This window comes from Schistocerca piceifrons, chromosome 10 (assembly GCF_021461385.2).
Source record: "Schistocerca piceifrons isolate TAMUIC-IGC-003096 chromosome 10, iqSchPice1.1, whole genome shotgun sequence".
In the NCBI taxonomy this organism is placed as follows: domain Eukaryota; kingdom Metazoa; phylum Arthropoda; class Insecta; order Orthoptera; family Acrididae; genus Schistocerca; species Schistocerca piceifrons.
Window position 1 is genome coordinate 7032615 of NC_060147.1, and position 72089 is coordinate 7104703.

A 72089-nucleotide genomic window follows, 5' to 3' on the forward strand; every position below is an offset into this window, starting at 1 on the left:
GGTATTCTAACGTATTAGTAGAAGTAGCCTTAAGGTAATATTCTACGAAGTACCAATAGAGCACATATATCAATACCTCCTTTTTTTCTTGGTCTCGTTCAGAAATGTATAAGCGTATAAAACAAAAACACCGAATGTACGTGAATCACAGTCACAAACCACATGGCTCTCATTATATGTAAAAATAACGAATATCTAATAAGGTAACTTTCGCCCGTTTCAAAACAAATCATTAAAACAACATAATGTGCCTGGTATAAATTTAACAAAGGGCACCAAGTATCAGTCATGATGCAACTAAAAATGTTCATTAATGTTTAAAGAGGTATGCTAGAGGTGTATACGTGATGTAAGAATCACGCGGTAAAAGCGAGACCAACCTGGTACAGGCTAACCACAGTCTTATTGCAATTGTACATAAACCAAAAAATTTTATGACAACCTATCTCCTAGAACTGAAAAGGTCCTCCTCTCAAAACCCTTGATAACTATGTGCCCTTAAATAACCGAATACACCAGGCCTCAAACATTATGTTCACCATTACATGTTTTTGTGATCAAGTCTGGCGAACGAGCCGGCCGTGTCCAATCCAGCGATTTGGCAATTGTGTCCCTTTCTCCAAAAATGCACTCAATGGGATCGTAATGCTGCAACCACACACAAGTTGACCTGCTGTGAGGAAAAAACGAGTTAGTACATTTCAAACATGAAAAAGGTCATTTAATGTTGACATGAAAAACCAAAATTCCAAAAGTATAAAACAGAAAAAAATTCTTACCAAAGAAAGAAGATGTATCGGGCTCCTCACCCTGCCCCCACCCTGTGGTGCAACAGATGTCCCTTTCTCCAAAAATGCACTCAATGGGATCGTAATGTTGCAACCACACACAAGTTGACCTGCTGTGAGGAAAAAACGAGTTAGTACAGTACAAACATGAAAAAGGTCATTTAATGTCAAATTGAAAAACCAAAATTCCAAAAGTATTAAAACAGAAAAAAATCCTGTCCAAAGAAAGAAGATGTATCGGGCTCCTCACCCTGCTCCCACCCTGTGGTGCAACAAATGTCCTTTTCTCCAAAAATGCACTCAATGGGATCGTAATGTTGCAACCACACACAAGTGGACCTGCTGTGAGGATAAAACGAGTTAGTACATTTCAAACATGAAAAAGGTCATTTAATGTCAACATGAAAAACCAAAATTCCAAAAGTATAAAACAGAAAAAAATCCTAACCAAAGAAAGAAGATGTATCAGGCTCCTCACCCTCCTCCCACGCTGTGGTGCAACAGATGTCCCTTTCTCCAAAAAAGCACTCAAGGGGATCGTAATGTTGCAACCACACACAAGTTGACCTGCTGCGAGGAAAAAACGAGTTAGTACAGATCAAACATGAAAAAGGTCATATAATGTCAACATGAAAAACCAAAATTCCAAAAGTATAAAACAGAAAAAAATCCTTACCAAAGAAAGAAGATGTATCGGGCTCCTCACCCTCCTCCCACCCTGTGGTGCAACAGATGTCCCTTTCTCCAAAAATGCACTCAATGGGATCGTAATGTTGCAACCACACACAAGTTGACCTGCTGTGAGGAAAAAACGAGTTAGTACATTTCAAACATGACAAAGGTCATTTAATGTCAACATGAAAAACTAAAATTCCAAAAGTATAAAACAGAAAAAAATCCTTACCAAAGAAGATGTCTCGGGCTCCTAACCCTCCTCCCACCCTGTGGTGCAACAGATGTCCCTTTCTCCAAAAATGCACTCAATGGGATCGTAATGTTGCAACCACACACAAGTTGACCTGCTGTGAGGAAAAAACGAGTTAGTACATTTCAAACATGACAAAGGTCATTTAATGTCAACATGAAAAACCAAAATTCCAAAAGTATAAAACAGAAAAAAATCCTTACCAAAGAAGATGTATCGGGCTCCTAACCCTCCTCCCACCCTGTGGTGCAACAGATGTCCCTTTCTCCAAAAATGCACTCAATGGGATCGTAATGTTGCAACCACACACAAGTTGACCTGCTGTGAGGGAAAAACGAGTTAGTACAGTTCAAACATGAAAAAGGTCATTTAATGTCAACATGAAAAACCAAAATTCCAAAAGTATAAAACAGAAAAAAATCCTTACCAAAGAAAGAAGATGTATCGGGCTCCTCACCCTCCTCCCACCCTGTGGTGCAACAGATGTCCCTTTCTCCAAAAATGCACTCAATGGGATCGTAATGTTGCAACCACACACAAGTTGACCTGCTGTGAAGAAAAAACGAGTTAGTACATTTCAAACATGAAAAAGGTCATTTAATGTCAACATGAAAAACCAAAATTCCATAAGATTAAAACAGAAAACAATCCTTACCAAAGAAAGAAGATGTATTGGGCTCCCCACCCTCCTCCCACCCTGTGGTGCAACAGATGTCCCTTTCTCCAAATATGCACTCGATGGGATCGTAATGTTGCAACCACACACAAGATGACCTGCTGTGAGGAAAAAAGAGTTAGTACATTTCAAACATGAAAAATGTCATTTAATGTCAACTTGAAAAACCAAAATTGCAAAAGTATAAAACAGAAAAAAATCCTTACCAAAGAAAGAAGATGTATCGGGCTCCTCACCCTGCTCCCACCCTGTGGTGCAACAGATGTCCTTTTCTCCAAAAATGCACTCAATGGGATCGTAATGTTGCAACCACACACAAATTGATCTGCTGTGAGGAAAAAACGAGTTAGTACATTTCAAACATGAAAAAGGTCATTTAATGTCAACATGAAAAACCAAAATTCCAAAAGTATAAAACAGAAAAAAATCGTTACCAAAGAAAGAAGATGTATCGGGCTCCTCACCCTCCTCCCACCCTGTGGTGCAATAGATGTCCCTTTCTCCAAAAATGCACTCAATGGGATCGTAATGTTGCAACCACACACAAGTTGACCTGCTGTGAGGAAAAAACGAGTTAGTACAGTTCAAACATGAAAAAGGTCATTTAATGTCAACATGAAAAACCAAAATTCCAAAAGTATAAAACAGGAAAAAAATCCTTACCAAAGAAAGAAGATGTATCGGGCTCCTCACCCTCCTCCCACCCTGTGGTGCAACAGATGTCCCTTTCTCCAAAAATGCACTCAATGGGATCGTAATGTTGCAACCACACACAAGTTGACCTGCTGTGAAGAAAAAACGAGTTAGTACATTTCAAACATGAAAAAGGTCATTTAATGTCAACATGAAAAACCAAAATTCCATAAGATTAAAACAGAAAACAATCCTTACCAAAGAAAGAAGATGTATTGGGCTCCCCACCCTCCTCCCACCCTGTGGTGCAACAGATGTCCCTTTCTCCAAATATGCACTCGATGGGATCGTAATGTTGCAACCACACACAAGATGACCTGCTGTGAGGAAAAAAGAGTTAGTACATTTCAAACATGAAAAATGTCATTTAATGTCAACTTGAAAAACCAAAATTGCAAAAGTATAAAACAGAAAAAAATCCTTACCAAAGAAAGAAGATGTATCGGGCTCCTCACCCTGCTCCCACCCTGTGGTGCAACAGATGTCCTTTTCTCCAAAAATGCACTCAATGGGATCGTAATGTTGCAACCACACACAAGTTGACCTGCTGTGAGGAAAAAACGAGTTAGTACAGTTCAAACATGAAAAAGGTCATTTAATGTCAACATGAAAAACCAAAATTCCAAAAGTATTAAAACAGAAAAAAATCCTTACCAAAGAAAGAAGATGTATCGGGCTCCTCACCCTCCTCCCACCCTGTGGTGCAACATATGTCCTTTTCTCCAAAAATGCACTCAATGGGATCGTAATGTTGCAACCACACACAAATTGACCTGCTGTGAGGAAAAAACGAGTTAGTACATTTCAAACATGAAAAAGGTCATTTAATGTCAACATGAAAAACCAAAGTTCCAAAAGTATAAAACAGCAAAAAATCCTTACCAAAGAAAGAAGATGTATCGGGCTCCTCACCCTGCTCCCACCCTGTGGTGCAACAGATGTCCTTTTCTCCAAAAATGCACTCAATGGGATCGTAATGTTGCAACCACACACAAATTGACCTACTGTGAGGAAAAAACGAGTTAGAACATTTCAAACATGAAAAAGGTCATTTAATGTCAACATGAAAAACCAAAATTCCAAAAGTATAAAACAGAAAAAAATCCTTACCAAAGAAAGAAGATGTATCGGGCTCCTCACCCTCCTCCCACCCTGTGGTGCAATAGATGTCCCTTTCTCCAAAAATGCACTCAATGGGATCGTAATGTTGCAACCACACACAAGTTGACCTGCTGTGAGGAAAAAACGAGTTAGTACAGTTCAAACATGAAAAAGGTCATTTAATGTCAAATTGAAAAACCAAAATTCCAAAAGTATTAAAACAGAAAAAAATCCTTACCAAAGAAAGAAGAAATATCGGGCTCCCCACCCTCCTCCCACCCTGTGGTGCAACAGATGTCCCTTTCTCCAAAAATGCACTCAATGGGATCGTAACGTTGCATCCACACACAAGTTGACCTGCTGTGAGGAAAAAACGAGTTAGTACAGTTCAAACATGAAAAAGGTCATTTAATGTCAACATGAAAAACCAAAATTCCAAAAGTATAAAACAGAAAAAAATCCTTACCAAAGAAAGAAGATGTATCGGGCTCCTCACCCTCCTCCCACCCTATGGTGCAACAGATGTCCCTTTCTCCAAAAATGCACTCAATGGGATCGTAATGTTGCAACCACACACAAGTTGACCTGCTGTGATGAAAAAACGAGTTAGTACAGTTCAAACATGAAAAAGGTCATTTAATGTCAACATGAAAAACCAAAATTCCAAAAGTATAAAACAGAAAAAAATCCTTACCAAAGAAAGAAGATGTATCGGGCTCCTCACCCTGCTCCCACCCTGTGGTGCAACAGATGTCCTTTTCTCCAAATATGCACTCAATGGGATCGTAATGTTGCAACCACACACAAATTGACCTGCTGTGAGGAAAAAACGAGTTAGTACATTTCAAACATGAAAAAGGTCATTTAATGTCAACATGAAAAACCAAAATTCACAAAGTATAAAACAGAAAAAAATCGTTACCAAAGAAAGAAGATGTATCGGGCTCCCCACCCTCCTCCCACCCTGTGGTGCAATAGATGTCCCTTTCTCCAAAAATGCACTCAATGGGATCGTAATGTTGCAACCACACACAAGTTGACCTGCTGTGAGGAAAAAACGAGTTAGTACAGTTCAAACATGAAAAAGGTCATTTAATGTCAACATGAAAAACCAAAATTCCAAAAGTATTAAAACAGAAAAAAATCCTTACCAAAGAAAGAAGATGTATCGGGCTCCTCACCCTCCTCCCACCCTGTGGTGCAACATATGTCCTTTTCTCCAAAAATGCACTCAATGGGATCGTAATGTTGCAACCACACACAAATTGACCTGCTGTGAGGAAAAAACGAGTTAGTACATTTCAAACATGAAAAAGGTCATTTAATGTCAACATGAAAAACCAAAATTCCAAAAGTATAAAACAGAAAAAAATCCTTACCAAAGAAAGAAGATGTATCGGGCTCCTCACCCTCCTCCCGCCCTGTGGTGCAATAGATGTCCCTTTCTCCAAAAATGCACTCAATGGGATCGTAATGTTGCAACCACACACAAGTTGACCTGCTGTGAGGAAAAAACGAGTTAGTACAGTTCAAACATGAAAAAGGTCATTTAATGTCAACATGAAAAACCAAAATTCCATAAGATTAAAACAGAAAACAATCCTTACCAAAGAAAGAAGATGTATTGGGCTCCCCACCCTCCTCCCACCCTGTGGTGCAATAGATGTCCCTTTCTCCAAATATGCACTCGATGGGATCGTAATGTTGCAACCACACACAAGATGACCTGCTGTGAGGAAAAAAGAGTTAGTACATTTCAAACATGAAAAACGTCATTTAATGTCAACTTGAAAAACCAAATTCCAAAAGTATAAAACAGAAAAAAATCCTTACCAAAGAATAAAGATGTATCGGGCTCCTCACCCTGCTCCCACCCTGTGGTGCAACAGATGCCCTTTTCTCCAAATATGCACTCAATGGGATCGTAATGTTGCAACCACACACAAATTGACCTGCTGTGAGGAAAAAACGAGTTAGTACATTTCAAACATGAAAAAGGTCATTTAATGTCAACATGAAAAACCAAAATTCCAAAAGTATAAAACAGAAAAAAATCGTTACCAAAGAAAGAAGATGTATTGGGCTCCTCACCCTCCTCCCACCCTGTGGTGCAATAGATGTCCCTTTCTCCAAAAATGCACTCAATGGGATCGTAATGTTGCAACCACACACAAGTTGACCTGCTGTGAGGAAAAAACGAGTTAGTACAGTTCAAACATGAAAAAGGTCATTTAATGTCAACATGAAAAACCAAAATTCCATAAGATTAAAACAGAAAACAATCCTTACCAAAGAAAGAAGATGTATTGGGCTCCCCACCCTCCTCCCACCCTGTGGTGCAATAGATGTCCCTTTCTCCAAATATGCACTCGATGGGATCATAATGTTGCAACCAGACACAAGATGACCTGCTGTGAGGAAAAAAGAGTTAGTACATTTCTAACATGAAAAACGTCATTTAAAGTCAACTTGAAAAACCAAAATTCCATAAGTATAAAACAGAAAAAAATCCTTACCAAAGAAAGAAGATGTATCGGGCTCCTCACCCTGCTCCCACCCTGTGGTGCAACAGATGCCCTTTTCTCCAAATATGCACTCAATGGGATCGTAATGTTGCAACCACACACAAATTGACCTGCTGTGAGGAAAAAACGAGTTAGTACATTTCAAACATGAAAAAGGTCATTTAATGTCAACATGAAAAACCAAAATTCCAAAAGTATAAAACAGAAAAAAATCGTTACCAAAGAAAGAAGATGTATCGGGCTCCTCACCCTGCTCCCACCCTGTGGTGCAACAGATGCCCTTTTCTCCAAATATGCACTCAATGGGATCGTAATGTTGCAACCACACACAAGTTGACCTGCTGTGAGGAAAAAACGAGTTAGTACAGTTCAAACATGAAAAAGGTCATTTAATGTCAACATGAAAAACCAAAATTCCATAAGATTAAAACAGAAAACAATCCTTACCAAAGAAAGAAGATGTATTGGGCTCCCCACCCTCCTCCCACCCTGTGGTGCAATAGATGTCCCTTTCTCCAAATATGCACTCGATGGGATCGTAATGTTGCAACCACACACAAGATGACCTGCTGTGAGGAAAAAAGAGTTAGTACATTTCTAACATGAAAAACGTCATTTAAAGTCAACTTGAAAAACCAAAATTCCATAAGTATAAAACAGAAAAAAATCCTTACCAAAGAAAGAAGATGTATCGGGCTCCTCACCCTGCTCCCACCCTGTGGTGCAACAGATGTCCTTTTCTCCAAAAATGCACTCAATGGGATCGTAATGTTAATACCACACACAAATTGACCTGCTGTGAGGAAAAAACGAGTTAGAACATTTCAAACATGAAAAAGGTCATTTAATGTCAACATGAAAAACGAAAATTCCAAAAGTATAAAACAGAAAAAAATCCTTACCAAAGAAAGAAGATGTATCAGGCTCCTCACCCTCCTCCCACCCTGTGGTGCAATAGATGTCCCTTTCTCCAAAAATGCACTCAATGGGATCATAATGTTGCAACCACACACAAGTTGACCTGCTGTGAGGAAAAAACGAGTTAGTACAGTTCAAACATGAAAAAGGTCATTTAATGTCAAATTGAAAAAGCAAAATTCCAAAAGTATTAAAACAGAAAAAAATCCTTACCAAAGAAAGAAGAAATATTGGGCTCCCCACCCTCCTCCCACCCTGTGGTGCAACAGACGTCCCTTTCTCCAAAAATGCACTCAATGGGATCGTAACGTTGCATCCACACACAAGTTTACCTGCTGTGAGGAAAAAACGAGTTAGTACAGTTCAAACATGAAAAAGGTCATTTAATGTCAACATGAAAAACCAAAATTCCAAAAGTATAAAACAGAAAAAAATCCTTACCAAAGAAAGAAGATGTATCGGGCTCCTCACCCTCCTCCCACCCTGTGGTGCAACAGATGTCCCTTTCTCCAAAAATGCACTCAATGGGATCGTAATGTTGCAACCACACACAAGTTGACCTGCTGTGATGAAAAAACGAGTTAGTACATTTCAAACATGAGAAAGGTCATTTAATGTCAACATGAAAAACCAAAATTCCATAAGATTAAAACAGAAAACAATCCTTACCAAAGAAAGAAGATGTATTAGGCTCCCCACCCTCCTCCCACCCTGTGGTGCAATAGATGTCCCTTTCTCCAAATATGCACTCGATGGGATCGTAATGTTGCAACCACACACAAGATGACCTGCTGTGAGGAAAAAAGAGTTAGTACATTTCAAACATGAAAAACGTCATTTAATGTCAACTTGAAAAACCAAATTCCAAAAGTATAAAACAGAAAAAAATCCTTACCAAAGAAAGAAGATGTATCGGGCTCCTCACCCTGCTCCCACCCTGTGGTGCAACAGATGTCCTTTTCTCCAAATATGCACTCAATGGGATCGTAATGTTGCAACCACACACAAATTGACCTGCAGTGAGGAAAAAACGAGTTAGTACATTTCAAACATGAAAAAGGTCATTTAATGTCAACATGAAAAACCAAAATTCACAAAGTATAAAACAGCAAAAAATCCTTACCAAAGAAAGAAGATGTATCGGGCACCTCACCCTCCTCCCGCCCTGTGGTGCAATAGATGTCCCTTTCTCCAAAAATGCACTCAATGGGATCGTAATGTTGCAACCACACACAAGTTGACCTGCTGTGAGGAAAAAACGAGTTAGTACAGTTCAAACATGAAAAAGGTCATTTAGTGTCAACATGAAAAACCAAAATTCCAAAAGTATTAAAACAGAAAAAAATCCTTACCAAAGAAAGAAGATGTATCGGGCTCCTCACCCTCCTCCCACCCTGTGGTGCAACATATGTCCTTTTCTCCAAAAATGCACTCAATGGGATCGTAATGTTGCAACCACACACAAATTGACCTGCTGTGAGGAAAAAACGAGTTAGTACATTTCAAACATGAAAAAGGTCATTTAATGTCAACATGAAAAACCAAAATTCCAAAAGTATAAAACAGAAAAAAATCCTTACCAAAGAAAGAAGATGTATCGGGCTCCTCACCCTCCTCCCGCCCTGTGGTGCAATAGATGTCCCTTTCTCCAAAAATGCACTCAATGGGATCGTAATGTTGCAACCACACACAAGTTGACCTGCTGTGAGGAAAAAACGAGTTAGTACAGTTCAAACATGAAAAAGGTCATTTAATGTCAACATGAAAAACCAAAATTCCAAAAGTATTAAAACAGAAAAAAATCCTTACCAAAGAAAGAAGATGTATTGGGCTCCCCACCTTCCTCCAACCCTGTGGTGCAACAGATGTCCCTTTCTCCAAATATGCACTCGATGGGATCATAATGTTGCAACCACACACAAGATGACCTGCTGTGAGGAAAAAAGAGTTAGTACATTTCTAACATGAAAAACGTCATTTAAAGTCAACTTGAAAAACCAAAATTCCATAAGTATAAAACAGAAAAAAATCCTTACCAAAGAAAGAAGATGTATCGGGCTCCTCACCCTGCTCCCACCCTGTGGTGCAACAGATGTCCTTTTCTCCAAAAATGCACTCAATGGGATCGTAATGTTAATACCACACACAAATTGACCTGCTGTGAGGAAAAAACGAGTTAGAACATTTCAAACATGAAAAAGGTCATTTAATGTCAACATGAAAAACGAAAATTCCAAAAGTATAAAACAGAAAAAAATCCTTACCAAAGAAAGAAGATGTATCGGGCTCCTCACCCTCCTCCCACCCTGTGGTGCAATAGATGTCCCTTTCTCCAAAAATGCACTCAATGGGATCGTAATGTTGCAACCACACACAAGTTGACCTGCTGTGAGGAAAAAACGAGTTAGTACAGTTCAAACATGAAAAAGGTCATTTAATGTCAAATTGAAAAAGCAAAATTCCAAAAGTATTAAAACAGAAAAAAATCCTTACCAAAGAAAGAAGAAATATTGGGCTCCCCACCCTCCTCCCACCCTGTGGTGCAACAGACGTCCCTTTCTCCAAAAATGCACTCAATGGGATCGTAACGTTGCATCCACACACAAGTTTACCTGCTGTGAGGAAAAAACGAGTTAGTACAGTTCAAACATGAAAAAGGTCATTTAATGTCAACATGAAAAACCAAAATTCCAAAAGTATAAAACAGAAAAAAATCCTTACCAAAGAAAGAAGATGTATCGGGCTCCTCACCCTCCTCCCACCCTGTGGTGCAACAGATGTCCCTTTCTCCAAAAATGCACTCAATGGGATCGTAATGTTGCAACCACACACAAGTTGACCTGCTGTGATGAAAAAACGAGTTAGTACATTTCAAACATGAGAAAGGTCATTTAATGTCAACATGAAAAACCAAAATTCCATAAGATTAAAACAGAAAACAATCCTTACCAAAGAAAGAAGATGTATTAGGCTCCCCACCCTCCTCCCACCCTGTGGTGCAATAGATGTCCCTTTCTCCAAATATGCACTCGATGGGATCGTAATGTTGCAACCACACACAAGATGACCTGCTGTGAGGAAAAAAGAGTTAGTACATTTCAAACATGAAAAACGTCATTTAATGTCAACTTGAAAAACCAAATTCCAAAAGTATAAAACAGAAAAAAATCCTTACCAAAGAAAGAAGATGTATCGGGCTCCTCACCCTGCTCCCACCCTGTGGTGCAACAGATGTCCTTTTCTCCAAATATGCACTCAATGGGATCGTAATGTTGCAACCACACACAAATTGACCTGCAGTGAGGAAAAAACGAGTTAGTACATTTCAAACATGAAAAAGGTCATTTAATGTCAACATGAAAAACCAAAATTCACAAAGTATAAAACAGCAAAAAATCCTTACCAAAGAAAGAAGATGTATCGGGCACCTCACCCTCCTCCCGCCCTGTGGTGCAATAGATGTCCCTTTCTCCAAAAATGCACTCAATGGGATCGTAATGTTGCAACCACACACAAGTTGACCTGCTGTGAGGAAAAAACGAGTTAGTACAGTTCAAACATGAAAAAGGTCATTTAGTGTCAACATGAAAAACCAAAATTCCAAAAGTATTAAAACAGAAAAAAATCCTTACCAAAGAAAGAAGATGTATCGGGCTCCTCACCCTCCTCCCACCCTGTGGTGCAACATATGTCCTTTTCTCCAAAAATGCACTCAATGGGATCGTAATGTTGCAACCACACACAAATTGACCTGCTGTGAGGAAAAAACGAGTTAGTACATTTCAAACATGAAAAAGGTCATTTAATGTCAACATGAAAAACCAAAATTCCAAAAGTATAAAACAGAAAAAAATCCTTACCAAAGAAAGAAGATGTATCGGGCTCCTCACCCTCCTCCCGCCCTGTGGTGCAATAGATGTCCCTTTCTCCAAAAATGCACTCAATGGGATCGTAATGTTGCAACCACACACAAGTTGACCTGCTGTGAGGAAAAAACGAGTTAGTACAGTTCAAACATGAAAAAGGTCATTTAATGTCAACATGAAAAACCAAAATTCCAAAAGTATTAAAACAGAAAAAAATCCTTACCAAAGAAAGAAGATGTATAGGGCTCCTCACCCTCCTCCCACCCTGTGGTGCAACAGATGTCCCTTTCTCCAAAAATGCACTCAACGGGATCGTAATGTTGCAACCACACACAAGTTGACCTGCTGTGAGGAAAATACGACTTAGTACATTTCAAACATGAAAAAGGTCATTTAATGTCAACATGAAAAACCAAAATTCCAAAAGTATAAAACAGAAAAAAATCGTTACCAAAGAAAGAAGATGTATCGGGCTCCTCACCCTCCTCCCACCCTGTGGTGCAATAGATGTCCCTTTCTCCAAAAATGCACTCAATGGGATCGTAATGTTGCAACCACACACAAGTTGACCTGCTGTGAGGAAAAAACGTGTTAGTACAGTTCAAACATGAAAAAGGTCATTTAATGTCAACATGAAAAACCAAAATTCCAAAAGTATTAAAACAGAAAAAAATCCTTACCAAAGAAAGAAGATGTATTGGGCTCCCCACCCTCCTCCCACCCTGTGGTGCAACAGATGTCCCTTTCTCCAAATATGCACTCGATGGGATCATAATGTTGCAACCACACACAAGATGACCTGCTGTGAGGAAAAAAGAGTTAGTACATTTCAAAGATGAAAAACGTCATTTAATGTCAACTTGAAAAACCAAAATTCCAAAAGTATAAAACAGAAAAAAATCCTTACCAAAGAAAGAAGATGTATCGGGCTCCTCACCCTGCTCCCACCCTGTGGTGCAACTGATGTCCTTTTCTCCAAAAATGCACTCAATGGGATCGTAATGTTGCAACCACACACAAATTGACCTGCTGTGATGAAAAAACGAGTTAGTACATTTCAAACATGAAAAAGGTCATTTAATGTCAACATGAAAAACCAAAATTCCATAAGATTAAAACAGAAAACAATCCTTACCAAAGAAAGAAGATGTATTGGGCTCCCCACCCTCCTCCCACCCTGTGGTGCAATAGATGTCCCTTTCTCCAAATATGCACTCGATGGGATCGTAATGTTGCAACCACACACAAGATGACCTGCTGTGAGGAAAAAAGAGTTAGTACATTTCAAACATGAAAAACGTCATTTAATGTCAACTTGAAAAACCAAATTCCAAAAGTATAAAACAGAAAAAAATCCTTACCAAAGAAAGAAGATGTATCGGGCTCCTCACCCTGCTCCCACCCTGTGGTGCAACAGATGTCCTTTTCTCCAAATATGCACTCAATGGGATCGTAATGTTGCAACCACACACAAATTGACCTGCTGTGAGGAAAAAACGAGTTAGTACATTTCAAACATGAAAAAGGTCATTTAATGTCAACATGAAAAACCAAAATTCACAAAGTATAAAACAGAAAAAAATCGTTACCAAAGAAAGAAGATGTATCGGGCTCCTCACCCTCCTCCCACCCTGTGGTGCAATAAATGTCCCTTTCTCCAAAAATGCACTCAATGGGATCGTAATATTGCAACCACACACAAGTTGACCTGCTGTGAGGAGAAAACGAGTTAGTACAGTTCAAACATGAAAAAGGTCATTTAATGTCAACATGAAAAACCAAAATTCCGAAAGTATTAAAACAGAAAAAAATCCTTACCAAAGAAAGAAGATGTATTGGGCTCCCCACCTTCCTCCCACCCTGTGGTGCAACAGATGTCCCTTTCTCCAAATATGCACTCGATGGGATCATAATGTTGCAACCACACACAAGATGACCTGCTGTGAGGAAAAAAGAGTTAGTACATTTCTAACATGAAAAACGTCATTTAAAGTCAACTTGAAAAACCAAAATTCCAAAAGTATAAAACAGAAAAAAATCCTTACCAAAGAAAGAAGATGTATAGGGCTCCTCACCCTCCTCCCACCCTGTGGTGCAACAGATGTCCCTTTCTCCAAAAATGCACTCAACGGGATCGTAATGTTGCAACCACACACAAGTTGACCTGCTGTGAGGAAAATACGACTTAGTACATTTCAAACATGAAAAAGGTCATTTAATGTCAACATGAAAAACCAAAATTCCAAAAGTATAAAACAGAAAAAAATCGTTACCAAAGAAAGAAGATGTATCGGGCTCCTCACCCTCCTCCCACCCTGTGGTGCAATAGATGTCCCTTTCTCCAAAAATGCACTCAATGGGATCGTAATGTTGCAACCACACACAAGTTGACCTGCTGTGAGGAAAAAACAGGTTAGTACAGTTCAAACATGAAAAAGGTCATTTAATGTCAACATGAAAAACCAAAATTCCAAAAGTATTAAAACAGAAAAAAATCCTTACCAAAGAAAGAAGATGTATTGGGCTCCCCACCCTCCTCCCACCCTGTGGTGCAACAGATGTCCCTTTCTCCAAATATGCACTCGATGGGATCATAATGTTGCAACCACACACAAGATGACCTGCTGTGAGGAAAAAAGAGTTAGTACATTTCAAAGATGAAAAACCTCATTTAATGTCAACTTGAAAAACCAAAATTCCAAAAGTATAAAACAGAAAAAAATCCTTACCAAAGAAAGAAGATGTATCGGGCTCCTCACCCTGCTCCCACCCTGTGGTGCAACAGATGTCCTTTTCTCCAAAAATGCACTCAATGGGATCGTAATGTTGCAACCACACACAAATTGACCTGCTGTGAGGAAAAAACGAGTTAGTACATTTCAATAATGAAAAAGGTCATTTAATGTCAACATGAAAAACCAAAATTCCAAAAGTATAAAACAGAAAAAAATCCTTACCAAAGAAAGAAGATGTATCGGGCTACTCACCCTCCTCCCACCCTGTGGTGCAACAGATGTCCTTTTCTCCAAAAATGCACTCAATGGGATCGTAATGTTGCAACCACACACAAATTGACTTGCTGTGAGGAAAAAACGAGTTAGTACATTTCAAACATGAAAAAGGTCATTTAATGTCAACATGAAAAACCAAAATTCCAAAAGTATAAAACAGAAAAAAATCCTTACCAAAGAAAGAAGATGTATCGGGCTCCTTACCCTCCTCCCACCCTGTGGTGCAACATATGTCCCTTTCTCCAAAAATGCACTCAATGGGATCGTAATGTTGCAACCACACACAAGTTGACCTGCTGTGAGGAAAATACGACTTAGTACATTTCAAACATGAAAAAGGTCATTTAATGTCAACATGAAAAACCAAAATTCCAAAAGTACAAAACAGAAAAAAATCCTTACCAAAGAAAGGAGATGTATCGGGCTCCTCACCCTCCTCCCACCCTGTGGTGCAGCAGATGTCCCTTTCTCCAAAAATGCACTCAATGGGATCGTATTGTTGCAACCACACACAAGTTGATCTGCTGTGAGGAAAAAACGAGTTAGTACATTTCAAACATGAAAAAGGTCATTTAATGTCAACATGAAAAACCAAAATTCCAAAAGTATAAAACAGAAAAAAATCCTTACCTAAGAAAGAAGATGTATCGGGCTCCTCACCCTCCTCCCACCCTGTGGTGCAACATATGTCCCTTCCTCCAAAAATGCACTCAATGGGATCATAATGTTGCAACCACACACAAGTTGAACTGCTGTGAGGAAAAAACGAGTTAGTACAATTCAAACATGAAAAAGGTCATTTAATGTCAACATGAAAAACCAAAATTCCATAAGATTAAAATAGAAAAAAATCCTTACCAAAGAAAGAAGATGTATTGGGCTCCCCACCCTCCTCCCACCCTGTGGTGCAATAGATGTCCCTTTCTCCAAAAATGCACTCAATGGGATCGTAATGTTGCAACCACACACAAGTTGACCTGCTGTGAGGAAAAAACGAGTTAGTACAGTTCTAACATGAAAAAGGTCATTTAATGTCAAATTGACAAACCAAAATTCCAAAAGCATTAAAACAGAAAAAAATCCTTACCGAAGAAAGAAGAAATATCGGGCTCCCCACCCTCCTCCCACCCTGTGGTGCAACAGATGTCCCTTTCTCCAAAAATGCACTCAATGGGATCGTAATGTTGCAACCACACACAAGTTGACCTGCTGTGAGGAAAAAACGAGTTAGTACAGTTCAAACATGAAAAAGGGCATTTAATGTCAACATGAAAAACCAAAATTCCAAAAGTATAAAACAGAAAAAAATCCTTACCGAAGAAAGAAGATGTATCCGGCTTCTCACCCTGCTCCCACCCTGTGGTGCAACAGATGTCCTTTTCTCCAAAAATGCACTCAATGGGATCGTAATGTTGCAACCACACACAAATTGACCTACTGTGAGGAAAAAACGAGTTAGAACATTTCAAACATGAAAAAGGTCATTTAATGTCAACATGAAAAACCAAAATTCCAAAAGTATAAAACAGAAAAAAATCCTTACCAAAGAAAGAAGATGTATCGGGCTCCTCACCCTCCTCCAACCCTGTGGTGCAATAGATGTCCCTTTCTCCAAAAATGCACTCAATGGGATCGTAATGTTGCAACCACACACAAGTTGACCTGCTGTGAGGAAAAAACGAGTTAGTACAGTTCAAACATGAAAAAGGTCATTTAATGTCAAATTGAAAAACCAAAATTCCAAAAGTATTAAAACAGAAAAAAATCCTTACCAAAGAAAGGAGAAATATCGGGCTCCCCACCCTCCTCCCACCCTGTGGTGCAACAGATGTCCCTTTCTCCAAAAATGCACTCAATGGGATCGTAATGTTGCAACCACACACAAGTTGACCTGCTGTGAGGAAAATACGACTTAGTACATTTCAAACATGAAAAAGGTCATTTAATGTCAACATGAAAAACCAAAATTCCAAAAGTATAAAACAGAAAAAAATCCTTACCAAAGAAAGGAGATGTATCGGGCTCCTCACCCTCCTCCCACCCTGTGGTGCAGCAGATGTCCCTTTCTCCAAAAATGCACTCAATGGGATCGTATTGTTGCAACCACACACAAGTTGATCTGCTGTGAGGAAAAAACGAGTTAGTACATTTCAAACATGAAAAAGGTCATTTAATGTCAACATGAAAAACCAAAATTCCAAAAGTATAAAACAGAAAAAAATCCTTACCAAAGAAAGAAGATGTATCGGGCTCCTAACCCTCCTCCCACCCTGTGGTGCAACACATGTCCCTTTCTCCAAAAATGCACTCAATGGGATCGTAATGTTGCAACCACACACAAATTGACTTGCTGTGAGGAAAAAAACGAGTTAGTACAATTCAAACATGAAAACGGTCATTTAATGTCAACATGAAACACCAAAATTCCAAAAGTATAAAACAGAAAAAAATCCTTACCAAAGAAAGAAGATGTATAGGGCTCCTCACCCTCCTCCCACCCTGTGGTGCAACAGATGTCCCTTTCTCCAAAAATGCACTCAATGGGATCGTAATGTTGCAACCACACACATGTTGACCTGCTGTGAGGAAAAAACGAGTTAGTACAGTTCAAACATGAAAAAGGTCATTTAATGTCAACATGAAAAACCAAAATTTCAAAAGTATAAAACAGAAAAAAATCCTTACCAAAGAAAGAAGATGTATCGGGCTCCTCACCCTGCTCCCACCGTGTGGTGCAACAGATGTCCTTTTCTCCAAAAATGCACTCAATGGGATCGTAATGTTGCAACCACACACAAATTGACCTGCTGTGAGGAAAAAACGAGTTAGAACATTTCAAACATGAAAAAGGTCATTTAATGTCAACATGAAAAACCAAAATTCCAAAAGTATAAAACAGATAAAAATCCTTACCAAAGAAAGAAGATGTATTGGGCTCCTCACCCTCCTCCCACCCTGTGGTGCAATAGATGTCCCTTTCTCCAAAAATGCACTCAATGGGATCGTAATGTTGCAACCACACACAAGTTGACCTGCTGTGAGGAAAAAACGAGTTAGTACATTTCAAACATGAAAAAGGTCATTTAATGTCAACATGAAAAACCGAAATTCCATAAGATTAAAACAGAAAAAAATCCTTACCAAAGAAAGAAGATGTATTGGGCTCCCCACCCTCCTCCCACCCTGTGGTGCAATGGATGTCCCTTTCTCCAAAAATGCACTCAATGGGATCGTAATGTTGCAACCACACACAAGTTGACCTGCTGTGAGGAAAAAACGAGTTAGTACATTTCAAACATGAAAAAAGTCATTTAATGTCAACATGAAAAACCAAAATTCCAAAAGTATTAAAACAGAAAAAAATCCTTACCAAAGAAGGGATATGTATCGTGCTCTGCACCCTCCTCCCGCCCTGTGGTGCAACAGATGTCCCTTTCTCCAAATATGCACTCAATGGGATCGTTATGTTGCAACCACACACAAGATGACCTGCTGTGAGGAAAAAAGAGTTAGAACATTTCAAACATGAAAAAGGTCATTTAATGTCAACATGAAGAACCAAAATTCCAAAAGTATAAAACAGATAAAAATCCTTACCAAAGAAAGAAGATGTATCGGGCTCCTCACCCTCCTCCCACCCTGTGGTGCAACAGATGTCCCTTTCTACAAAAATGCACTCAATGGGATCGTAATGTTGCAACCTCACACAAGTTGACCTGCTGTGAGGAAAATACGAGTTAGTACATTTCAAACATGAAAAAGGTCATTTAATGTCAACATGATAAACCAAAATTCCAAAAGTATAAAACAGAAAAAAATCCTTACCAAAGAAAGAAGATGTATCGGGCTCCTCACCCTTCTCCCACCCTGTGGTGCAACAGATGTTCCTTTCTCCAAAAATGCACTCAATGGGATCGTAATGTTGCAACCACACACCAGTTGACCTGCTGTGAGGGAAAAACAAGTTAGTACAGTTGAAACATGGAAAAGGTCATTTAAAGTCAACATGAAAAACCAAAATTCCAAAAGTATAAAACAGAAAAAAATCCTTACCAAAGAAAGAAGATGTATCGGGGATCGTAATGTTGCAACCACACACAAGTTGACCTGCTGTGAGGAAAAAACGAGTTAGTACATTTCAAACATGGAAAAGGTCATTTAATGACAACATGAAAAACCAAAATTCCAAAAGTATAAAACAGAAAAAAATCCTTACCAAAGAATGAAGATGTATCGGGCTCCTCACCCTCCTCCCACCATGTGGTGCAACAGATGTCCCTTCCGCCAAAAATGCAGTCAATGGGAACGTTATGTTGCAACCACACACAAGTTGACTTGCTGTGAAGGAAAAACGAGTTAGTACAGTTCAAACATGAAAAAGGTCATTTAATGTCAACATGAAAAACCAAAATTCCAAAAGAATAAAACAGAAAAAAATCCTTACCAAAGAAAGAAGATGTATCGGGCTCCTCACCCTCCTCCCACCCTGTGGTGCAACACATGTCCCTTTCTCCAAAAATGCACTCAAAGGGATTGTAATGCTGCAACCACACACAAGTTGACCTGCTGTGAGGAAAAAACGAGTTAGTACATTTCAAACATGAAAAAGGTCATTTAATGTTGACATGAAATACCAAAATTCCAAAAGTATTAAGACAGAAAGAAATCCTTATCAAAGAAAGAAGATGTATCGGGCTCCCCACCCTCCTACCACCCTGTGGTGCAACAGATGTCCCTTTCTCCAAAAATGCACTCAATGGGATCGTAATGTTGCAACCACACACAAGTTGACCTGCTGTGAAAAAAAAAAACGAGTTAGTACATTTAAAACATGAAAAAGGTCATTTAATGTCAACATGAAAAACCAAAATTCCAAAAGTATAAAACAGAAAAAAATTCTTACCAAGGAAAGAAGATGTATCGGGCTCCTCACCCTGCTCCCACCTTGTGGTGCAACAGATGTCCCTTTCTCCAAAAATGCACTCAATGGGATCGTAATGTTGCAACCACACACAAGTTGACCTGCTGTGAGGAAAAAAGGAGTTAGTACAGTACAAACATGAAAAAGGTCATTTAATGTCAAATTGAAAAACCAAAATTCCAAAAGTATTAAAACAGAAAAAAATCCTTACCAAAGAAAGAAGATGTATCGGGCTCCTCACCCTGCTCCCACACTGTGGTGCAACAGATGTCCCTTTCTCCAAAAAAGCACTCAATGGGATCGTAATGTTGCAACCACACACAAGTTGACCTGCTGTGAGGAAAAAACGAGTTAGTAGAGATCAAACATGAAAAAGGTCATATAATGTCAACATGAAAAACCAAAATTCCAAGAGTATAAAACAGAAAAAAATCCTTACCAAAGAAAGAAGATGTATCGGGCTCCTCACCCTCCTCCCACCCTGTGGTGCAACAGATGTCCCTTTCTCCAAAAATGCACTCAATGGGATCGTAATGTTGCAACCACACACAAGTTGACCTGCTGTGAGGAAAAGACGAGTTAGTACATTTCAAACATGACAAAGGTCATATAATGTCAACATGAAAAACCAAAATTCCAAAAGTATAAAACAGAAAAAAATCCTTACCAAAGAAAGAAGATGTATCGGGCTCCTCACACTCCTCCTACCCTGTGGTGCAACAGATGTCCCTTTCTCCAAAAATGCACTCAATGGGATCGTAATGTTGCAACCACACACAAGTTGACCTGCTGTGAAGAAAAAACGAGTTAGTACATTTCAAACATGAGAAAGGTCATTTAATGTCAACATGAAAAACCAAAATTCCGTAAGATTAAAACAGAAAACAATCCTTACCAAAGAAAGAAGATGTATCAGGCACCTCACCCTCCTCCCACGCTGTGGTGCAACAGATGTCCCTTTCTCCAAAAAAGCATTCAATGGGATCGTAATGTTGCAACCACACACAAGTTGACCTGCTGTGAGGAAAAAACGAGTTAGTACATTTCAAACATGACAAAGGTCATATAATGTCAACATGAAAAACCAAAATTCCAAAAGTATAAAACAGAAAAAAATCCTTACCAAAGAAAGAAGACGTATCGGGCTCCTCACCCTGCACCTACACTGTGGTGAACAGATGTCCCTTTCTCCAAAAATGCACTCAATGGGATCGTAATGTTGCAACCACACACAAGTTGACCTGCTGTGAGGAAAAAACGAGTTAGTACATTTCAAACATGAGAAAGGTCATTTAATGTCAACATGAAAAACCAAAATTCCAAGAGTATAAAACAGAAAAAAATCCTTACCAAAGAAAGAAGATGTATCGGGCTCCTCACCCTCCTCCCACCCTGTGGTGCAACAGATGTCCCTTTCTCCAAAAATGCACTCAATGGGATCGTAATGTTGCAACCACACACAAGTTGACCTGCTGTGAAGAAAAAACGAGTTAGTACATTTCAAACATGAGAAAGGTCATTTAATGTCAACATGAAAAACCAAAATTCCGTAAGATTAAAACAGAAAACAATCCTTACCAAAGAAAGAAGATGTATCAGGCACCTCACCCTCCTCCCACGCTGTGGTGCAACAGATGTCCCTTTCTCCAAAAAAGCACTCAATGGGATCGTAATGTTGCAACCACACACAAGTTGACCTGCTGTGAGGAAAAAACGAGTTAGTACATTTCAAACATGACAAAGGTCATATAATGTCAACATGAAAAACCAAAATTCCAAAAGTATAAAACAGAAAAAAATCCTTACCAAAGAAAGAAGACGTATCGGGCTCCTCACCCTGCACCTACACTGTGGTGAACAGATGTCCCTTTCTCCAAAAATGCACTCAATGGGATCGTAATGTTGCAACCACACACAAGTTGACCTGCTGTGAGGAAAAAACGAGTTAGTACATTTCAAACATGAAAAAGGTCATTTAATGTCAACATGAAAAACCAAAATTCCACAAGATTAAAACAGAAAACAATCCTTACCAAAGAAAGAAGATATATCAGGCTCCTCAACCTCCTCCCACTCTGTGGTGCAACAGATGTCCCTTTCTCCAAAAATGCACTCAATGGAATCGTAATGTTGCAACCACACACAAGTTGACCTGCTGTGAGGAAAAAACAAGTTAGTACATTTCAAACATGACAAAGGTCATATAATGTCAACATGAAAAACCAAAATTCCAAAAGTATAAAACAGAAAAAAATCCTTACCAAAGAAAGAAGATGTATCGGGCTCCTCACCCTGCTCCCACACTGTGGTGCAACAGATGTCCCTTTCTCCAAAAATGGACTCAATGGGATCGTAATGTTGCAACCACACACAAGTTGACCTGCTGTGAGGAAAAAACGAGTTAGTACATTTCAAACATGAAAAAGGTCATTTAATGTCAACATGAAAAACCAAAATTCCGAAAGTATAAAACAGAAAAAAATCCTTACCAAAGAAAGAAGATGTATCAGGCTCCTCACCCTCCTCCCACGCTGTGGTGCAACAGATGTCCCTTTCTCCAAAAAAGCACTCAATGGGATCGTAATGTTGCAACCACACACAAGTTGACCTGCTGTGAGGAAAAAACGAGTTAGTACAGATCAAACATGAAAAAGTCATATAATGTCAACATGAAAAACCAAAATTCCAAAAGTATAAAACAGAAAAAAATCCTTACCAAAGAAAGAAGATGTATCGGGCTCCTCACCCTGCTCCCACACTGTGGTGCAACAGATGTCCCTTTCTCCAAAAATGCACTCAATGGGATCGTAATGTTGCAACCACACACAAGTTGACCTGCTGTGAGGAAAAAACGAGTTAGTGCATTTCAAACATGAAAAAGGTCATTTAATGTCAACATGAAAAACCAAAATTCCAAAAGTATAAAACAGAAAAAAATCCTTACCAAAGAAAGAAGATGTATCAGGCTCCTCACCCTCCTCCCACGCTGTGGTGCAACAGATGTCCCTTTCTCCAAAAAAGCACTCAATGGGATCGTAATGTTGCAACCACACACAAGTTGACCTGCTGTGAGGAAAAGACGAGTTAGTACAGATCAAACATAAAAAAGGTCAAATAATGTCAACATGAAAAATCAAAATTCCAAAAGTATAAAACAGAAAAAAATCCTTACCAATGAAAGAAGCTGTATCGGGCTCCTCACCCTCCTCCCACTCTGTGGTGCAATAGATGTCCCTTTCTCCAAAAATGCACTCAATGGGATCGTAATGTTGCAACCACACACAAGTTGACCTGCTGTGAGGAAAAAACGAGTTAGTACAGTTCAAACATGAAAAAGGTCATTTAATGTCAACATGAAAAACCAGAATTCCAAAAGTATAAAACAGAAAAATATCCTTACCTAAGAAAGAAGATGTATAGGGCTCCTCACCACCCTCCCACCCTGTGGTGCAACAGATGTCCCTTTCTCCAAAAATGCACTCAATGGGATCGTAATGTTGCAACCACACACAAGTTGACCTGCTGTGAGGGAAAAACGAGTTAGTACAGTTCAAACATGAAAAAGGTCATTTAATGTCAACATGAAAAACCAAAATTCCAAAAGTATAAAACAGAAAAAAATCCTTACCAAAGAAAGAAGATGTATAGGGCTCCTCACCCTCCTCCCACCCTGTGGTGCACCAGATGTCCCTTTCTCCAAAAATGCACTCAATGGGATCGTAATGTTGCAACCACACACAAGTTGACCTGCTGTGAGGAAAAAACGAGTTAGTACAGATCAAACATGAAAAAGGTCATATAATGTTAACATGAAAAACCAAAATTCCAAAAGTATAAAACAGAAAAAAATCCTTACCAAAGAAAGAAGATGTATAGGGCTCCTCACCCTCCTCCCACCCTGTGGTGCAACAGATGTCCCTTTCTCCAAAAATGCACTCAATGGGATCGTAATGTTGCAACCACACACAAGTTGACCTGCTGTGAAGAAAAAACGAGTTAGTACATTTCAAACATGAAAAAGGTCATTTAATGTCAACATGAAAAACCAAAATTCCATAAGATTAAAACAGAAAACAATCCTTACCAAAGAAAGAAGATGTATTGGGCTCTCCACCCTCCTCCCACCCTGTGGTGCAACAGATCTCCCTTTCTCCAAATATGCACTCGATTGGGTCGTAATGTTGAAACCACACACAAGATGACCTGCTGTGAGGAAAAAATAGTTAGTACATTTCAAACATGAAAAACGTCATTTAATGTCAACTTGAAAAACCAAAATTCCAAAAGTATAAAACAGAAAAAAATCCTTACCAAAGAAAGAAGATGTATCGGGCTCCTCACCCTGCTCCCACCCTGTGGTGCAACAGATGTCCTTTTCTCCAAAAATGCACTCAATGGGATCGTAATGTTGCAACCACACACAAATTGACCTGCTGTGAGGAAAAAACGAGTTAGTACATTTCAAACATGAAAAAGGTCATATAATGTCAACATGAAAAACGAAAATTCCAAAAGTATAAAACAGAAAAAAATCCTTACCAAAGAAAGAAGATGTATCGGGCTCCTCACCCTGCACCTACACTGTGGTGAACAGATGTCCCTTTCTCCAAAAATGCACTCAATGGGATCGTAATGTTGCAACCACACACAAGTTGACCTGCTGTGAGGAAAATACGAGTTAGTACATTTCAAACATGAAAAAGGTCATTTAATGTCAACATGAAAAACCAAAATTCCATAAGATAAAAACAGAAAACAATCCTTACCAAAGAAAGAAGATGTATCAGGCTCCTCACCCTGCTCCCACACTGTGGTGCAACAGATGTCCCTTTCTCCAAAAATGCACTCAATGGGATCGTAATGTTGCAACCACACACAAGTTGACCTGCTGTGAGGAAAAAACGAGTTAGTACATTTCAAACATGAAAAAGGTCATTTAATGTCAACATGAAAAACCAAAATTCCAAAAGTATAAAACAGAAAAAGATCCTTACCAAAGAAAGAAGATGTATCAGGCTCCTCACCCTCTTCCCACGCTGTGGTGCAACAGATGTCCCTTTCTCCAAAAAAGCACTCAATGGGATCGTAATGTTGCAACCACACACAAGTTGAGCTGCTGTGAGGAAAAAACGAGTTAGTACAGATCAAACATAAAAAAGGTCATATAATGTCAACATGAAAAACCAAAATTCCAAAAGTATAAAACAGAAAAAAATCTTTACCAAAGAAAGAAGCTGAATCGGGCTCCTCACCCTCCTCCCACCCTGTGGTGCAACAGATGTCCCTTTCTCCAAAAATGCACTCAATGGGATCGTAATGTTGCAACCACACACAAGTTGACCTGCTGTGAGGAAAAAACGAGTTAGTACATTTCAAACATGACAAAGGTCATTTAATGTCAACATGAAAAACCAAAATTCCAAAAGTATAAAACAGAAAAAAATCCTTACCAATGAAAGAAGATGTATCGGGCTCCTCACCCTCCTCCCACTCTGTGGTGCAACAGACGTCCCTTTCTCCAAAAATGCACTCAATGGGATCGTAATGTTGCAACCACACACAAGTTGACCTGCTGTGAGGAAAAAACGAGTTATTACAGATCAAACATGAAAAAGGTCATATAATGGCAACATGAAAAACCAAAATTCCAAAAGTATAAAACAGAAAAAAATCCTTACCAAAGAAAGAAGATGTATCGGGCTCCTCACCCTCCTCCCACCCTGTGGTGCAACAGATGTCCCTTTCTCCAAAAATGCACTCAATGGGATCGTAATGTTGCAACCACACACAAGTTGACCTGCTGTGAGGGAAAAACGAGTTCGTACAGTTCAAATATGAAAAAGGTCATTTAATGTCAACATGAAAAACCAAAATTCCAAAAGTATAAAACAGAAAAAAATCCTTACCAAAGAAAGAAGATGTATAGGGCTCCTCACCCTCCTCCCACCCTGTGGTGCAACAGATGTCCCTTTCTCCAAAAATGCACTCAATGGGATCGTAATGTTGCAACCACACACAAGTTTATCTGCTGTGAGGAAAAAACGAGTTTGTACAGTTCAAACATGAAAAAGGTCATTTAATGTCAACATGAAAAACCAAAATTCCAAAAGTATAAAACAGAAAAAAATCCTTACCTAAGAAAGAAGATGTATAGAGCTCCTCACTCTCCTCCCACCATGTGGTGCAACAGATGTCCCTTTCTCCAAAAATGCACTCAATGGGATCGTATTGTTGCAACCACACACAAGTTGACCTGCTGTGAGGGAAAAACGAGTTAGTACAGTTCAAACATGAAAAAGGTCATTTAATGTCAACATGAAAAACCAAAATTCCAAAAGTATAAAACAGAAAAAAATCCTTACCAAAGAAAGAAGATGTATCGGGCTCCTCACCCTCCTCCCACCCTGTGGTGCAACAGATGTCCCTTTCTCCAAAAATGCACTCAATGGGATCGTAATGTTGCAACCACACACAAGTTGACCTGCTGTGAGGGAAAAACGAGTTAGTACAGTTCAAACATGAAAAAGGTCATTTACTGTCAACATGAAAAACCAAAATTCCAAAAGTATAAAACAGAAAAAAATCATTACCAAAGAAAGAAGATGTATAGGGCTCCTCACCCTCCTCCCACCCTGTGGTGCAACAGATGTCCCTTTCTCCAAAAATGCACTCAATGGGATCGTAATGTTGCAACCACACACAAGTTGACCTGCTGTGAGGAAAAACCGAGTTAGTAAAGATCAAACATGAAAAAGGTCATATAATGTCAACATGAAAAACGAAAATTCCAAAAGTATAAAACAGAAAAAAATCCTTACCAAAGAAAGAAGATGTATCGGGCTCCTCACCCTCCTCCCACCCTGTGGTGCAACAGATGACCCTTTCTCCAAAAATGCACTCAATGGGATCGTAATGTTGCAACCACACACAAGTTGACCTGCTGTGAAGAAAAAACGAGTTAGTACATTTCAAACATGAAAAAGGTCATTTAATGTCAACATGAAAAACCAAAATTCCATAAGATTAAAACAGAAAACAATCCTTACCGAAGAAAGAAGATGTATTGGGCTCTCCACCCTCCTCCCACCCTGTGGTGCAACAGATGTCCCTTTCTCCAAATATGCACTGGATGGGATCGTAATGTTGCAACCACACACAAGATGACCTGCTGTGAGGAAAAAAGAGTTAGTACATTTCAAACATGAAAAACGTCATTTAATGTCAACTTGAAAAACCAAAATTCCAAAAGTATAAAACAGAAAAAAATCCTTACCAAAGAAAGAAGATGTATCGGGCTCCTCACCCTCCTCCCACCCTGTGGTGCAACAGATGTCCTTTTCTCCAAAAATGCACTCAATGGGATCGTAATGTTGCAACCACACACAAGTTGACCTGCTGTGAGGAAAAAACGAGTTAGTACATTTCAAACATGAAAAAGGTCATTTAATGTCAACATGAAAAACCAAAATTCCAAAATTATAAAACAGAAAAAAATCCTTACCAAAGAAAGAAGATGTATCGGGCTCCTCACCCGCCTCCCACCCTGTGGTGCAACAGATGTCCCTTTCTTCAAAAATGCACTCAATGGGATCGTAATGTTGCAACCACACACCAGTTGACCTGCTGTGAGGAAAAAACAAGTTAGTAGAGTTCAAACATGAAAAAGGTCATTTAAAGTCAACATGAAAAACCAAAATTCCAAAAGTATAAAACAGAAAAAAATCCTTACCAAAGAAAGAAGCTGTATCAGGGACCGTAATGTTGCAACCACACACAAGTTGACCTGCTGTGAGGAAAAAACGAGTTAGTACATTTCAAACATGGAAAAGGTCATTTAATGACAACATGAAAAACCAAAATTCCAAAAGTATAAAACAGAAAAAAATCCTTACCAAAGAATGAAGATGTATCGGGCTCCTCACCCTCCTCCCACCCTGTGGTGCAACAGATGTCCCTTCCGCCAAAAATGCACTCAATGGGATCGTTATGTTGCAACCACACACAAGTTGACTTGCTGTGAGGAAAAAACGAGTTAGTACAGTTCAATCATTTAAAAGGTCATTTAATGTCAACATGAAAAACCAAAATTCCAAAAGAATAAAACAGAAAAAAATCCTTACCAAAGAATGAAGATCTATCGGGCTCCTCACCCTCCTCCCACGCTGTGGTGCAACAGATGTCCCTTTCTCCAAAAATGCACTCAATGGGATCGTAATGTTGCAACCACACACAAGTTGACCTGCTGTGAGGAAAAAACGAGTTAGTACATTTCAAACATGAAAAAGGTCATTTAATGTCAACATGAAAAACCAAAATTCCATAAGATTAAAACAGAAAAAAGTCCTTACCAAAGAAAGAAGATGCATTGGGCTCCCCACCCTCCTCCCACCCTGTGGTGCAACAGATGTCCCTTTCTCCAAAAATGCACTCAATGGGATCGTAATGTTGAAACCACACACAAGTTGACCTGCTGTGAGAAAAAACGAGTTAGTACATTTCAAACATGAAAAAGGTCATTTAATGACAACATGAAAAACCAAAATTCCAAAAGTATAAAACAGAAAAAAATCCTTACCAAAGAAAGAAGATGTATCAGGCTCCTCACCCTCTTCCCACGCTGTGGTGCAACAGATGTCCCTTTCTCCAAAAAAGCACTCAATGGGATCGTAATGTTGCAACCACACACAAGTTGACCTGCTGTGAGGAAAAAACGAGTTAGTACAGATCAAACATAAAAAAGGTCATATAATGTCAACATGAAAAACCAAAATTCCAAAAGTATAAAACAGAAAAAAATCCTTACCAAAGAAAGAAGCTGTATCGGGCTCCTCACCCTCCTCCCACCCTGTGGTGCAACAGATGTCCCTTTCTCCAAAAATGCACTCAATGGGATCGTAATGTTGCAACCACACACAAGTTGACCTGCTGTGAGGAAAAAACGAGTTAGTACATTTCAAACATGACAAAGGTCATTTAATGTCAACATGAAAAACCAAAATTCCAAAAGTATAAAACAGAAAAAAATCCTTACCAATGAAAGAAGATGTATCGGGCTCCTCACCCTCCTCCCACTCTGTGGTGCAACAGACGTCCCTTTCTCCAAAAATGCACTCAATGGGATCGTAATGTTGCAACCACACACAAGTTGACCTGCTGTGAGGAAAAAACGAGTTATTACAGATCAAACATGAAAAAGGTCATATAATGGCAACATGAAAAACCAAAATTCCAAAAGTATAAAACAGAAAAAAATCCTTACCAAAGAAAGAAGATGTATCGGGCTCCTCACCCTCCTCCCACTCTGTGGTGCAACAGACGTCCCTTTCTCCAAAAATGCACTCAATGGGATCGTAATGTTGCAACCACACACAAGTTGACCTGCTGTGAGGAAAAAACGAGTTAGTACATTTCAAACATGACAAAGGTCATTTAATGTCAACATGAAAAACCAAAATTCCAAAAGTATAAAACAGAAAAAAATCCTTACCAAAGAAAGAAGATGTATCGGGCTCCTCACCCTCCTCCCACCCTGTGGTGCAACAGATGTCCCTTTCTCCAAAAATGTACTCAATGGGTTCGTAATGTTGCAACCACACACAAATTGACTTGCTGTGAGGAAAAAACGAGTTAGTACATTTCAAACATGAAAAAGGTCATTTAATGTCAACATGAAAAACCAAAATTCCAAAAGTATAAAACAGAAAAAAATCCTTAGCAAAGAAAGAAGATGTATCGGGCTCCTCACCCTCCTCCCACCCTGTGGTGCAACAGACGTCCCTTTCTTCAAAAATGCACTCAATGGGATCGTAATGTTGCAACCACACACAAGTTGACCTGCTGTGAGGAAAAGACGAGTTAGTACATTTCAAACATGAAAAAGGTCATTTAATGTCAACATGAAAAACCAAAATTCCAAAACTATAAAACAGAAAAAAATCCTTACCAAAGAAAGAAGATGTATCGGGCTCCTCACCCTCCTCCCACCCTGTGGTGCAACAGATGTCCCTTTCTTCAATAATGCACTCAATGTGATCGTAATGTTGCAACCACACACAAGTTGACCTGCTGTGAGGAAAAAACGAGTTAGTACATTTCAAACATGAAAAAGGTCATTTAATGTCAACATGAAAAACCAAAATTCCAAAAGTATAAAACAGAAAAAAATCCTTACCAAAGAAAGAAGATGTATCGGGCACCTCACCCGCCTCCCACCCTGTGGTGCAACAGATGTCCCTTTCTTCAAAAATGCACTCAATGGGATCGTAATGTTGCAACCACACACCAGTTGACCTGCTGTGAGGAAAAAACAAGTTAGTAGAGTTCAAACATGAAAAAGGTCATTTAAAGTCAACATGAAAAACCAAAATTCCAAAAGTATAAAACAGAAAAAAATCCTTACCAAAGAAAGAAGCTGTATCAGGGACCGTAATGTTGCAACGACACACAAGTTGACCTGCTGTGAGGAAAAAACGAGTTAGTACATTTCAAACATGGAAAAGGTCATTTAATGACAACATGAAAAACCAAAATTCCAAAAGTATAAAACAGAAAAAAATCCTTACCAAAGAATGAAGATGTATCGGGCTCCTCACCCTCCTCCCACCCTGTGGTGCAACAGATGTCCCTTCCGCCAAAAATGCACTCAATGGGATCGTTATGTTGCAACCACACACAAGTTGACTTGCTGTGAGGAAAAAACGAGTTAGTACAGTTCAATCATTTAAAAGGTCATTTAATGTCAACATGAAAAACCAAAATTCCAAAAGAATAAAACAGAAAAAAATCCTTACCAAAGAATGAAGATCTATCGGGCTCCTCACCCTCCTCCCACGCTGTGGTGCAACAGATGTCCCTTTCTCCAAAAATGCACTCAATGGGATCGTAATGTTGCAACCACACACAAGTTGACCTGCTGTGAGGAAAAAACGAGTTAGTACATTTCAAACATGAAAAAGGTCATTTAATGTCAACATCAAAAACCAAAATTCCATAAGATTAAAACAGAAAAAAATCCTTACCAAAGAAAGAAGATGCATTGGGCTCCCCACCCTCCTCCCACCCTGTGGTGCAACAGATGTCCCTTTCTCCAAAAATGCACTCAATGGGATCGTAATGTTGAAACCACACACAAGTTGACCTGCTGTGAGAAAAAACGAGTTAGTACATTTCAAACATGAAAAAGGTCATTTAATGACAACATGAAAAACCAAAATTCCAAAAGTATAAAACAGAAAAAAATTCTTACCAAGGAAAGAAGATGTATCGGGCTCCTCACCCTGCTCCCACCCTGTGGTGCAACAGATTTAACTTTCTCCAAAAATGCACTCAATGGGATCGTAATGTTGCTACCACACACAAGTTGACCTGCTGTGAAGAAAAAACGAGTTAGTACATTTCAAACATGAAAAAGGTCATTTAGTGTCAACATGAAAAACCAAAATTCCAAAAGTATAAAACAGAAAAAACTCCTTACCAAAGAAAGAAGATGTATCGGACTCCTCACCGTCCTCCCACCCTGTGGTGCAACAGATGTCCCTTTCTCAAAAAATGCACTCAATGGGATCGTAATGTTGCAACCACACACAAGTTGACCCGCTGTGAGGAAAAAACGGGTTAGTACAGTTCAAACATGAAAACGGTTATTTAATGTCAACATGAAAAACCAAAATTCCAAAAGTATAAAACAGAAAAAAATCCTTACCAATGAAAGAAGATGTATCGGGCTCCTCACCCTCCTCCCACCCTGTGGTGCAACAGATATCCCTTTCTCCAAAAATGCACTCAATGGGATCGTAATGTTGCAACCACACACAAGTTGACCTGCTGTGAGGAAAAAACAAGTTAGTACAGTTCAAACATGAAAAAGGTCATTTAATGTCAACATGAAAAACCAAAATTCCAAAACTATAAAACAGAAAAAAATCCTTACCAAAGAAAGAAGATGTATCGGGCTCCTCACCCTTCTCCCACCCTGTGGTGCAACAGATGTCCCTTTTTTCAAAAATGCACTCAATGGGATCGTAATGTTGCAACCACACACAAGTTGAACTGCTGTGAGGAAAAAACGAGTTAGTACATTTCAAACATGAAAAAAGGCATTTAATGTCAACATGAAATCCAAAATTCCAAAAGTATAAAACAGAAAAAAATCCTTACCAAAGAAAGAAGTTGTATCGGGCTCCTCACCCTCCTCCCACCCTGTGGTGCAACAGATGTCCCTTTCTCCAAAATCGCACTCAATGGGATCGTAATGTTGCACCCACACACCAGTTGACCTGCTGTGAGGAAAAAACGAGTTAGTACATTTCAAACATGGAAAAGGTCATTTAATGACAACATGAAAAACCAAAATTCCAAAAGTATAAAACAGAAAAAAATCCTTACCAAAGAATGAATATCTATCGGGCTCCTCACCCTCCTCCCACCCTGTGGTGCAACAGATGTCCCTTTCTCCAAAAAAGCACTCAATGGGGTAATGTTGTAACCACACACAAGTTGACCTGCTGTGAAGAAAAAACGAGTTAGTACAGATCAAAGATGAAAAAGGTCATATAATGTCAACTTGAAAAACCAAAATTCCAAAAGTATAAAACAGAAAAAAATCCTTACCAAAGAAAGAAGATGTATCGGGCTCCTCACCCTGCTCCCAATCTGTGGTGCAACAGATGTCCCTTTCTCCAAAAATGCAGTCAATGTGATCGTAATGTTGCAACCACACACAAGTTGACCTGCTGTGAGGAAAAAACGAGTTAGTACTGTACAAACATGAAAAAGGTCATTTAATGTCAAATTGAAAAACCAAAATTCCAAAAGTATTAAAACAGAAAAAAATCCTTACCAAAGAAAGAAGATGTATCGGGCTCCTCACCCTCCTCCCACCCTGTGGTGCAACAGATATCCCTTTCTCCAAAAATGCACTCAATGGGATCGTAATGTTGCAACCACACACAAGTTGACCTGCTGTGAGGAAAAAACAAGTTAGTACAGTTCAAACATGTAAAAGGTCATTTAATGTCAACATGAAAAACCAAAATTCCAAAAGTATAAAACAGAATAAAATCCTTACCAAAGAAAGAAGATGAATCGGGCTCCTCACCCTCCTCCCACCCTGTGGTGCAACAGATGTCCCTTTCTCAAAAAATGCACTCAATGGGATCGTAATGTTGCAACCACACACCAGTTGACCTGCTGTGAGGAAAAAACAAGTTAGTACAGTTCAAACATGAAAAAGCTCATTTAAAGTCAACATGAAAAACCAAAATTCCAAAAGTATAAAACAGAAAAAAATCCTTACCAAAGAAAGAAGATGTATCGGGGATCGTAATGTTGCAACCACACACAAGTTGACCTGCTGTGAGGAAAAAACGAGTTAGTACATTTCAAACATGGGAAAGGTCATTTAATGACAACTTGAAAAACCTAAATTCCAAAAGTATAAAACAGAAAAAAATCCTTACCAAAGAATGAAGATCTATCGGGCTCCTCACCCTCCTCCCACCCTGTGGTGCAACAGATGTCCTTTTCTCCAAAAAAGCACTCAATGGGATCGTAATGTTGTAACCACACACAAGTTGACCTGCTGTGAAGAAAAAACGAGTTAGTACAGATCAAACATGAAAAAGGTCATATAATGTCAACATGAAAAACCAAAATTCCAAAAGTATAAAACAGAAAAAAATCCTTACCAAAGAAAGAAGATGTATCAGGCTCCTCACCCTGCTCCCACCCTGTGGTGCAACAGATGTCCCTTTCTCCAAAAATGCAGTCAATGGGATCGTAATGTTGCAACCACACACAAGTTGACCTGCTGTGAGGAAGAAACGAGTTAGTACTGTACAAACATGAAAAAGGTCATTTAATGTCAAATTGAAAAACCCAAATTCCAAAAGTATTAAAACAGAAAAAAATCCTTACCAAAGAAAGAAGATGTATCGGGCTCCTCACCCTCCTCCCACCCTGTGGTGCAACAGATATCCCTTTCTCCAAAAATGCACTTAATGGGATCGTATGTTGCAAGCACACACAAGTTGACCTGCTGTGAGGAAAAAACAAGTTAGTACAGTTCAAACATGAAAAAGGTCATTTAATGTCAACATGAAAAACCAAAATTCCAAAAGTATAAAACAGAAAAAAATCCTTACCAAAGAAAGAAGATGTATCGGGCTCCTCACCCTCCTCCCACCCTGTGGTGCAACAGATGTCCCTTTCTCAAAAAATGCACTCAATGGGATCGTAATGTTGCAACCACACACCAGTTGACCTGCTGTGAGGAAAAAACAAGTTAGTACAGTTCAAACATGAAAAAGCTCATTTAAAGTCAACATGAAAAACCAAAATTCCAAAAGTATAAAACAGAAAAAAATCCTTACCAAAGAAAGAAAATGTATCGGGGATCGTAATGTTGCAACCACACACAAGTTGACCTGCTGTGAGGAAAAAACGAGTTAGTACATTTCAAACATGGAAAAGGTCATTTAATGACAACATGAAAAACCAAAATTCCAAAAGTATAAAATAGAAAAAAATCCTTACCAAAGAATGAAGATCTATCGGGCTCCTCACCCTCCTCCCACCCTGTGGTGCAACAGATGTCCCTTTCTCCAAAAATGCACTCAATGGGATCGTAATGTTGCAACCACACACAAGTTGACTTGCTGTGAAAAAAAAACGAGTTAGTACAGATCAAACATGAAAAAGGTCATATAATGTCAACATGAAAAACCAAAATTCCAAAAGTATAAAACAGAAAAAAATCCTTACCAAAGAAAGAAGATGTATCGGGCTCCTCACCCTCCTCCCACCCTGTGGTGCAACAGATATCCCTTTCTCCAAAAATGCACTCAATGAGATCGTAATGTTGCAACCACACACAAGTTGACCTGCTGTGAGGAAAAAACAAGTTAGCACAGTTCAAACATGAAAAAGGTCATTTAATGTCAACATGAAAAACCAAAATTCCAAAAGTATAAAACAGAAAAAAATCCTTACCAAAGAATGAAGATCTATCGGGCTCCTCACCCTCCTCCCACCCTGTGGTGCAACAGATGTCCCTTCCGCCAAAAATGCACTCAATGGGATTGTTATGTTGCAACTACACACAAGTTGACTTGCTGTGAGGAAAAAACGAGTTAGTACATTTCAAACATGAAAAAGGTCATTTGATGTCAACATGAAAAACCAAAATTCCAAAAGTATAAAGGAGAAAAATATCCTTACCAAAGAAAGAAGATGTATCAGGCTCCTCACCCTCCTCCCACCCAGTGGTGCAACAGATGTCCCTTTCTCCAAAAAAGCACTCAATGGGATCGTAATGTTGCAACCACACACAAGTTGACCTGCTGTGAGGAAAAAACGAGTTAGTACAGATCAAACATGAAAAAGGTCATATAATGTCAACATGAAAAACCAAAATTCCAAAAGTATAAAACAGAAAAAAATCCTTACCAAAGAAAGAAGATGTATCGGGCTCCTCACCCTGCTCCCACCCTGTGGTGCAACAGATGTCCCTTTCTCCAAAAATGCCGTCAATGGGATTGTAATGTTGCAACCACACACAAGTTGACCTGCTGTGAGGAAAAAACGAGTTAGTACTGTACAAACATGAAAAAGGTCATTTAATGTCAAATTGAAAAACCAAAATTCCAAAAGTATTAAAACAGAAAAAAATCCTTACCAAAGAAAGAAGATGTATCGGGCTCCTCACCCTGATCCCACCCTGTGGTGCAACAGATGTCCCTTTCTCCAAAAATGCACTCAATGGGATCGTAATGTTGCAACCACACACAAGTTGACCTGCTGTGAGGAAAAAACGAGTTAGTACAGATCAAACATGAAAAAGGTCATATAATGTCAACGTGAAAAACCAAAATTCCAAAAGTATAAAACAGAAAAAAATCCTTTCCAAAGAAAGAAGACGTATCGGGCTCCTCATCCTGCTCCCACCCTGTGGTGCAACAGATGTCCCTTTCTCCAAAAATGCAGTCAATGGGATCGTAATGTTGCAACCACACACAAGTTGACCTGCTGTGAGGAAAAAACGAGTTAGTACTGTACAAACATGAAAAAGGTCATTAGTGTCAAATTGAAAAACCAAAATTCCAAAAGTATTAAAACAGAAAAAAATCCTTACCAAAGAAAGAGGATGTATCGGGCTCCTCACCCTCCTCCCACCCTGTGGTGCAACATATGTCCCTTTCTCCAAAAATGCACTCAATGGGATCGTAATGTTGCAACCACACACAAGTTGACCTGCTGTGAGGAAAAATAAGAGTTAGTACAGTTCAAACATGAAAAAGGTCATTTAATGTCAAATTGAAAAACCAAAATTCCAAAAGTATAAAACAGAAAAAAATCCTTACCAAAGAAAGAAGATGTATCGGGCTCCTCATCCTGCTCCCACCCTGTAGTGCAACAGATGTCCCTTTCTCCAAAAATGCAGTCAATGGGATCGCAATGTTGCAACCACACACAAGTTGACCTGCTGTGAGGAAAAAACGAGTTAGTACTGTACAAACATGAAAAAGGTCATTTAATGTCAAATTGAAAAACCAAAATTCCAAAAGTATAAAACAGAAAAAAATCCTTACCAAGGAAAGAAGATGTATCGGGCTCCTCACCCTCCACCCACCCTGTGGTGCAACAGATGTCCCTTTCTCCAAAAATGCACTCAATGGGATCGTAATGTTGCAACCACACACAAGTTGACCTGCTGTGAAGAAAAAACGAGTTAGTACAGTTCAAACATGAAAAAGGTCATATAATGTCAACATGAAAAACCAAAATTCCAAAAGTATAAAACAGAAAAAAATCCTTACCAATGAAAGAAGATGTATCGGGCTCCTCACCCTCCTCCCACTCTGTGGTGCAACAGATGTCCCTTTCTCCAAAAATGCAGTCAATGGGATCGTAAGGTTGCAACCACACACAAGTTGACCTGCTGTGAGGAAAAAACGAGTTAGTACTGTACAAACATGAAAAAGGTCATTTAATGTCAAATTGAAAAACCAAAATTCCAAAAGTATTAAAACAGAAAAAAATCCTTACCAAAGAAAGAAGATGTATCGGGCTCCTCACCCTCCTCCCACCCTGTGGTGCAACAGATGTCCCTTTCTCCAAAAATGCACTCAATGGGATCGTAATGTTGCAACCACACACAAGTTGACCTGCTGTGAAGAAAAAACGAGTTAGTACAGTTCAAACATGAAAAAGGTCATATAATGTCAACATGAAAAACCAAAATTCCAAAAGTATAAAACAGAAAAAAATCCTTACCAAAGAAAGAAGATGTATCGGGCTCCTCACCCTCCTCCCACCCTGCGGTGCAACAGATGTCCCTTTCTCCAAAAATGCACTCAATGGGATCGTAATGTTGCAACCACACACAAGTTGACCTGCTGTGAGGAAAAAACGAGTTAGTACAGTTCAAACATGTAAAAGGTCATTTAATAGCAACATGAAAAACCAAAATTCCAAAAGTATAAAACAGAAAAAAATCCTTACCAAAGAAAGAAGATGTATCGGGCTCCTCACCCTCCTCCCACCCTGTGGTGCAACAGATGTCCCTTTCTCCAAAAATGCACTGAATGGGATCGTAATGTTGCAACCACACGCAAGTTGACCTGCTGTGAGGAAAAAACGAGTTAGTACAGTTCAAACATGAAAAACGTCATTTAATGTCAACATGAAAAACCAAAATTCCAAAAGTATAAAACAGAAAAAAATCCATACCAAAGAAAGAAGATGTATCGGGCTCCTAACCCTCCTCCCACCCTGTGGTGCAACAGATGTCCCTTTCTCCAAAAATGCACTCAATGGGATCGTAATGTTGCAACCACACACAAGTTGACCTGCTGTGAGGAAAAAACGAGTTAGTACAGTTCAAACATGAAAAAGGTCATTTAATAGCAACATGAAAAACCAAAATTCCAAATGTATAAAACAGAAAAAAATCCTTACCAAAGAAAGAAGATGTATCGGGCTCCTCACCCTCCTCCCACCCTGTGGTGCAACAGATGTGCCTTTCTCCAAAAATGCACTCAATGGGATCGTAATGTTGCAACCACACACAAGTTGACCTGCTGTGAGGAAAAAACGAGTTAGTACAGTTCCAACATGAAAAAGGTCATTTAATAGCAACATGAAAAACCAAAATTCCAAATGTATAAAACAGAAAAAAATCCTTACCAAAGAAAGAAGATGTATCGGGCTCCTCACGCTCCTCCCACCCTGTGGTGCAACAGATGTCCCTTTCTCCAAAAATGCACTCAATGGGATCGTAATGTTGCAACCACACACAAGTTGACCTGCTGTGAAGAAAAAACGAGTTAGTACATTTCAAACATGAAAAAGGTCATTTAATGTCAACTTGAAAAACCAAAATTCCAAAAGTATAAAACAGAAAAAAATCCTTACCAAAGAAACAAGATGTATCGGGCTCCTCACCCTCCTCCCACCCTGTGGTGCAACATATGCCCTTTTCTCGAAAAATGCACTCAATGGGATCGTAATGTTGCAACCACACACAAATTGACCAGCTGTGAGGAAAAAACGAGTTAGTACATTTCAAACATGGAAAAGGTCATTTAATGTCAACATGAAAAACCATAATTCCAAAAGTATAAAACAGAAAAAAATCCTTACCAAAGAAAGAAGATGTATCGGGCTCCTCACCCTCCTCCCACCCTGTGGTGCAACAGATGTCCTTTTCTCCAAAAATGCACTCAATGGGATCGTAATGTTGCAACCACACACAAATTGACTTTCTGTGAGGAAAAAACGAGTTAGTACATTTCAAACATGAAAAAGGTCATTTAATGTCAACATGAAAAACCAAAATTCCATAAGATTAAAACAGAAAACAATCCTTACCAAAGGAAGAAGATGTATTGGGCTCCCCACCCTCCTCCCACCCTGTGGTGCAACAGATGTCCCTTTCTCCAAATATGCACTCGATGGGATCGTAATGTTGCAACCACACACAAGATGACCTGCTGTGAGGAAAAAAGAGTTAGTACATTTCAAACATGAAAAACGTCATTTAATGTCAACTTGAAAAACCAAAATTCCAAAAGTATAAAACAGAAAAAAATCCTTACCAAAGAAACAAGATGTATCGGGCTCCTCACCCTCCTCCCACCCTGTGGTGCAACATATGCCCTTTTCTCGAAAAATGCACTCAATGGGATCGTAATGTTGCAACCACACACAAATTGACCAGCTGTGAGGAAAAAACTAGTTAGTACATTTCAAACATGGAAAAGGTCATTTAATGTCAACATGAAAAACCAAAATTCCAAAAGTATAAAACAGAAAAAAATCCTTACCAAAGAAAGAAGATGTATCGGGCTCCTCACCCTCCTCCCACCCTGTGGTGCAACAGATGTCCTTTTCTCCAAAAATGCACTCAATGGGATCGTAATGTTGCAACCACACACAAATTGACTTTCTGTGAGGAAAAAACGAGTTAGTACATTTCAAACATGAAAAAGGTCATTTAATGTCAACATGAAAAACCAAAATTCCAAAAGTATAAAACAGAGAAAAATCCTTACCAAAGAAAGGAGATGTATAGGGCTCCTCACCCTCCTCCCACCCTGTGGTGCAACAGATGTCCCTTTCTCCAAAAATGCACTCAATGGGATCATAATGTTGCAACCACACACAAGTTGACCTGCTGTGAGGAAAAAACGAGTTAGTACAGTTGAAACATGAAAAAGGTCATTTAATGTCAACATGAAAAACCAAAATTCCAAAAGTATAAAACAGGAAAAAATCCTTACCAAAGAAAGAAGATGTATCGGGCTCCTCACCCTGCCCCCGCCCTGTGGTGCAACAGATGTCCTTTTCTCCAGAAATGCACTCAATGGGATCGTAATGTTGCAACCACACACAAATTGACCTGCTGTGAGGAAAAAACGAGTTAGTACATTTCAAACATGAAAAAGGTAATTTAATGTCAACATGAAAAACCAAAATTCCATAAGATTAAAACAGAAAACAATCCTTACCAAAGGAAGAAGATGTATTGGGCTCCCCACCCTCCTCCCACCCTGTGGTGCAACAGATGTCCCTTTCTCCAAATATGCACTCGATGGGATCGTAATGTTGCAACCACACACAAGATGACCTGCTGTGAGGAAAAAAGAGTTAGTACATTTCAAACATGAAAAACGTCATTTAATGTCAACTTGAAAAACCAAAATTCCAAAAGTATAAAACAGAAAAAAATCCTTATCAATGAAAGAAGATGTATCGGGCTCCTCACACTCCTCCCACGCTGTGGTGCAACAGATGTCCCTTTCTCCAAAAATGCACTCAATGGGATCGTAATGTTGCAACCACACACAAGTTGACCTGCTGTGAAGAAAAAACGAGTTAGTACATTTCGAACATGAAAAAGGTCATTTAATGTCAACATGAAAAACCAAAATTCCATAAGATTAAAACAGAAAACTATCCTTACCAAAGGAAGAAGATGTATTGGGCTCCCCACCCTCCTCCCACCCTGTGGTGCAACAGATGTCCCTTTCTCCAAATATGCACTCGATGGGATCGTAATGTTGCAACCACACACAAGATGACCTGCTGTGAGGAAAAAAGAGTTAGTACATTTCAAACATGAAAAACGTCATTTAATGTCAACTTGAAAAACCAAAATTCCAAAAGTATACAACAGAAAAAAATCCTTACCAAAGAAACAAGATGTATCGGGCTCCTCACCCTCCTCCCACCCTGTGGTGCAACATATGCCCTTTTCTCGAAAAATGCACTCAATGGGATCGTAATGTTGCAACCACACACAAATTGACCAGCCGTGAGGAAAAAACGAGTTAGTACATTTCAAACATGGAAAAGGTCATTTAATGTCAACATGAAAAACCAAAATTCCAAAAGTATAAAACAGAAAAAAATCCTTACCAAAGAAAGAAGATGTATCGGGCTCCTCACCCTGCTCCCACCCTGTGGTGCAACAGATGTCCTTTTCTCCAGAAATGCACTCAATGGGATCGTAATGTTGCAACCACACACAAATTGACCTGCTGTGAGGAAAAAACGAGTTAGTACATTTCAAACATGAAAAAGGTAATTTAATGTCAACATGAAAAACCTAAATTCCAAAAGTATAAAACAGAAAAAAAATCCTTACCAAAGAAAGAAGATGTATCGGGCTCCTCACCCTCCTCCCACCCTGTGGTGCAACATATGTCCCTTCCTCCAAAAATGCACTCAATGGGATCGTAATGTTGCAACCACACACAAGTTGACCTGCTGTGAGGAAAAAACGAGTTAGTACATTTCAAATATGAAAAAGGTCATTTAATGTCAACATGAAAAACCAAAATTCCATAAGATTAAAACAGAAAAAAATCCTTACCAAAGAAAGAAGATGTATTGTGCTCCCCACCCTCCTCCCACCCTGTGGTGCAACAGATGTCCTTTCTCCAAAAATGCACTCAATGGGATCGTAATGTTGCAACCACACACAAGTTGACCTGCTGTGAGGAAAAAACGAGTTAGTACATTTCAAACATGAAAAAAGTCATTTAATGTCAACATGAAAAACCAAAATTCCAAAAGTATCAAAACAGAAAAAAATCCTTACCAAAGAAGGGAAATGTATCGTGCTCTGCACCCTCCTCCCGCCCTGTGGTGCAACAGATGTCCCTTTCTCCAAATATGCACTCAATGGGATCGTAATGTTGCAACCACACACAAGTTGACCTGCTGTAAAAAAAAAACGAGTTAGTACATTTCAAACATGAAAAAGGTCATTTAATGTCAACATGAAAAACCAAAATTCCAAAAGTATAAAACAGAAAAAAATCCTTACCAAAGAAAGAAGATGTATCGGGCTCCCCACCCTCCTCCCACCCTGTGGTGCAACAGATGTCCCTTTCTCCAAATATGCACTCAATGGGATCGTAATGTTGCAACCACACACCAGTTGACCTGCTGTGAGGAAAAAACAAGTTAGTACAGTTCAAACATGAAAAAGGTCATTTAATGTCAACATGAAAAACCAAAATTTCAAAAGTATAAAACAGAAAAAAATCCTCACCAAAGAAAGAAGATGTATCGGGGATCGTAATGTTGCAACCACACACAAGTTGACCTGCTGTGAGGAAAAAACGAGTTAGTACATTTCAAACATGGAAAAGGTCATTTAATGACAACAAAATGGAAAACCAAAATTCCAAAAGTATAAAACAGAAAAAAATCCTTACCAAAGAATGAAGATGTATCGGGCTCCTCACCCTCCTCCCACCCTGTGGTGCAACAGATGTCCCTTCCGCCAAAAATGCACTCAATGGGAACATTATGTTGCAACCACGCACAAGTTGACCTGCTGTGAGGAAAAAACGAGCAAGTACAGTTCAAACTTGAAAAAGGTCATTTAATGTCAACATGAAATACCAAAATTCCAAAAGAATAAAACAGAAAAAAATCCTTACCAAAGAAAGAAGATGTATCGGAATCATCACCCTCCTCCCACCCTGTGGTGCAACAGATGTCCCTTTCTCCAAAAATGCACTCAATGGGATCGTAATGTTGCAACCACACACAAGTTGACCTGCTGCGAGGAAAAATCGAGTTAGTACATTTCAAACATGAAAAAGGTCATTTAATGTCAACATGAAAAACCAAAATTCCAAAAGTATAAAACAGAAAAAAATCCTTACCAAAGAAAGAAGATGTATCAGGCTCCTCACCCTCCTCCCATGCTGTGGCGCAACAGATGTCCCTTTCTCCAAAAAAGCACTCAATGGGATCGTAATGTTGCAATCACACACAAGTTGACCTGCTGTGAGGAAAAAACGAGTTAGTACAGATCAAACATGAAAAAGGTCATATAATGTCAACATGAAAAACCAAAATTCCAAAAGTATAAAACAGAAAAAAATCCTTACCAAAGAAAGAAGATGTATGGGGCTCCTCACCCTCCTCCCACCCTGTGGTGCAACAGATGTCCCTTTCTCCAAAAATGCACTCAATGGGATCGTAATGTTGCAACCACACAGCGGTTGACCTGCTGTGAGGAAAATACGACTTAGTACATTTTAAACACGAAAAAGGTCATTTAATGTCAACATGAAAAACCAAAATTCCAAAAGTATAAAACGAAAAAAATCCTTACCAAAGAAAGAAGATGTATGGGGCTCCTCACCCTCCTCCCACCCTGTGGTGCAACAGATGTCCCTTTCTCCAAAAATGCACTCAATGGGATCGTAATGTTGCAACCACACACAAGTTGACCTGCTGTGAGGAAAAAACGAGTTAGTACATTTCAAACATGAAAAAGGTCATTTAATGTCAACATGAAAAACCAAAATTCCAAAAGTATAAAACAGAAAAAAATCCTTACCAAAGAAAGAAGATGTATCAGGCTCCTCACCCTCCTCCCATGCTGTGGCGCAACAGATGTCCCTTTCTCCAAAAAAGCACTCAATGGGATCGTAATGTTGCAACCACACACAAGTTGACCTGCTGTGAGGAAAAAACGAGTTAGTACAGATCAAACATGAAAAAGGTCATATAATGTCAACATGAAAAACCAAAATTCCAAAAGTATAAAACAGAAAAAAATCCTTACCAAAGAAAGAAGATGTATGGGGCTCCTCACCCTCCTCCCACCCTGTGGTGCAACAGATGTCCCTTTCTCCAAAAATGCACTCAATGGGATCGTAATGTTGCAACCACACAGCGGTTGACCTGCTGTGAGGAAAATACGACTTAGTACATTTTAAACACGAAAAAGGTCATTTAATGTCAACATGAAAAACCAAAATTCCAAAAGTATAAAACGGAAAAAAATCCTTACCAAAGAAAGAAGATGTATGGGGCTCCTCACCCTCCTCCCACCCTGTGGTGCAACAGATGTCCCTTTCTCCAAAAATGCACTCAATGGGATCGTATTGTTGCAACCACACACAAGTTGACCTGCTGTGAGGAAAAAACGAGTTAGTACATTTCAAACATGAAAAAGGTCATTTAATGTCAACATGAAAAACCAAAATTCCAAAAGTATAAAACAGAAAAAAATCCTTACCAAAGAAAGAAGATGTATCAGGCTCCTCACCCTCCTCCCATGCTGTGGCGCAACAGATGTCCCTTTCTCCAAAAAAGCACTCAATGGGATCGTAATGTTGCAACCACACACAAGTTGACCTGCTGTGAGGAAAAAACGAGTTAGTACAGATCAAACATGAAAAAGGTCATATAATGTCAACATGAAAAACCAAAATTCCAAAAGTATAAAACAGAAAAAAATCCTTACCAAAGAAAGAAGATGTATGGGGCTCCTCACCCTCCTCCCACCCTGTGGTGCAACAGATGTCCCTTTCTCCAAAAATGCACTCAATGGGATCGTAATGTTGCAACCACACAGCGGTTGACCTGCTGTGAGGAAAATACGACTTAGTACATTTTAAACACGAAAAAGGTCATTTAATGTCAACATGAAAAACCAAAATTCCAAAAGTATAAAACGGAAAAAAATCCTTACCAGAGAAAGAAGATGTATGGGGCTCCTCACCCTCCTCCCACCCTGTGGTGCAACAGATGTCCCTTTCTCCAAAAATGCACTCAATGGGATCGTATTGTTGCAACCACACACAAGTTGACCTGCTGTGAGGAAAAAACGAGTTAGTACAATTCAAACATGAAAAAGGTCATTTAATGTCAACATGAAAAACCAAAATTCCTAAAGTATAAAACAGAAAAAAATCCTTACCAAAGAAAGAAGATGTATCAGGCTCCTCACCCTCCTCCCATGCTGTGGCGCAACAGATGTCCCTTTCTCCAAAAAAGCACTCAATGGGATCGTAATGTTGCACCCACACACAAGTTGACCTGCTGTGAGGAAAAAACGAGTTAGTACAGATCAAACATGAAAAAGGTCATATAATGTCAACATGAAAAACCAAAATTCCAAAAGTATAAAACAGAAAAAAATCCTTACCAAAGAAAGAAGATGTATGGGGCTCCTCACCCTCCTCCCACCCTGTGGTGCAACAGATGTCCCTTTCTCCAAAAATGCACTCAATGGGATCGTAATGTTGCAACCACACAGCGGTTGACCTGCTGTGAGGAAAATACGACTTAGTACATTTTAAACACGAAAAAGGCCATTTAATGTCAACATGAAAAACCAAAATTCCAAAAGTATAAAACGGAAAAAAATCCTTACCAAAGAAAGAAGATGTATGGGGCTCCTCACCCTCCTCCCACCCTGTGGTGCAACAGATGTCCCTTTCTCCAAAAATGCACTCAATGGGATCGTAATGTTGCAACCACACACAAGTTGACTTGCTGTGAGGAAAAAACAAGTTAGTACATTTCAAACATGAAAAAGGTCATTTAATGTCAACATGAAAAACCAAAATTCCAAAAGTATAAAACAGAAAAAAATCCTTACCAAAGAAAGAAGATGTATCGGGCTCCTCACCCTCCTCCCATGCTGTGGCGCAACAGATGTCCCTTTCTCCAAAAAAGCACTCAATGGGATCGTAATGTTGCAACCACACACAAGTTGACCTGCTGTGAGGAAAAAACGAGTTAGTACAGATCAAACATGAAAAAGGTCATATAATGTCAACATGAAAAACCAAAATTCCAAAAGTATAAAACAGAAAAAAATCCTTACCAAAGAAAGAAGATGTATGGGGCTCCTCACCCTCCTCCCACCCTGTGGTGCAACAGATGTCCCTTTCTCCAAAAATGCACTCAATGGGATCGTAAGGTTGCAACCACACAGCGGTTGACCTGTTGTGAGGAAAATACGACTTTGTACATTTTAAACACGAAAAAGGTCATTTAATGTCAACATGAAAAACCAAAATTCCAAAAGTATGAAACGGAAAAAAATCCTTACCAAAGAAAGAAGATGTATGGGGCTCCTCACCCTCCTCCCACCCTGTGGTGCAACAGATGTCCCTTTCTCCAAAAATGCACTCAATGGGATCGTATTGTTGCAACCACACACAAGTTGACCTGCTGTGAGGAAAAAACGAGTTAGTACATTTCAAACATGAAAAAGGTCATTTAATGTCAACATGAAAAACCAAAATTCCTAACGTATAAAACAGAAAAAAATCCTTACCAAAGAAAGAAGATGTATCGGGCTCCTCACCCTCCTCCCACCATGTGGTGCAACATATGTCCCTTCCTCCAAAAATGCACTCAATGGGATCGTAATGTTGCAACCACACACAAGTTGACCTGCTGTGAGGAAAAAACGAGTTAGTACAGTTCAAACATGAAAAAGGTCATTTAATGTCAACATGAAAAACCAAAATTCCAAAAGTATAAAACAGAAAAAAATCCTTACCAAAGAAAGAAGATGTATCGGGCTCCTCACCCTCCCCCCACCCTGTGGTGCAATAGATGTCCCTTCTCCAAAAATGCACTCAATGGGATCAAAATGTTGCAACCACACACAAGTTGACCTGCTGTGAGGAAAAAACGAGTTAGTACAGTTCAAACATGAAAAAGGTCATTTAATGTCAACATGAAAAACCAAAATTCCAAAAGTATAAAACAGAAAAAAATCCTTACCAAAGAAAGAAGATGTATCGGGCTCCTCACCCTCCTCCCACCCTGTGGTGCAACAGATGTCCCTTTCTCCAAAAATGCACTCAATGGGATCATAATGTTGCAACCACACACAAGTTGACCTGCTGTGAGGAAAAAACGAGTTAGTACATTTCAAACATGAAAAAGGTCATTTAATGTCAACATGAAAAACCAAAATTCCAAAAGTATTAAAACAGAAAAAAATCCTTATCAAAGAAAGAAGATGTATTGGGCTCCTCACCCTCCTCCCACCCTGTGGTGCAACAGATGTCCTTCTCTCCTAAAATGCACTCAATGGGATCGTAATGTTGCAACCACACACAAATTGACTTGCTGTGAGGAAAAAACGAGTTAGTACATTTCAAACATGAAAAAGGTCATTTAATGTCAACATGAAGAACCAAAATTCCAAAAGTATAAAACAGAAAAAAATCCTTACCAAAGAAAGTAGATGTATGGGGCTCATCACCCTCCTCCCACCCTGTGGTGCAATAGATGTCCCTTTCTCCAAAAATGCACTCAATGGGATCGTAATGTTGCAACCACACACAAGTTGACCTGCTGTGAGGAAAAAACGAGTTAGTACAGTTCAAACATGAAAAAGGTCATTTAGTGTCAACATGAAAAACCTAAATTCTAAAAAGTATAAAAAGAGAAAAAAATCCTTACCAAAGAAAGAAGATGTAACGGGCTCCTCACCCTGCTCCCACCCTGTGGTGCAACAGATGTCCCTTTCTCCAAAAATGCACTCAATGGGATCGTAATGTTGCAACCACACACAAGTTGACCTGCTGTGAGGAAAAAACGAGTTAGAACATTTCAAACATTATAAGGTCATTTAATGTCAACATGAAAAACCAAAATTCCAAAAGTATAAAACAGAAAAAAATCCTTACCAAAGAAAGAAGATGTCTCAGGCTCCTCACCTTGCTCCCACCCTGTGGTGCAACAGATGTCCCTTTCTCCAAAAATGCACTCAATGGGATCGTATTGTTGCAACCACACACAAGTTGACCTGCTGTGAGGGAAAAACGAGTTAGTACAGTTCAAACATGAAAAAGGTCATTTAATGTCAACATGAAAAACCAAAATTCCAAAAGTATTAAAACAGAAAAAAATCCTTAACAAAGAAAGAAGATGTATTGGGCTCCTCACCCTCCTCCCACCCTGTGGTGCAACAGATGTCCTTCTCTCCTAAAATGCACTCAATGGGATCGTAATGTTGCAACCACACACAAATTGACTTGCTGTGAGGAAAAAACGAGTTAGTACATTTCAAACATGAAAAAGGTCATTTAATGTCAACATGAAAAACCCAAAATTCCTAAAGTATAAAACAGAAAAAAATCCTTACCAAAGAAAGAAGATGTATTGGGCTCCTCACCCTCCTCCCACCCTGTGGTGCAACAGATGTCCCTTTCTCCAAAAATGCACTCAATGGGATCGTAATGTTGCAACCACACACAAGTTGACCTGCTGTGAGGAAAAAACGAGTTAGTACATTTCAAACATGAAAAAAGTCATTTAATGTCAACATGAAAAACCAAAATTCCAAAAGTATTAAAACAGAAAAAAATCCTTACCAAAGAAGGGAAATGTATCGTGCTCTGCACCCTCCTCCCGCCCTGTGGTGCAACAGATGTCCCTTTCTCCAAATATGCACTCAATGGGATCGTAATGTTGCAACCACACACAAGTTGACTGTAGTGAAAAAAAAACGAGTTAGTACATTTCAAACATGAAAAAGGTCATTTAATGTCAACATGAAAAACCAAAATTCCAAAAGTATAAAACAGAAAAAAATCCTTACCAAAGAAAGAAGATGTATCGGGCTCCCAACCCTCCTCCCACCCTGTGGTGCAACAGATGTCCCTTTCTCCAAAAATGCACTCAATGGGATCATAATGTTGCAACCACACACAAGTTGACCTGCTGTGAGGAAAAAACGAGTTAGTACATTTCAAACATGAAAAAGGTCATTTAATGTCAACATGAAAAACCAAAATTCCAAAAGTATTAAAACAGAAAAAAATCCTTATCAAAGAAAGAAGATGTATTGGGCTCCTCACCCTCCTCCCACCCTGTGGTGCAACAGATGTCCTTCTCTCCTAAAATGCACTCAATGGGATCGTAATGTTGCAACCACACACAAATTGACTTGCTGTGAGGAAAAAACGAGTTAGTACATTTCAAACATGAAAAAGGTCATTTAATGTCAACATGAAGAACCAAAATTCCAAAAGTATAAAACAGAAAAAAATCCTTACCAAAGAAAGTAGATGTATGGGGCTCATCACCCTCCTCCCACCCTGTGGTGCAATAGATGTCCCTTTCTCCAAAAATGCACTCAATGGGATCGTAATGTTGCAACCACACACAAGTTGACCTGCTGTGAGGAAAAAACGAGTTAGTACAGTTCAAACATGAAAAAGGTCATTTAGTGTCAACATGAAAAACCAAAATTCTAAAAAGTATAAAAAGAGAAAAAAATCCTTACCAAAGAAAGAAGATGTAACGGGCTCCTCACCCTGCTCCCACCCTGTGGTGCAACAGATGTCCCTTTCTCCAAAAATGCACTCAATGGGATCGTAATGTTGCAACCACACACAAGTTGACCTGCTGTGAGGAAAAAACGAGTTAGAACATTTCAAACATTATAAGGTCATTTAATGTCAACATGAAAAACCAAAATTCCAAAAGTATAAAACAGAAAAAAATCCTTACCAAAGAAAGAAGATGTCTCAGGCTCCTCACCTTGCTCCCACCCTGTGGTGCAACAGATGTCCCTTTCTCCAAAAATGCACTCAATGGGATCGTATTGTTGCAACCACACACAAGTTGACCTGCTGTGAGGGAAAAACGAGTTAGTACAGTTCAAACATGAAAAAGGTCATTTAATGTCAACATGAAAAACCAAAATTCCAAAAGTATTAAAACAGAAAAAAATCCTTAACAAAGAAAGAAGATGTATTGGGCTCCTCACCCTCCTCCCACCCTGTGGTGCAACAGATGTCCTTCTCTCCTAAAATGCACTCAATGGGATCGTAATGTTGCAACCACACACAAATTGACTTGCTGTGAGGAAAAAACGAGTTAGTACATTTCAAACATGAAAAAGGTCATTTAATGTCAACATGAAAAACCCAAAATTCCTAAAGTATAAAACAGAAAAAAATCCTTACCAAAGAAAGAAGATGTATTGGGCTCCTCACCCTCCTCCCACCCTGTGGTGCAACAGATGTCCCTTTCTCCAAAAATGCACTCAATGGGATCGTAATATTGCAACCACACACAAGTTGACCTGCTGTGAGGAAAAAACGAGTTAGTACATTTCAAACATGAAAAAAGTCATTTAATGTCAACATGAAAAACCAAAATTCCAAAAGTATTAAAACAGAAAAAAATCCTTACCAAAGAAGGGAAATGTATCGTGCTCTGCACCCTCCTCCCGCCCTGTGGTGCAACAGATGTCCCTTTCTCCAAATATGCACTCAATGGGATCGTAATGTTGCAACCACACACAAGTTGACTGTAGTGAAAAAAAAACGAGTTAGTACATTTCAAACATGAAAAAGGTCATTTAATGTCAACATGAAAAACCAAAATTCCAAAAGTATAAAACAGAAAAAAATCCTTACCAAAGAAAGAAGATGTATCGGGCTCCCAACCCTCCTCCCACCCTGTGGTGCAACAGATGTCCCTTTCTCCAAATATGCACTCAATGGGATCGTAATGTTGCAACCACACACCAGTTGACCTGCTGTGAGGAAAAAACAAGTTAGTACAGTTCAAACATGAAAAAGGTCATTTAATGTCAACATGAAAAACCAAAATTCCAAAACTATAAAACAGAAAACAATCCTTACCAAAGAAAGGAGATGTATCGGGGATCGTAATGTTGCAACCACACACAAGTTGACCTGCTGTGAGGAAAAAACGAGTTAGTACATTTCAAACATGGAAAAGGTCATTTAATGACAACAAAATGGAAAATCAAAATTCCAAAAGTATAAAACAGAAAAAAATCCTTACCAAAGAATGAAGATGTATCGGGCTCCTCACCCTCCTCCCACCCTGTGGTGCAACTGATGTCCCTTCCGCCAAAAATGCATTCAATGGGATCGTTATGTTGCAACCACACACAAGTTGACCTGCTGTGAGGAAAAAACGAGTAAGTACAGTTCAAACATGAAAAAGGTCATTTAATGTCAACATGAAAAACCAAAATTCCAAAAGAATAAAACAGAAAAAAATCCTTACCAAAGAAAGAAGATGTATCGGAATCATCACCCTCCTCTCACCCTGTGGTGCAACAGATGTCCCTTTCTCCAAAAATGCACTCAATGTGATCGTAATGTTGCAACCACACACAAGTTGACCTGCTGCGAGGAAAAATCGAGTTAGTACATTTCAAACATGAAAAAGGTCATTTAATGTCAACATGAAAAACCAAAATTCCAAAAGTATAAAACAGAAAAAAATCCTTACCAAAGAAAGAAGATGTATCAGGCTCCTCACCCTCCTCCCACGCTGTGGTGCAACAGATGTCCCTTTCTCCAAAAAAGCACTCAATGGGATCGTAATGTTGCAACCACACACAAGTTGACCTGCTGTGAGGAAAAAACGGGTTAGTACAGATCAAACATGAAAAAGGTCATATAATGTCAACATGAAAAACCAAAATTCCAAAAGTATAAAACAGAAAAAAATCCTTACCAAAGAAAGAAGATGTATGGGGCTCCTCACCCTCCTCCCACCCTGTGGTGCAACAGATGTTCCTTTCTCCAAAAATGCGCTCAATGGGATCGTAATGTTGCAACCACACACAAGTTGACCTGCTGTGAGGAAAACACGAGTTAGTACAGTTCAAACATGAAAAAGGTCATTTAATGTCAACATGAAAAACCAAAATTCCAAAAGTATAAAACAGAAAAAAATCCTTACCAAAGAAAGAAGATGTATCGGGCTCCTCACCCTCCTCCCATGCTGTGGCGCAACAGATGTCCCTTTCTCCAAAAAAGCACTCAATGGGATCGTAATGTTGCAACCACACACAAGTTGACCTGCTGTGAGGAAAAAACGAGTTAGTACAGATCAAACATGAAAAAGGTCATATAATGTCAACATGAAAAACCAAAATTCCAAAAGTATAAAACAGAAAAAAATCCTTACCAAAGAAAGAAGATGTATGGGGCTCCTCACCCTCCTCCCACCCTGTGGTGCAACAGATGTCCCTTTCTCCAAAAATGCACTCAATGGGATCGTAAGGTTGCAACCACACAGCGGTTGACCTGTTGTGAGGAAAATACGACTTAGTACATTTTAAACACGAAAAAGGTCATTTAATGTCAACATGAAAAACCAAAATTCCAAAAGTATGAAACGGAAAAAAATCCTTACCAAAGAAAGAAGATGTATGGGGCTCCTCACCCTCCTCCCACCCTGTGGTGCAACAGATGTCCCTTTCTCCAAAAATGCACTCAATGGGATCGTATTGTTGCAACCACACACAAGTTGACCTGCTGTGAGGAAAAAACGAGTTAGTACATTTCAAACATGAAAAAGGTCATTTAATGTCAACATGAAAAACCAAAATTCCTAACGTATAAAACAGAAAAAAATCCTTACCAAAGAAAGAAGATGTATCGGGCTCCTCACCCTCCTCCCACCATGTGGTGCAACATATGTCCCTTCCTCCAAAAATGCACTCAATGGGATCGTAATGTTGCAACCACACACAAGTTGACCTGCTGTGAGGAAAAAACGAGTTAGTACAGTTCAAACATGAAAAAGGTCATTTAATGTCAACATGAAAAACCAAAATTCCAAAAGTATAAAACAGAAAAAAATCCTTACCAAAGAAAGAAGATGTATCGGGCTCCTCACCCTCCCCCCACCCTGTGGTGCAATAGATGTCCCTTCTCCAAAAATGCACTCAATGGGATCAAAATGTTGCAACCACACACAAGTTGACCTGCTGTGAGGAAAAAACGAGTTAGTACAGTTCAAACATGAAAAAGGTCATTTAATGTCAACATGAAAAACCAAAATTCCAAAAGTATAAAACAGAAAAAAATCCTTACCAAAGAAAGAAGATGTATCGGGCTCCTCACCCTCCTCCCACCCTGTGGTGCAACAGATGTCCCTTTCTCCAAAAATGCACTCAATGGGATCATAATGTTGCAACCACACACAAGTTGACCTGCTGTGAGGAAAAAACGAGTTAGTACATTTCAAACATGAAAAAGGTCATTTAATGTCAACATGAAAAACCAAAATTCCAAAAGTATTAAAACAGAAAAAAATCCTTATCAAAGAAAGAAGATGTATTGGGCTCCTCACCCTCCTCCCACCCTGTGGTGCAACAGATGTCCTTCTCTCCTAAAATGCACTCAATGGGATCGTAATGTTGCAACCACACACAAATTGACTTGCTGTGAGGAAAAAACGAGTTAGTACATTTCAAACATGAAAAAGGTCATTTAATGTCAACATGAAGAACCAAAATTCCAAAAGTATAAAACAGAAAAAAATCCTTACCAAAGAAAGTAGATGTATGGGGCTCATCACCCTCCTCCCACCCTGTGGTGCAATAGATGTCCCTTTCTCCAAAAATGCACTCAATGGGATCGTAATGTTGCAACCACACACAAGTTGACCTGCTGTGAGGAAAAAACGAGTTAGTACAGTTCAAACATGAAAAAGGTCATTTAGTGTCAACATGAAAAACCAAAATTCTAAAAAGTATAAAAAGAGAAAAAAATCCTTACCAAAGAAAGAAGATGTAACGGGCTCCTCACCCTGCTCCCACCCTGTGGTGCAACAGATGTCCCTTTCTCCAAAAATGCACTCAATGGGATCGTAATGTTGCAACCACACACAAGTTGACCTGCTGTGAGGAAAAAACGAGTTAGAACATTTCAAACATTATAAGGTCATTTAATGTCAACATGAAAAACCAAAATTCCAAAAGTATAAAACAGAAAAAAATCCTTACCAAAGAAAGAAGATGTCTCAGGCTCCTCACCTTGCTCCCACCCTGTGGTGCAACAGATGTCCCTCTCTCCAAAAATGCACTCAATGGGATCGTATTGTTGCAACCACACACAAGTTGACCTGCTGTGAGGGAAAAACGAGTTAGTACAGTTCAAACATGAAAAAGGTCATTTAATGTCAACATGAAAAACCAAAATTCCAAAAGTATTAAAACAGAAAAAAATCCTTAACAAAGAAAGAAGATGTATTGGGCTCCTCACCCTCCTCCCACCCTGTGGTGCAACAGATGTCCTTCTCTCCTAAAATGCACTCAATGGGATCGTAATGTTGCAACCACACACAAATTGACTTGCTGTGAGGAAAAAACGAGTTAGTACATTTCAAACATGAAAAAGGTCATTTAATGTCAACATGAAAAACCCAAAATTCCTAAAGTATAAAACAGAAAAAAATCCTTACCAAAGAAAGAAGATGTATTGGGCTCCTCACCCTCCTCCCACCCTGTGGTGCAACAGATGTCCCTTTCTCCAAAAATGCACTCAATGGGATCGTAATGTTGCAACCACACACAAGTTGACCTGCTGTGAGGAAAAAACGAGTTAGTACATTTCAAACATGAAAAAAGTCATTTAATGTCAACATGAAAAACCAAAATTCCAAAAGTATTAAAACAGAAAAAAATCCTTACCAAAGAAGGGAAATGTATCGTGCTCTGCACCCTCCTCCCGCCCTGTGGTGCAACAGATGTCCCTTTCTCCAAATATGCACTCAATGGGATCGTAATGTTGCAACCACACACAAGTTGACTGTAGTGAAAAAAAAACGAGTTAGTACATTTCAAACATGAAAAAGGTCATTTAATGTCAACATGAAAAACCAAAATTCCAAAAGTATAAAACAGAAAAAAATCCTTACCAAAGAAAGAAGATGTATCGGGCTCCCAACCCTCCTCCCACCCTGTGGTGCAACAGATGTCCCTTTCTCCAAATATGCACTCAATGGGATCGTAATGTTGCAACCACACACCAGTTGACCTGCTGTGAGGAAAAACAAGTTAGTACAGTTCAAACATGAAAAAGGTCATTTAATGTCAACATGAAAAACCAAAATTCCAAAACTATAAAACAGAAAACAATCCTTACCAAAGAAAGGAGATGTATCGGGGATCGTAATGTTGCAACCACACACAAGTTGACCTGCTGTGAGGAAAAAACGAGTTAGTACATTTCAAACATGGAAAAGGTCATTTAATGACAACAAAATGGAAAACCAAAATTCCAAAAGTATAAAACAGAAAAAAATCCTTACCAAAGAATGAAGATGTATCGGGCTCCTCACCCTCCTCCCACCCTGTGGTGCAACTGATGTCCCTTCCGCCAAAAATGCATTCAATGGGATCGTTATGTTGCAACCACACACAAGTTGACCTGCTGTGAGGAAAAAACGAGTAAGTACAGTTCAAACATGAAAAAGGTCATTTAATGTCAACATGAAAAACCAAAATTCCAAAAGAATAAAACAGAAAAAAATCCTTACCAAAGAAAGAAGATGTATCGGAATCATCACCCTCCTCTCACCCTGTGGTGCAACAGATGTCCCTTTCTCCAAAAATGCACTCAATGTGATCGTAATGTTGCAACCACACACAAGTTGACCTGCTGCGAGGAAAAATCGAGTTAGTACATTTCAAACATGAAAAAGGTCATTTAATGTCAACATGAAAAACCAAAATTCCAAAAGTATAAAACAGAAAAAAATCCTTACCAAAGAAAGAAGATGTATCAGGCTCCTCACCCTCCTCCCACGCTGTGGTGCAACAGATGTCCCTTTCTCCAAAAAAGCACTCAATGGGATCGTAATGTTGCAACCACACACAAGTTGACCTGCTGTGAGGAAAAAACGGGTTAGTACAGATCAAACATGAAAAAGGTCATATAATGTCAACATGAAAAACCAAAATTCCAAAAGTATAAAACAGAAAAAAATCCTTACCAAAGTAAGAAGATGTATGGGGCTCCTCACCCTCCTCCCACCCTGTGGTGCAACAGATGTTCCTTTCTCCAAAAATGCGCTCAATGGGATCGTAATGTTGCAACCACACACAAGTTGACCTGCTGTGAGGAAAACACGAGTTAGTACAGTTCAAACATGAAAAAGGTCATTTAATGTCAACATGAAAAACCATAATTCCAAAAATATAAAACAGAAAAAAATCCTAACCAAAGAAAGAAGATGTATGGGGCTCCTCACCCTCCTCCCACTCTGTGGTGCAACAGATGTCCCTTTCTTCAAAAATGCACTCAATGGGATCGTAATGTAGCAACCACACACAAGTTTACCTGCTGTGAGGAAAAATACGAGTTAGTACAGTTCAAACATGAAAAACGTCATTTAATGTCAACATGAAAACCCAAAATTCCAAAAGTATAAAACATTAAAAATCATTACCAAAGAAAGAAGATGTATCGGGCTCCTCACCCTCCTCCCACCCTGTGGTGCAACAGATGTCCCTTTCTCCAAAAATGCACTCAATAGGATCGTAATGTTTCAACCACACACAAGTTGACCTGCTGTGAGGAAAAAACGAGTTAGTACAGTTCAAACATGAAAAAGGTCATTTCATGTCAACATGAAAAACCAAAATTCCAATAGTATAAAACAGAAAAAAATCCTTACCAAAGAAAGAGGATGTATAGGGCTCCTCACCCTCCTCCCACCCTGTGGTGCAACAGATGTCCCTTTCTCCAAAAATGCACTCAATGGGATCGTAATGTTGCAACCACACACAAGTTGACCTGCTGTGAGGAAAAAACGAGTTAGTACAGTTCAAACATGAAAAAGGTCATTTAATGTCAACATGAAAAACCAAAATTCCTAAAGTATAAAACAGAAAAAAATCCTTACCAAAGAAAGAAGATGTATGGGGCTCCTCACCCTCCTCCCACCCTGTGGTGCAACAGATGTCCCTTTCTCCAAAAATGCACTCAATGGGATCGTAATGTTGCAACCACACACAAGTTGACCTGCTGTGAGGAAAAAACGAGTTAGTACAGTTCAAACATGAAAAAGGTCATTTAATGTCAACATGAAAAACAAAAATTCCAAAAGTATTAAAACAGAAAAAAATCCTTATCAAAGAAAGAAGATGTATTGGGCTCCTCACCCTCCTCCCACCCTGTGGTGCAACAGATGTCCTTCTCTCCTAAAATGCACTCAATGGGATCGTAATGTTGCAACCACACACAAATCGACTTGCTGTGAGGAAAAAACGAGTTAGTACATTTCAAACATGAAAAAGGTCATTTAATGTCAACATGAAGAACCAAAATTCCAAAAGTATAAAACAGAAAAAAATCCTTACCAAAGAAAGAAGATGTATCGGGCTCCTCACCCTCCTCCCACCCTGTGGTGCAATAGATGTCCCTTTCTCCAAAAATGCACTCAATGGGATCGTAATGTTGCAACCACACACAAGTTGACCTGCTGTGAGGAAAAAACGAGTTAGTACAGTTCAAACATGAAAAAGGTCATTTAGTGTCAACATGAAAAACCAAAATTCCAAAAGTATAAAAACAGAAAAAAATCCTTACCAAAGGAAGAAGATGTAACGGGCTCCTCACCCTGCTCCCACCCTGTGGTGCAACAGATGTCCCTTTCTCCAAAAATGCACTCAATGGGATCGTATTGTTGCAACCACACACAAGTTGACCTGCTGTGAGGAAAAAACGAGTTAGAACATTTCAAACATTATAAGGTCATTTAATGTCAACATGAAAAACCAAAATTCCAAAAGTATAAAACAGAAAAAAATCCTTACCAAAGAAAGAAGATGTATCAGGCTCCTCACCCTGCTCCCACCCTGTGGTGCAACAGATGTCCCTTTCTCCAAAAATGCACTCAATGGGATCGTAATGTTGCAACCACACACAAGTTGACCTGCTGTGAGGAAAAAACGAGTTAGTACATTTCAAACATGACAAAGGTCATTTAATGTCAACATGAAAAACCAAAATTCCAAAAGTATAAAACAGAAAAAAATCCTTACCAAAGAAGATGTATCGGGCTCCTAACCCTCCTCCCACCCTGTGGTGCAACAGATGTCCCTTTCTCCAAAAATGCACTCAATGGGATCGTAATGTTGCAACCACACAGCGGTTGACCTGCTGTGAGGAAAATACGACTTAGTACATTTTAAACACGAAAAAGGTCATTCAATGTCAACATGAAAAACCAAAATTCCAAAAGTATAAAACGGAAAAAAAACCTTACCAGAGAAAGAAGATGTATGGGGTTCCTCACCCTCCTCCCACCCTGTGGTGCAACAGATGTCCCTTTCTCCAAAAATGCACTCAATGGGATCGTATTGTTGCAACCACACACAAGTTGATCTGCTGTGAGGAAAAAACGAGTTAGTACATTTCAAACATGAAAAAGGTCATTTAATGTCAACATGAAAAACCAAAATTCCTAAAGTATAAAACAGAATAAAATCCTTACCAAAGAAAGAAGATGTATCGGGCTCCTCACCCTCCTCCCACCATGTGGTGCAGCATATGTCCCTTCCTCCAAAAATGCACTCAATGGGATCGTAATGTTGCAACCAGACACAAGTTGACCTGCTGTGAGGAAAGAACGAGTTAGTACATTTCAAACATGAAAAAGGTCATTTAATGTCAACATGAAAAACCAAAATTCCAAAAGTATAAAACAGAAAAAAATCCTTACCAAAGAAAGAAGATGTATCGGGCTCCTCACCCTCCCCCCACCCTGTGGTGCAATAGATGTCCCTTTCTCCAAAAATGCACTCAATGGGATCGTAATGTTGCAACCACACACAAGTTGACCTGCTGTGAGGAAAAAACGAGTTAGTACATTTGAAACATGAAAAAGGTCATTAAATGTCAACATGAAAAACCAAAATTCCAAAAGTATAAAACAGAAAAAAAAAATTACCAAAGAAAGAAGATGTATCGGGCTCCTCACCCTCCTCCCACCCTGTGGTGCAACAGATGTCCCTTTCTCCAAAAATGCACTCAAAGGGATCGTAATGTTGCAACCACACACAAGTTGACCTGCTGTGAGGAAAATACGACTTAGTACATTTCATACATGAAAAAGGTCATTTAATGTCAACATGAAAAACCAAAATTCCAAAAGTATAAAACAGAAAAAAATCCTTACCAAAGAAAGAAGATGTATGGGGCTCCTCACCCTCCTTCCACCCTGTGGTGCAACAGATGTCCCTTTCTCCAAAAATGCACTCAATGGGATCGTATTGTTGCAACCACACACAAGTTGACCTGCTGTGAGGAAAAAACGAGTTAGTACATTTCAAACATGACAAAGGTCATTTAATGTCAACATGAAAAACCAAAATTCCAAAAGTATAAAACAGAAAAAAATCCTTACCAAAGAAGATGTATCGGGCTCCTAACCCTCCTCCCACCCTGTGGTGCAACAGATGTCCCTTTCTCCAAAAATGGACTCAATGGGATCATAATGTTGCAACCACACAGCAGTTGACCTGCTGTGAGGAAAATACGACTTAGTACATTTTAAACACGAAAAAGGTCATTTAATGTCAACATGAAAAACCAAAATTCCAAAAGTATAAAACGGAAAAAAAACCTTACCAAAGAAAGAAGATGTATGGGGCTCCTCACCCTCCTCCCACCCTGTGGTGCAACAGATGTCCCTTTCTCCAAAAATGCACTCAATGGGATCGTATTGTTGCAACCACACACAAGTTGATCTGCTGTGAGGAAAAATCGAGTTAGTACATTTCAAACATGAAAAAGGTCATTTAATGTCAACATGAAAAACCAAAATTCCTAAAGTATAAAACAGAATAAAATCCTTACCAAAGAAAGAAGATGTATCGGGCTCCTCACCCTCCTCCCACCATGTGGTGCAACATATGTCCCTTCCTCCAAAAATGCACTCAATGGGATCGTAATGTTGCAACCAGACACAAGTTGACCTGCTGTGAGGAAAAAACGAGTTAGTACATTTCAAACATGACAAAGGTCATTTAATGTCAACATGAAAAACCAAAATTCCAAAAGTATAAAACAGATAAAAATCCTTACCAAAGAAAGAAGAAGTATCGGGCTCCTCACCCTCCCCCCACCCTGTGGTGCAATAGATGTCCCTTTCTCCAAAAATGCACTCAATGGGATCGTAATGTTGCAACCACACACAAGTTGACCTGCTGTGAGGAAAAAACGAGTTAGTACATTTCAAACATGAAAAAGGTCATTTAATGTCAACATGAAAAACCAAAATTCCAAAAGTATAAAACAGAAAAAAATCTTTACCAAAGAAAGAAGATGTATCGGGCTCCTCTCCCTGCTCCCACCCTGTGGCGCAACAGATGTCCTTCTTTCTAAAAATGCACTCAATGGGATCGTAATGTTGCAACCACACACAAATTGACCTGCTGTGAGGAAAAAACGAGTTAGTACATTTCAAACATGAAAAAGGTCATTAAATGTCAACATGAAAAACCAAAATTCCAAAAGTATAAAACAGAAAAAAATCCTTACCAAAGAAAGAAGATGTATCGGGCTCCTCACCCTCCTCCCACCCTGTGGTGCAACAGATGTCCCTTTCTCCAAAAATGCACTCAAAGGGATCGTAATGTTGCAACCACACACAAGTTGACCTGCTGTGAGGAACAAACGAGTTAGTACATTTGAAACATGAAAAAGGTCATTTAATGTCAACATGAAAAACCAAAATTCCAAAAGTATAAAACAGAAAAAAATCCTTACCAAAGAAAGAAGATGTAAGGGCTCCTCACCCTCCTCCCACCATGTGGTGCAACATATGTCCCTTCCTCCAAAAATGCACTCAATGGGATCGTAATGTTGCAACCAGACACAAGTTGACCTGATGTGAGGAAAAAACGAGTTAGTACATTTGAAACATGAAAAAGGTCATTTAATGTCTACATGAAAAACCAAAATTCCATAAGATTAAAACAGAAAAAAATCCTTACCAAAGAAGGGAACTGTATCGTGCTCTGCACCCTCCTCCCGCCTTGTGGTGCAACAGATGTCCCTTTCTCCAAATATGCACTCAATGGGATCGTAATGTTGCAACCACACACAAGTTGACCTGCTGTGAAAAAAAAAAAAAAACGAGTTAGTACATTTCAAACATGAAAAAGGTCATTTAATGTCAACATGAAAAACCAAAATTCCAAAAGTATAAAACAGAAAATAATCCTTACCAAAGAAAGAAGATGTATCGGGCTCCTCACCCTCCTCCCACCCTGTGGTGCAATAGATGTCCCTTTCTCCAAAAATGCACTCAATGGGATCGTAATGTTGCAACCACACACAAGTTGACCTGCTGTGAGGAAAAAACGAGTTAGTACATTTCAAACATGAAAAAGGTCATTTAATGTCAACATGAAAAACCAAAATTCCAAAAGTATAAAACAGAAAAAAATCCTTACCAAAGAAAGAAGAAGTATCGGGCTCCTCACCCTCCTCCCACCATGTGGTGCAACATATATCCCTTCCTCCAAAAATGCACTCAATGGGATCGTAATGTTGCAACCACACACAAGTTGACCTGCTGTGAGGAAAAAACGAGTTAGTACATTTGAAACATGAAAAAGGTCATTTAATGTCTACATGAAAAAGCAAAATTCCATAAGATTAAAACAGAATAAAATCCTTACCAAAGAAGGGAAATGTATCGTGCTCTGCACCCTCCTCCCGCCCTGTGGTGCAACAGATGTCCCTTTCTCCAAATATGCACTCAATGGGATCGTAATGTTGCAACCACTCACAAGTTGACCTGCTGTGAAAAAAAAACGAGTTAGTACATTTCAAACATGAAAAAGGTCATTTAATGTCAACATGAAAAACCAAAATTCCAAAAGTATAAAACAGAAAAAAATTCTTACCAAAGAAAGAAGATGTATCGGGCTCCTCACCCTCCTCCCACCCTGTGGTGCAATAGATGTCCCTTTCACCAAAAATGCACTCAATGGGATCGTAATGTTGCAACCACACACAAGTTGTCCTGCTGTGAGGAAAAATCGAGTTAGTACATTTCAAACATGAAAAAGGTCATTTAATGTCAACATGAAAAACCAAAATAACAAAAGTATAAAACAGAAAAAAATCCTTACCAAAGAAAGAAGATGTCTCAGGCTCCTCACCCTCCTCCCACGCTGTGGCGCAACAGAAGTCCCTTTCTCCAAAAAAGCACTCAATGGGATCGTAATGTTGCAACCACACACAAGTTGACCTGCTGTGAGGAAAAAACGAGTTAGTACAGATCAAACATGAAAAAGGTCATATAATGTCAACATGAAAAACCAAAATTCCAAAAGTATAAAACAGAAAAAAATCCTTACCAAAGAAAGAAGATCTATGGGGCTCCTCACCCTCCTCCCACCCTGTGGTGCAACAGATGTCCCTTTCTCCAAAAATGCACTCAATGGGATCGTATTGTTGCAACCACACACAAGTTGACCTGCTGTGAGGAAAAAACGAGTTAGAACATTTCATACATTATAAGGTCATTTAATGTCAACATGAAAAACCAAAATTCCAAAAGTATAAAACAGAAAAAAATCCTTACCAAAGAAAGAAGATGTATCGGGCTCCCAACCCTCCTCCCACCCTGTGGTGCAACAGATGTCCCTTTCTCCAAATATGCACTCAATGGGATCGTAATGTTGCAACCACACACCAGTTGACCTGCTGTGAGGAAAAAACAAGTTAGTACAGTTCAAACATGAAAAAGGTCATTTAATGTCAACATGAAAAACCAAAATTCCAAAACTATAAAACAGAAAACAATCCTTACCAAAGAAAGGAGATGTATCGGGGATCGTAATGTTGCAACCACACACAAGTTGACCTGCTGTGAGGAAAAAACGAGTTAGTACATTTCAAACATGGAAAAGGTCATTTAATGACAACAAAATGGAAAACCAAAATTCCAAAAGTATAAAACAGAAAAAAATCCTTACCAAAGAATGAAGATGTATCGGGCTCCCCACCCTCCTCCCACCCTGTGGTGCAACAGATGTCCCTTCCGCCAAAAATGCATTCAATGGGATCGTTATGTTGCAACCACACACAAGTTGACCTGCTGTGAGGAAAAAACGAGTAAGTACAGTTCAAACATGAAAAAGGTCATTTAATGTCAACATGAAAAACCATAATTCCAAAAGAATAAAACAGAAAAAAATCCTTACCAAAGAAAGAAGATGTATCGGAATCATCACCCTCCTCTCACCCTGTGGTGCAACAGATGTCCCTTTCTCCAAAAATGCACTCAATGGGATCGTAATGTTGCAACCACACACAAGTTGACCTGCTGCGAGGAAAAATCGAGTTAGTACATTTCAAACATGAAAAAGGTCATTTAATGTCAACATGAAAAACCAAAATTCCAAAAGTATAAAACAGAAAAAAATCCTTACCAAAGAAAGAAGATGTATCAGGCTCCTCACCCTCCTCCCACGCTGTGGCGCAACAGATGTCCCTTTCTCCAAAAAAGCACTCAATGGGATCGTAATGTTGCAACCACACACAAGTTGACCTGCTGTGAGGAAAAAACGGGTTAGTACAGATCAAACATGAAAAAGGTCATATAATGTCAACATGAAAAACCAAAATTCCAAAAGTATAAAACAGAAAAAAATCCTTACCAAAGAAAGAAGATGTATGGGGCTCCTCACCCTCCTCCCACCCTGTGGTGCAACAGATGTTCCTTTCTCCAAAAATGCACTCAATGGGATCGTAATGTTGCAACCACACACAAGTTGACCTGCTGTGAGGAAAACACGAGTTAGTACAGTTCAAACATGAAAAAGGTCATTTAATGTCAACATGAAAAACCATAATTCCAAAAATATAAAACAGAAAAAAATCCTAACCAAAGAAAGAAGATGTATGGGGCTCCTCACCCTCCTCCCACTCTGTGGTGCAACAGATGTCCCTTTCTCCAAAAATGCACTCAATGGGATCGTAATGTAGCAACCACACACAAGTTTACCTGCTGTGAGGAAAAATACGAGTTAGTACAGTTCAAACATGAAAAAGGTCATTTAATGTCAACATGAAAACCCAAAATTCCAAAAGTATAAAACATTAAAAATCATTACCAAAGAAAGAAGATGTATCGGGCTCCTCACCCTCCTCCCACCCTGTGGTGCAACAGATGTCCCTTTCTCCAAAAATGCACTCAATAGGATCGTAATGTTTCAACCACACACAAGTTGACCTGCTGTGAGGAAAAAACGAGTTAGTACAGTTCAAACATGAAAAAGGTCATTTCATGTCAACATGAAAAACCAAAATTCCAATAGTATAAAACAGAAAAAAATCCTTACCAAAGAAAGAGGATGTATAGGGCTCCTCACCCTCCTCCCACCCTGTGGTGCAACAGATGTCCCTTTCTCCAAAAATGCACTCAATGGGATCGTAATGTTGCAACCACACACAAGTTGACCTGCTGTGAGGAAAAAACGAGTTAGTAAAGTTCAAACATGAAAAAGGTCATATAATGTCAACATGAAAAACCAAAATTCCTAAAGTATAAAACAGAAAAAAATCCTTACCAAAGAAAGAAGATGTATCGGGCTCCTCACCCTCCTCCCACCCTGTGGTGCAACAGATGTCCCTTTCTCCAAAAATGCACTCAATGGGATCGTAATGTTGCAACCACACACAAGTTGACCTGCTGTGAGGAAAAAACGAGTTAGTACAGTTCAAACATGAAAAAGGTCATTTAATGTCAACATGAAAAACCAAAATTCCAAAAGTATTAAAACAGAAAAAAATCCTTATCAAAGAAAGAAGATGTATTGGGCTCCTCACCCTCCTCCCACCCTGTGGTGCAACAGATGTCCTTCTCTCCTAAAATGCACTCAATGGGATCGTAATGTTGCAACCACACACAAATCGACTTGCTGTGAGGAAAAAACGAGTTAGTACATTTCAAACATGAAAAAGGTCATTTAATGTCAACATGAAGAACCAAAATTCCAAAAGTATAAAACAGAAAAAAATCCTTACCAAAGAAAGAAGATGTATCGGGCTCCTCACCCTCCTCCCACCCTGTGGTGCAATAGATGTCCCTTTCTCCAAAAATGCACTCAATGGGATCGTAATGTTGCAACCACACACAAGTTGACCTGCTGTGAGGAAAAAACGAGTTAGTACAGTTCAAACATGAAAAAGGTCATTTAGTGTCAACATGAAAAACCAAAATTCCAAAAGTATAAAAACAGAAAAAAATCCTTACCAAAGGAAGAAGATGTAACGGGCTCCTCACCCTGCTCCCACCCTGTGGTGCAACAGATGTCCCTTTCTCCAAAAATGCACTCAATGGGATCGTATTGTTGCAACCACACACAAGTTGACCTGCTGTGAGGAAAAAAGGAGTTAGAACATTTCAAACATTATAAGGTCATTTAATGTCAACATGAAAAACCAAAATTCCAAAAGTATAAAACAGAAAAAAATCCTTACCAAAGAAAGAAGATGTATCAGGCTCCTCACCCTGCTCCCACCCTGTGGTGCAACAGATGTCCCTTTCTCCAAAAATGCACTCAATGGGATCGTAATGTTGCAACCACACAGCGGTTGACCTGCTGTGAGGAAAATACGACTTAGTACATTTTAAACACGAAAAAGGTCATTCAATGTCAACATGAAAAACCAAAATTCCAAAAGTATAAAACGGAAAAAAAACCTTACCAGAGAAAGAAGATGTATGGGGCTCCTCACCCTCCTCCCACCCTGTGGTGCAACAGATGTCCCTTTCTCCAAAAATGCACTCAATGGGATCGTATTGTTGCAACCACACACAAGTTGATCTGCTGTGAGGAAAAAACGAGTTAGTACATTTCAAACATGAAAAAGGTCATTTAATGTCAACATGAAAAACCAAAATTCCTAAAGTATAAAACAGAATGAAATCCTTACCAAAGAAAGAAGATGTATCGGGCTCCTCACCCTCCTCCCACCATGTGGTGCAACATATGTCCCTTCCTCCAAAAATGCACTCAATGGGATCGTAATGTTGCAACCAGACACAAGTTGACCTGCTGTGAGGAAAAAACGAGTTAGTACATTTCAAACATGAAAAAGGTCATTTAATGTCAACATGAAAAACCAAAATTCCAAAAGTATAAAACAGAAAAAAATCCTTACCAAAGAAAGAAGATGTATCGGGCTCCTCACCCTCCCCCCACCCTGTGGTGCAATAGATGTCCCTTTCTCCAAAAATGCACTCAATGGGATCGTAATGTTGCAACCACACACAAGTTGACCTGCTGTGAGGAAAAAACGAGTTAGTACATTTCAAACATGAAAAAGGTCATTTAATGTCAACATGAAAAACCAAAATTCCAAAAGTATAAAACAGAAAAAAATCTTTACCAAAGAAAGAAGATGTATCGGGCTCCTCTCCCTGCTCCCACCCTGTGGCGCAACAGATGTCCTTCTTTCTAAAAATGCACTCAATGGGATCGTAATGTTGCAACCACACACAAATTGACCTGCTGTGAGGAAAAAACGAGTTAGTACATTTCAAACATGAAAAAGGTCATTAAATGTCAACATGAAAAACAAAAATTCCAAAAGTATAAAACAGAAAAAAATCCTTACCAAAGAAAGAAGATGTATCGGGCTCCTCACCCTCCTCCCACCCTGTGGTGCAACAGATGTCCCTTTCTCCAAAAATGCACTCAAAGGGATCGTAATGTTGCAACCACACACAAGTTGACCTGCTGTGAGGAAAATACGACTTAGTACATTTCAAACATGAAAAAGGTCATTTAATGTCAACATGAAAAACCAAAATTCCAAAAGTATAAAACGGAAAAAAATCCTTACCAAAGAAAGAAGATGTATGGGGCTCCTCACCCTCCTTCCACCCTGTGGTGCAACAGATGTCCCTTTCTCCAAAAATGCACTCAATGGGATCGTATTGTTGCAACCACACACAAGTTGACCTGCTGTGAGGAAAAAACGAGTTAGTACATTTCAAACATGACAAAGGTCATTTAATGTCAACATGAAAAACCAAAATTCCAAAAGTATAAAACAGAAAAAAATCCTTACCAAAGAAGATGTATCGGGCTCCTAACCCTCCTCCCACCCTGTGGTGCAACAGATGTCCCTTTCTCCAAAAATGGACTCAATGGGATCGTAATGTTGCAACCACACAGCAGTTGACCTGCTGTGAGGAAAATACGACTTAGTACATTTTAAACACGAAAAAGGTCATTTAATGTCAACATGAAAAACCAAAATTCCAAAAGTATTAAAACAGAAAAAAATCCTTATCAAAGAAAGAAGATGTATTGGGCTCCTCACCCTCCTCCCACCCTGTGGTGCAACAGATGTCCTTCTCTCCTAAAATGCACTCAATGGGATCGTAATGTTGCAACCAGACACAAGTTGACCTGCTGTGAGGAAAAAACGAGTTAGTACATTTCAAACATGACAAAGGTCATTTAATGTCAACATGAAAAACCAAAATTCCAAAAGTATAAAACAGATAAAAATCCTTACCAAAGAAAGAAGATGTATCGGGCTCCTCACCCTCCCCCCACCCTGTGGTGCAATAGATGTCCCTTTCTCCAAAAATGCACTCAATGGGATCGTAATGTTGCAACCACACACAAGTTGACCTGCTGTGAGGAAAAAACGAGTTAGTACATTTCAAACATGAAAAAGGTCATTTAATGTCAACATGAAAAACCAAAATTCCAAAAGTATAAAACAGAAAAAAATCTTTACCAAAGAAAGAAGATGTATCGGGCTCCTCTCCCTGCTCCCACCCTGTGGCGCAACAGTTGTCCTTCTTTCTAAAAATGCACTCAATGGGATCGTAATGTTGCAACCACACACAAATTGACCTGCTGTGAGGAAAAAACGAGTTAGTACATTTCAAACATGAAAAAGGTCATTAAATGTCAACATGAAAAACCAAAATTCCAAAAGTATAAAACAGAAAAAAATCCTTACCAAAGAAAGAAGATGTATTGGGCTCCTCACCCTCCTCCCACCCTGTGGTGCAACAGATGTCCCTTTCTCCAAAAATGCACTCAAAGGGATCGTAATGTTGCAACCACACACAAGTTGACCTGCTGTGAGGAACAAACGAGTTAGTACATTTGAAACATGAAAAAGGTCATTTAATGTCAACATGAAAAACCAAAATTCCAAAAGTATAAAACAGAAAAAAATCCTTACCAAAGAAAGAAGATGTAAGGGCTCCTCACCCTCCTCCCACCATGTGGTGCAACATATGTCCCTTCCTCCAAAAATGCACTCAATGGGATCGTAATGTTGCAACCAGACACAAGTTGACCTGATGTGAGGAAAAAACGAGTTAGTACATTTGAAACATGAAAAAGGTCATTTAATGTCTACATGAAAAACCAAAATTCCATAAGATTAAAACAGAAAAAAATCCTTACCAAAGAAGGGAACTGTATCGTGCTCTGCACCCTCCTCCCGCCCTGTGGTGCAACAGATGTCCCTTTCTCCAAATATGCACTCAATGGGATCGTAATGTTGCAACCACACACAAGTTGACCTGCTGTGAAAAAAAAAAAAAACGAGTTAGTACATTTCAAACATGAAAAAGGTCATTTAATGTCAACATGAAAAACCAAAATTCCAAAAGTATAAAACAGAAAATAATCCTTACCAAAGAAAGAAGATGTATCGGGCTCCTCACCCTCCTCCCACCCTGTGGTGCAATAGATGTCCCTTTCTCCAAAAATGCACTCAATGGGATCGTAATGTTGCAACCACACACAAGTTGACCTGCTGTGAGGAAAAAACGAGTTAGTACATTTCAAACATGAAAAAGGTCATTTAATGTCAACATGAAAAACCAAAATTCCAAAAGTATAAAACAGAAAAAAATCCTTACCAAAGAAAGAAGAAGTATCGGGCTCCTCACCCTCCTCCCACCATGTGGTGCAACATATATCCCTTCCTCCAAAAATGCACTCAATGGGATCGTAATGTTGCAACCACACACAAGTTGACCTGCTGTGAGGAAAAAACGAGTTAGTACATTTGAAACATGAAAAAGGTCATTTAATGTCTACATGAAAAAGCAAAATTCCATAAGATTAAAACAGAATAAAATCCTTACCAAAGAAGGGAAATGTATCGTGCTCTGCACCCTCCTCCCGATCTGTGGTGCAACAGATGTCCCTTTCTCCAAATATGCACTCAATGGGATCGTAATGTTGCAACCACTCACAAGTTGACCTGCTGTGAAAAAAAAACGAGTTAGTACATTTCAAACATGAAAAAGGTCATTTAATGTCAACATGAAAAACCAAAATTCCAAAAGTATAAAACAGAAAAAAATTCTTACTAAAGAAAGAAGATGTATCGGGCTCCTCACCCTCCTCCCACCCTGTAGTGCAATAGATGTCCCTTTCTCCAAAAATGCACTCAATGGGATCGTAATGTTGCAACCACACACAAGTTGTCCTGCTGTGAGGAAAATTCGAGTTAGTACATTTCAAACATGAAAAAGGTCATTTAATGTCAACATGAAAAACCAAAATTCCAAAAGTATAAAACAGAAAAAAATCCTTACCAAAGAAAGAAGATGTCTCAGGCTCCTCACCCTCCTCCCACGCTGTGGCGCAACAGAAGTCCCTTTCTCCAAAAAAGCACTCAATGGGATCGTAATGTTGCAACCACACACAAGTTGACCTGCTGTGAGGAAAAAACGAGTTAGTACAGATCAAACATGAAAAAGGTCATATAATGTCAACATGAAAAACCAAAATTCCAAAAGTATAAAACAGAAAAAAATCCTTACCAAAGAAAGAAGATGTATGGGGCTCCTCACCCTCCTCCCACCCTGTGGTGCAACAGATGTCCCTTTCTCCAAAAATGCACTCAATGGGATCGTAATATTGCAACCACACAGCGGTTGACCTGCTGTGAGGAAAATACGACTTAGTACATTTTAAACACGAAAAAGGTCATTTAATGTCAACATGAAAAACCAAAATTCCAAAAGTATAAAACGGAAAAAAATCCTTACCAAAGAAAGAAGATGTATGGGGCTCCTCACCCTCCTCCCACCCAGTGGTGCAACAGATGTCCCTTTCTCCAAAAATGCACTCAATGGGATCGTATTGTTGCAACCACACACAAGTTGACCTGCTGTGAGGAAAAAACGAGTTAGTACATTTCAAACATGAAAAAGGTCATTTAATGTCAACATGAAAAACCAAAATTCCTAAAGTATAAAACAGAAAAAAATCCTTACCAAAGAAAGAAGATGTATCGGGCTCCTCACCCTCCTCCCTCCATGTGGTGCAACATATGTCCCTTCCTCCAAAAATGCACTCAATGGGATCGTAATGTTGCAACCACACACAAGTTGACCTGCTGTGAGGAAAAAACGAGTTAGTACATTTGAAACATGAAAAAGGTCATTTAATGTCAACATGAAAAACCAAAATTCCAAAAGTATAAAACAGAAAAAAATCCTTACCAAAGAAAGAAGATGTATCGGGCTCCTCACCCTCCACCCACCCTGTGGTGCAATAGATGACCCTTTCTCCAAAAATGCACTCAATGGGATCGTAATGTTGCAACCACACACAAGTTGACCAGCTGTGAGGAAAAAACGAGTTAGTACAGTTCAAACATGAAAAAGGTTATTTAATGTCAACATGAAAAACCAAAATTCCTAAAGTATAAAACAGAAAAAAATCCTTAAAAAAGAAAGAAGATGTATTGGGCTCCTCACCCTCCTCCCACCCTGTGGTGCAACAGATGTCCCTTTCTCCAAAAATGCACTCAATGGGATCGTAATGTTGCAACCACACACAAGTTGACCTGCTGTGAGGAAAATACGAGTTAGTACAGTTGAAACATGTAAAAGGTCATTTAATGTCAACATGAAAAACCAAAATTCCTAAAGTATAAAACAGAAAAAAATCCTTACCAAAGAAAGAAGATGTATTGGGCTCCTCACCCTCCTCCCACCCTGTGGTGCAACAGATGTCCCTTTCTCCAAAAATGCACTCAATGGGATCGTAATGTTGCAACCACACACAAGTTGACCTGCTGTGAGGAAAATACGAGTTAGTACAGTTGAAACATGTAAAAGGTCATTTAATGTCAACATGAAAAACCAAAATTCCTAAAGTATAAAACAGAAAAAAATCCTTACCAAAGAAAGAAGATGTATTGGGCTCCTCACCCTCCTCCCACCCTGTGGTGCAACAGATGTCCCTTTCTCCAAAAATGCACTCAATGGGATCGTAATGTTGCAACCACACACAAGTTGACCTGCTGTGAGGAAAATACGAGTTAGTACAGTTGAAACATGTAAAAGGTCATTTAATGTCAACATGAAAAACCAAAATTCCAAAAGTATTAAAACAGAAAAAAATCCTTATCAAAGAAAGAAGATGTATTGGGCTCCCCACCCTCCTCCCACCCTGTGGTGCAACAGATGTCCTTCTCTCCTAAAATGCACTCAATGGGATCGTAATGTTGCAACCACACACAAATTGACTTGCTGTGAGGAAAAAACGAGTTAGTACATTTCAAACATGAAAAAGGTCATTTAATGTCAACATGAAGAACCAAAATTCCAAAAGTATAAAACAGAAAAAAATCCTTACCAAAAAAGAAGATGTATCGGGCTCCTCACCCTCCTCCCACCCTGTGGTGCAATAGATGTCCCTTTCTCCAAAAATGCACTCAATGGGATCGTAATGCTGCAACCACACACAAGTTGACCTGCTGTGAGGAAAAAACGAGTTAGTACAGTTCAAACATGAAAATGGTCATTTAGTGTCAACATGAAAAACCAATATTCCAAAAGTATAAAAACAGAAAAAAATCCTTACCAAAGAAAGAAGATGTAACGGGCTCCTCACCCTGCTCCCACCCTGTGGTGCAACAGATGTTCCTTTCTCCAAAAATGCACTCAATGGGATCGTATTGTTGCAACCACACACAAGTTGACCTGCTTTGAGGAAAAAACGAGTTAGAACATTTCAAACATTATAAGGTCATTTAATGTCAACATGAAAAACCAAAATTCCAAAAGTATAAAACAGAAAAAAATCCTTACCAAAGAAAGAAGATGTATCAGGCTCCTCACCCTGCTCCCACCCTGTGGTGCAACCGATGTCCCTTTCTCCAAAAATGCACTCAATCGGATCGTATTGTTGCAACCACACACAAGTTGACCTGCTGTGAGGGAAAAACGAGTTAGTACAGTTCAAACATGAAAAAGGTCATTTAATGTCAACATGAAAAACCAAAATTCCAAAAGTATTAAAACAGAAAAAAATCCTTATCAAAGAAAGAAGATGTATTGGGCTCCTCACCCTCCTCCCACCCTGTGGTGCAACAGATGTCCTTCTCTCCTAAAATGCACTCAATGGGATCGTAATGTTGCAACCACACACAAATTGACTTGCTGTGAGGAAAAAACGAGTTAGTACATTTCAAACATGAAAAAGGTCATTTAATGTCAACATGAAAAACCAAAATTCTAAAGTATAAAACAGAAAAAAATCCTTACCAAAGAAAGAAGATGTATTGGGCTCCTCACCCTCCTCCCACCATGTGGTGCAACATATGTCCCTTCCTCCAAAAATGCACTCAATGGGATCGTAATGTTGCAACCACACACAAGTTGACCTGCTGTGAGGAAAAAACGAGTTAGTACAGTTCAAACATGAAAAAGGTCATTTAATGTCAACATAAAAAACCAAAATTCCAAAAGTATTAAACAGAAAAAAATCCTTACCAAAGAAAGAAGATGTATCGGGCTCCTCACCCTCCCCCCACCCTGTGGTGCAATAGATGTCCCTTCTCCAAAAATGCACTCAATGGGATCAAAATGTTGCAACCACACACAAGTTGACCTGCTGTGAGGAAAAAACGAGTTAGTACAGTTCAAACATGAAAAAGGTCATTTAATGTCAACATGAAAAACCAAAATTCCTAAAGTATAAAACAGAAAAAAATCCTTACCAAAGAAAAAAGATGTATCGGGCTCCTCACCCTCCTCCCACCCTGTGGTGCAACAGATGTCCCTTTCTCC